Genomic DNA, 72089 nt, shown 5'->3' with positions numbered 1-72089 from the left:
AGGATTGTACCAATTAATGTTACCATTAGTGAGAGGCATAATCTTTTGAGACCATCGAAGACCATCAGGATTGTTCAAGAAACTCCTAGTTTGAGGTAAGTGCGAAATAAACCACTTATAGAGCAAAGGAGTGCAACAGTTGATAAGTCCACCTTTCTTATCAACCCTATGGTGAATGGAATGATAAGTATCCCCAAGCAAAGTAGGCACAGGATTTCCAATCATGAATATCCGAATAGCATTAACATCGACAAAGTTGTCAATATTAGGAAAGAGTATCAAACCATAGATAAGCAAAGCCAAGAAAATCTCAAAAGCGATCATACTTCCCTTAATAGCCAACATAGAAGCCTTCCCAATCAAAAACTTAGAAGTCAACCCCCAAATTCCTCCCTTCTTGGTTATGTTTGCTTTTACATCTGATATTTTCAAGCGAAGAAGTTCCGCTATCTCATCCACCTCAAGATCCTTCTCTAGACCACTAAATGGTATATCATTCGTAACCGGCAAACCAATCCAATACGAATACTCCTCCAAAGTGGGCATAAGCTGATAATCAGGAAATGTGAAACAATGATACATCGGGTCATAAAACTGCACAAGAGTCTCAAGAATCCCTTTCTCCACTTTGGTATTCAACATAGATATCAATTTTCCGTATCGGTTTCTGAAATTGTCAAGATTAGGAACCAAAGACACTAACTCTTTCAACTCTTTCAACTCTTTCTCACCAAGATTCCTGAAGGTGTACTTCTTAATACTCCTCTTTTGATCCATGGTACCTGTGATGTTTACAAAGAAAAAGTCTTAAGTTCCTTGAAAACCATTTGTAAAGGATGTCTTTCATGAATGCATGAATGTATGGTTTATGCATCAATCACAAACAATAGCACACAAGATCACACAGTATCACACAATTGAGGTTCAAAGGTCCGACGTCACAAGCATGGAGTCATAAGTTAAGAACCACCCACAAAGGTATGTACTAGGGAATTTTGTACCTGCCGATCGGGTTCTACAAAGGTTCCCAGAGTTTTCAATCTTCTATCGGATACTACCGGCACGCACAATTGCTCATGGGCGCCAATAATATGCCTAAAAAGACCTCGTCTGAGCGTAGCATCGCATGACAACAAGCTCAAATTGGTACTTGACCTTGTTTCTGCGCTACATCCTAAAAAGGCTTAGATGGGTTAAAAAGGTTCTAGGCCATTCAGCTTCTACGGACACTCACTACTGAAAGTAATAGCGTTCCTACGATAGCTCGTAACAACATCTACTACCTTCCATGAGGCCTCCACTGATTGGGGTTCCACCATATGATGCTCATGTTAAGGATCGCTCCTGACATGCAACTATTGGTCATACCACCTCCTATCTCAAGTTACTCACCAAAGTCCGGGTTAGGACTTTGTCTCATCACAGAGGAACCACCGAGCACCAAAAAAAAAAAAAAAAAAAAAAAACAAACAAAGCACACATCAATAATATATACAGACAAAAACACACAGATAAACAAAAATAGGCTTAACACACTTAAAAATTGGTTCCCCAGTGAAGTCGCCATTTTTCTGTAGCGGGGAAAATCTGAGATCAGAGCCATTATATTGACTCGACTCAATATTTCAGTGAAAGTCGCCACCCGCGCTTTATTGTTTCCAAAGGAAATGGGAAAAGAACAAATAAAACCCAAAAGTTTGTTTTTAAAACAGAAAGAGATCTTAGGTACGGGTGTTGATTATACAAGGGGAAGGTTTTAAGCACCCCTCATATCTGTGGTACTCCACAGGAACCTTTTTGAAAATCTGTGTATATAAAAGATATCGTGTGCGAAAAAAAGGGTTTGTTTTATTTTTAAAATAAGCTCGGCAAAGCGTTAAGCTTTGTGCCTACATACCTCCTCGGTGCAATGGAGAAGTCAGAGCTAATGTAGTTCCGCTTTAAAGGGGAAAAACGTTTTAAAAACGAATAAACACTTATCGTCGTCGGAGAGAAATACTCAGCCATTGATCTTGAGCATGAGAACAAACGAGTTCTTTGCATCGCAAATGAAAGAAGGGCTCCAACTCGGATAGAAATCAACGAGTATGCCACTAGCTCTCTCACGCGGAAAAGATCTCATTATATCAATCAATTTCAAAATCGTGGGGTATTGCCACTCGTTTCAACAATTAGTCGTGTCTAAACTTTTGAAGAAAAGGCCACTAAGGGCAAAAGATATTTTTAAAGAAAGGTTTTAAAAGAGGTTTTACAAACATAAGAAGGTTTTTGAAAAAGGGAGAAGATTTTGAAAATTAAAGAAGGGGCAAGAGACGAAGAGGCTATCCTAGTGCATAAAATAAAAGCTAAAGAAAAGAACGGTCTAACCGAAGAAGAAGCCAAAACTTGACATTATGAGTCAAGGTAGATTTCCCATCCTTTGGAATATCGACACTAAACCAACACATTACCACTTGGGGATCCAGATGAACTTATTATCTTTAGCACCACTTCACGTTAAGCACATTAAAATTCTGACGAAAAATCGGGCAGAGTAACGGCTGTTTTCGAGTAAAATCCTTATCTCAATGCCTTGGAATTAACCATCAAGGACTTTCAAGGAAATACCTGCATACACACACAACAATCCAATGCCAGACAGACAGAATAACAATAGAGTAATAACGGAATAAGAGTCCAGAGGTACTAAGTCCAAAAGTTCGAATCTCCAAAATGCTCGGGATAGTAACTAATAGTCCGAAAAAGAGCCTTAAACGTTTTTTAGATTTTTTTTTTGTTTATTAGTGTTTTAGCATAAAAGTAAAGTATGGTCCAAGTGGACAAAAAGAAAATAGCGGAAACATAAACATGGTGTCCAAATGGACAAAGAGAAAATAGCGGAATGTAAATGTCCAAATGGACAAAGAGAAAATGGCGGAAACATAAACATACGTCCAAATGGACAAAGAGAAAATAGCGGAAACATAAGCATACGAATAATAAAATAAAGCATAAAGCGAGAAATAATAAAGAACAATATAATAAAGTGCGGAAATTAAAGTCAATTATTAGATGTTAAAGATAACCATCTTGAAACTTGTCAAGTATGTTATCAAAGTTAGTAATAAAGATCGATGGTGAGTGAAGGATGTTCTCGGATTTAAATTCAATGGAACTTTATCAGAAGCTTGATAAAATCATAGCGACTACACGATAAAATTCCATAAGTCTTAAATCAACCGCATACAATTCTCTTCCATGTTTGATCTTTTTTTAATTCGGGACACGAAATATTGCGCTATGTTAAGCAGATCGCCAAGTGATTTATGTAGAAATCACCCTACAACGAGGCCGGTCAAAACTTTATGTGCTAATGCATGCGAGAGAAGCGATATGTAGATCACTCTCCGAAAGCAATACCGCACGAAAAGAAAATAGGTAACGATCTAGTCTTCACCAAGAATCCATAAGAATTCTCAAGATATCAAAGACTTTCATCGATCAAAATAAAAAGAAATAAAAGATGGGACCACATTCAAAAGCTCCTTCCATCTCTAAGTTCAATCACTTAATATTGCGGATTCGGATTTTCATCCTATCGACGCCCTAAGTCCATTGACATTAGAGAGGAATTAGGCCTCTAATTTGTGATTCCAGGAAAAATAGAATGGAGTAGGAGAAGAGAGATATATTGAAAAATCATCACCAAAAACTCTCACCAAATGGATCATAGAGTACTAAATCAAAAAGAAAATTAAAACAATTTTAGTATTTTTATGAAAATATTCTAAGGAAAAGAATCCAAATTGTAAACAAAATATTTTGAGTTTTTTATATATTTAATAAAGGAAAAAGTATTTATATATAACAATCAAACGAAAACTAGTAAAAATAAATGGAAAGGGAGGTGTAACCAAAGATATCCGCTGGGCTCTTGATAGTTTGTAAGGCCCAAAACCATTTGAAGTCAGCCATAGAAGTGTGCAAACGCAGGGAAATGGTGGTGATAGCAAACCGAGTTGGGTTTAATCACAACAAAAGCCCAATCAACAATTGAAACACAAATCCATTTACAAAAACCCTACCAAAATTGAATCAGCAGCCTCCTCTTCAATTTTCTTTTCCACGCTTATCTCGTTTCCCTCTGTTTCGACAAACACCAACTCCATTTTCTCTCTGTTCTCACCTCTCATGGCTAAGCAAAACGAATATTCACAGTGAAGGCTCAGGTTCAGCGTTCGAGATGCTCTCCCCCTCCAACGCTCTATTGATACTCGCGATTTGTTGCGTTGATTACCGCTGCGATACCTTGCTGAGTTTGTTTTGCTATTGATGTGCAATGTTGTGGTGATGACTTGTTGAGTGAAGGTTTGAAATCGATCGGTTCTTTGAAGGTGACATGAGTGTGTTGCGATGCGGTTTTGCGGAATGGTTTTGTTGATGGATGATGATGAAAGCGATGCTAAATCAGAGATATCTGCGGTAATGGAGTTTGCGTGTGATTTGGATTACGCGAAGGTGATGTAGTTGAAGTGTGTTGTTCGGTGCAAGCTGATGAAGCTTTGGATTGAAGGTTTTATGAATTTTGTTTTTGCAGGTGATTGGAGATGATGATGGTTATGGTTTATTGATGGATATGAGGGTGAAATTTGAAGATTGTGGAAGGTTTTGTGTATGTATGGAGGTGGAGAAGCTGGGATTTGAAGGCAAGAAGGTTGTAGATGGAAATTAGCTTTGGAGGAGAGTTTGGAATTTCAATTTGGCAGAGTAACTCTGCATTTTTCTCCTCCCCTTTTCTTGATCTGAGTTTGGAATTTGAAGGCAAGAAGGTTGTAGATGGAAATTAGCTTTGGAGGAGAGTTTGGAATTTCAATTTGGCAGAGTAACTCTGCATTTTTCTCCTCCCCTTTTCTTGATCTGAGTTTGGAATTTGAAGGCAAGAAGGTTGTAGATGGAAATTAGCTTTGGAGGAGAGTTTGGAATTTCAATTTGGCAGAGTAACTCTGCATTTTTCTCCTCCCCTTTTCTTGATCTGAGCTGTTGTATTTATAGGTGAAATTTGAAGATGAAATACGTGTGAATGGAGCTTATACGTGCGAAGGAAAAATGCATGAAGGTGGTGAGCTGCGCTCAGGAGAAAAAACGTGACTGATGCTGAGGTGGATTGCAGGGAGAAATTGATTTCAAGGAAAAGTTGGAAATATTTGCTTTCTGGAAATTTTCCTTCTACTGTAACCGTGTAACCGTGGGATTCATTTTGTGAGCAATTTTAGGCCTTTGATCAATTTGTATGAAAAGTGTAGATTGAATATTGGAAATAAAACGAGACTTATTTGCATGCGGGTCACATTCAATTTTTGGCTCAAAATGGCTCAAGTGTAAATGGCTTTGGCTTGTTTTGAAATGGCTCAAAAAGTTTCACTTGGCTCACTACTTGGACTCATGTGGCTTCATAGAAATGCAAACTTTGGACCAAACATGAAATTGATAATGAACCTTGAACAACTCTTGAATCTAATGGGCCTTGATTTGAATTGCACCTCCTTTTAATATTGCACCTATAAAAAATAAAAATAAAAAATACAAACAAATAACAAAAATAATATGATAAAAATTGATTTATTAATTTTAATTCAAAATTCAAATTAAATCTAAAATGAATTAAGAATTAAAATTATAAATCTAAAAGTATTAATAAAAATCAATGGAAAATGCTATTAAATCATAAACTCTAATAAAATGCGCAAAATGAACGCATATATATTTGTTTATTTTTTCATATAAAATGCGGGTCAAAAATTGGGGTATGACAGATGCCCCTATTTAAGTATCTTCTATCCGGAGATATGAAGATTGAAATCTTCGTCTCGACGCGATTGAAGAGACTTAAATACAGAATACGCAATTTTTGACCCTATGATGCCATACAATGATTATGATTATGAATGCATATGATTTCCACGAGAGGGAAACAAGACACCACTGGGAGAAAGAAAACAAACTCCGCTGGGGGACGAGACTTTGCTGGGAAAAGAAACTTCACTGGGGAAAATATTTCACACCAGAAAGGTTAAAGCATCATCTTTCACTGGAGATGAAAGAATACACCAACTTTTACTGAAGGTGAACTACCGACTTTTACTGAAGGTAGGAAAGGATCTCAACATCAACTTTTTATTGGAAGATGTGGATACAAAAGAATGCACCAACTTTTACTGAAGGTAAACTACCAGCTTTTACTGAAGGTAGGAAAGAATTTCAACATCGACTTTTACTGAAGATGTGGATACAAAAGAATGCACCAATTTTTACTAAAGGTGGACTACCAGCTTTTACTGAAGGTAGGAAAAGAAGACACCAACTTTTACTGAAGGCGGACTACCAGCTTTTACTGAAGGTAGGAAAAGAATCTCAGCATCGACTTTTACTGAAGATGTAGATACAAAAGGCTTCTCTAAACACCAGCTTTTACTGAAGGTGCAGGAATAGCATCATCTGAATACCGACTTTTACTGAAGGTACAGGAAATTTCATCTGAACATCAACTTTTTACTGGAAGATGCAGGGACAAAAGACACCAACTTTTACTGAAGGTGAGCTACCGACTTTTACTGAAGGTAGAAAAAAGGATACACCGACTTTTACTGAAGGTGAACTACCAGCTTTTAGTGAAGGTAGAAAAGAATCTCAACATCGACTTTTACTGAAGATGTGAATACAAAAGAACGCACCAACTTTTAATGAAGGTGGACTACCATCGTTTACTGAAGGTAGAAAAACAAAGGTATATCAATAAAACTTTGATTTTTTCAAAAATCAAGGGTGCAAACACAAGTGCACGATCTCAACAAAAGATATCCAGCGACCAAAATTCAATCCATGACCAAATGGAAAGAAACTGTCAAACAAGACTCGACCAAGTGAGGGTATAACCCACTGGATTTTTCTGTCCATAAGCTTGTTGAACAGAATAACAGAAACAGATATCATCCACATAGAAACAAATTCAGTGGGGAATTAAAAGGAAGTGCACACTTTTCTACCTAGAGACACTCTAAATGAAAGAGGACTCGGACAAAAGTAAACTTTTCATGATGGCAAAATGAATGTATGACTGTTTTTGATGCATGCTAATGATGTATATGCTGCCAAAACCAACACAAGAGTCGACTCAGCATTTGACAAAATTCAACAGTAGTATAGTCAAGCATGTCTCAAGCGGGACACCCGGGATATCATCCATGAATATGAACAAAGAGTAACTACAAAATCTCTTGATGGCCTGGAAAGAGTTCTACCCAACACTGGGGTCAAAGCCAGATGGTAGCTGGGTCCTATAACACATTCAAACCATGCCAGAGACACTCTAAACAGGAAGGCATTCTCTTTCACTGGGGATGAGTAAATATATCACCTTTCACTGGAGAATCAAAATACCAATCCTTCATTTTGAAGATATAAGGAGAAAACACCATCGTTCCACTGATGATATGAATTAGAAATACATCGACATACCACTGTCGATGAGAATAACAAGATACACCAACGTTCCACTGAAGGTATGACTAAAAATACATCGACGTACCACTGACGATGAAAATACAACAAAATACACCAACGTTCCACTGAAGGTGAGCTACCAACGTTCCTCTGGAGGTAGAAAAGATTGAATTACCGCCTCAATGGTTGACGATAAACTACCAACTCAATAGTTGAAGGTAGAAGAAAATCGAATCACCGCCTCAATAGTTGACAATAAGCTACAAACTCAATAGTTTAAGGTAGAAGAAAATTGAATTACCGCCTCAATAGTTGACAATAAGCTACAAACTCAATAGTTTAAGGTAGAAGAAAATTGAATTACCGCCTCAATAGTTGACGATAAGCTGCTGAGAGTAATAAGCTGCCGCTAAGAATAGGGATCAACTTCTTCAAGGACGTGGCTTGAGAAAAGGAACTGGATGCAAACTGTCACTTCTGATGAAGGGACTTACCATTTTCCAAGCTTCTTCCATTAACTGGATGCAAACTGTTACTTATAGTGAAGCGACTTACCATTTGCAGAGGCATTTGAAGGAATCAAAGTCTCGCCACAAGGCTCAGGAGAAAGCTACTGACTGAGGAGAAGATCCAAAGTCAAACTTCAAATATCCATAAATCCAATGAAGGGATAACAACATGAACTCCTTACTGAGGGAAAACTTGTTGGAGTTACACACCAAGCAAACTCTTTAAGAACTATCAACCTCTGAGAGGAATTTACAGATCATCTTCTTTAACAAAATGTTTTGGACAACATATCTTTGCAATCTCTATTATGGGGAATCAGAGAAAATTTCCTTGGAGAAAATCACCATTCTAAACTTGCAGAGGAAATAAGAAGTTATCATCATAGCAAAAAAGTTAACATGCGGGGGATTTTAATTCAAAACTCAACACAAGGTGAGAAAGAAAACCCAACATTCAACTGTTGTCTCAAAACTTCTTGGTAGAGAATGACATACTCTGGATTGATCATGGCAACAACCTTTGTACTTTAAGCTAATGAGGTGATTAAGGTAACTTCTAATTCACAACTTTCCCCAGACTACATGGTCTATGAGAGGCATCTGCCTCAAAAAGGTTCATAGAGATCCTTGGCGTCATAAAGACTTGGAATAATCTGCTCCAGATTAACAGGTTTGGAGAGATTTATCAAATCTCGACGTAACTGCCCCAGATTGACTAAACTTGACACATTCTTTTACTTGACACAGTCTTCAAGATTTGCCCCATAATGGTAATCAAACTTGCAAAAGCATTATACTGGGAAAACAACATGCCCCTGGCAATGTTTTAGTTTTCTACTGATGATCAGATGTAAACTTCCTGGATGTCAAATAAATGTTTACAAGCAGAAAAATGTTTATTCTAAGAATGATAATTAAAATGCAACAATCATGTAAGTCTTGAAGTTTTATTAAAAAGATGTCACAAGACCTTGTGAATAAATCACTTGTTAAGGAAAGACATTGATTTTTGTATGCATATGATACCAACACAAGTTTTCAGCATAACCGATAGGAGTCAGGAATGCTTTCTTGTTTTAAGTATGCTTTCAAAATAAACCCTGCTTCAATTAGGACTTTTAAGGGTTGTAACGTGGCCAGGTTCACGGTTTTTCAGAAAAAAGATTTTTAGGCTCAAAGTTTATTTAGCCCACCCCATCTTCGTGATGTTCTCCAGTCCTATGTTCAGTTAACTTAACATGAGTATTCATCTCTCAAAAGGATTTTGTGCCATTAAGGATCCAATGAAGCTTTCTTGGAATAGCAGTCACCCTTTTGTCTTCGTTTTTGTATTCACACAGATTTGTTCATTGTTGAGGACTTTTGAGGGTAGTTCTTTCTTTTCACTTTTCATTTTTCTTTTATTTTCCCTAACTTTTGCCTGGACTGATTCTTTTGAATTGGTTGTCCAGCGGGATGCTCTAACTTTTGCCTAAGTCACTTGTTTTCAAGTTTTTGACTTAGCGAGCTTTTTCTTCTTCTTTTTTTTTTATTCTTTTGATTTGAACAAATTGTGTGATATTGACTTTGTTTTGACTTGTTGAGAGGGTTGTGACTGCCTCATTCCTTGGCGGATGGAGGATAACCATTGTGGTTTCATACTTCCAGCCTTTTGATGCGCGGGGAATAACCATTGTGGTTTCCCATGATCCAAACTTTGATGTGGATATGCCGTGATTGACACTTGGATGCATAATCCTTTTTGAAACATGAACACTCGGCCAAATCAACTGAACACTACCCTGCCCCAGGTTAAAAATTAGGGTTTTTCGTTTAGAAAAAAAAACTCCTACTTCAAGGCTCAAAGGGGTTAACAAGGGATTATCTTCCTTATATCTCCGGTGTTTGGGAATTTGAAACAATGCCTGTACATCATCAACAGGGTCTTATTCAAAAGCATACAACCAAAAATTTTGCGTTTTCAGATCATCATCCTCCCTCCAATCTTTGCATAAGCAAGAGTTTGACAAAAGCAATAGGTATCATAATGCATAAAAACAAATAAACATGGGTGAAACGAATGGATTACTTCAAGACAAACATTATCATTGTATTATCATTAACATTCAAAAATAATCAAGTTTCTACATGCAACAGTGCATTGAAAAACAAGAAATATTACAAATGAAAATCAGTAAGAATTCTAAAAACTGAGAAGGCTCTCTCCATCTGGGTTTGTGTTGAAGGAAACATCTTTCAAACTTCAGGGCTGCCACTAATAGATCTTCATTCATGCTTTGGCAAAGGATTGTTTTGAACATTAGGGCCAATGTCTCGGAATGACAGCATACCAGAACGAACCAAACTTTGAACTTCAGCTTTTAGAGGCCAGCAATCCTCTAAACCATCCCAGGGGCATTCTGATGAAAAGCACAAGTAGCATCGGCTTTGTACCACCAAGGGAGCTTCTCTGGAATAGGAGGCGGTGACCTTGTCTGAACCAAATTTTTCCGAATCAGCGCAGGGTACAATTCAGTGTAGGTCATAGGGATAGGATCATAATTAACTCGAGGATACGAATTTCGTCTTGCTGGCTGTTGATTAACAGGAGCCACATGAATTGAATTCACGAAGGGGGTTACTGACGCCACTTGTTGAGGTTGATAACGAGCTCCCCTTCCAGATCGAATATTCCTTCCATGAGAAACAACATTAGCATCTGATTCCTTCTTCTTCTGAAAAGATGAACCATACCTTCTTGTATTGCCAGATGAACTTTCACCCTGAACCAAACGCCCTTCTCTCACAGCTTCTTCAAGTCTGACACCCATACCCACCATTTCAGTGAAATCTACAGGAGCACTCGCAATCATCCTTTCATAGTAAAACGGGCCAAGAGTCTTCAAGAAAATCTTAGTCATCTCCTTCTCTTCCATTGGAGGAATTACTTGGGCGGCTACCTCACGCCATCTCTGAGCATATTCCTTAAACGATTCTTTTTCTTTCTGCATCATAGCTCTCAGTTGATCTCGATCAGGAGCCATGTCCACATTATACTTGTATTGCTTAACAAACGCTTCAGCTAGGTCATTGAAAGTGCGGATATGGGTGCTATCAAGGCCCATATACCACTTGGAAGCAGCTCCAGTCAAACTATCTTGGAAATAATGGATCAACAGACGTTGATCATCAGTGTGAGTGGACATCTTTCTTACATACATCACCAGATGTGCCTGAGGACAGGAGTTTCCCTTATACTTCTCAAATTCAGGTAATTTGAACTTAGCAGGTACTTTCACATTGGGGACAAGACAAAGATCATGCACATTCTTCCCAAACAATTCCTTCCCACGAAGGGCTTTCATCTCTTTTTGCAATTCCTCAAACTGATCTTGGAATCCATCCATTCTATCGTAGATGCCAACACTCTCACTCGGGGCATCATTATGATAAATGGGCTCAGGAACAAAAGGATTAGTATGAACAAAAGGAGGTGTAGTGACCATGACAGGAGTCAGAGGACGAGTCATTTCAGGAGCAGACAAATAGCCTTCAGGCATGCCCCAAGGATACCCATTGGGCATACGTTGTTGAGTAGCACCAACAGTCGGGATTGCAGGAATTGTCGTAGAAACAATCTCAGAAATCATCGTAGCCTGACCTTGCGGTTGACCTTGAGCTTGAGCATTGAAAGGAGGAGGAACCTGATTCTGATTCTGAGCAGCCATTAGTGTCTCGACTAGAGCGGTGAGACGCTCCACTCCAGACCTCAAAGTAACAACCTCTTCACGTAGCTCTCGGTTCTCTTGCTCGAGTCCTTCCATCTTCTTTTTATAACTAGCTCGGGTGTTATACCGGTGAGACAGCTTGATTCTGTATGAAGAACACTGAATAAGGCTTCTGGAATATTCTTGAGAGCAAGAGCAAAAATGCATCATGATGCATGAAATGCAATTCAAATGGTTTATATTTTTATTAATTTCCAAGGAACTTTAAGATATTAATTATAAACATCACAAAGATACAATATTCAAAATATAACTGAAAATACTCTCTTTTTATTAATCACGAAAAGGATTACAAAAGTTCGAAGTACAAAGCTTCAAAGAATCCTAAACACTAAAAGAGAGATAACAGAGAAAGCTAAAAACTATGGGTCCAAAGGCGCCACTCCTGATGAAGAACCAACTCCCCTCTGCAACTTCCTACGGAGCTTTTCTAACTCATCTTCATAAAAAGCCTTCATGTGAGTCTTCTCGACCATTATCTTGTCAACAACTGCCTTCCATGAAACCGAATCTTCTTGACCAACAGGAACTATCGGAACACTAGTGGCAAGTAAATCCCTTTGTTGTCTCTTTCTCTTCTCACCATGTTGTTGAAGTAGCACTTTCTGACGACGAATCTGATCATCCTTTTCCATCAACCAACCATCTTGAAGATAAAGCATATCATCCTTCTCTTTCAACTGTTTCTTCAACTCTTCCTTCTCAATCTCTGAAGCATGAAACTTTTTCTCCCAAGTATCCCTTTCCAACTTCATCCTAGCCATGAGCTCTCGGTACTCCTCCCTATTCTCGATGGGAATAGTGGAAGAAGATGGTGGAGCAACAGGTAAAGAGGGCTCCTCGAGTAAATAAGGCATCTGAAGAGCATGAGCTCTAGCTTGAACCCAATCAGTGTATTCCTTGAGAGTAATGCTTTGTTTCTTTCCCAAATCTCTCTTCCTATCAATATGGTGCCAAGCACGCACAAACCGATTCCTCATATCCGTATCTCCATTATGATAAAAAATTCCTGACACACGAATACCAGCAGGTCGCTCCTTCATGGGGTAGCCAAATTGACGCCTTGCAAGAATAGGGTTGTAGGTGATTCCTCCTTGTATGCCAAGAAGAGGTACATTGGAGAACTCCCCACAACTATCAATAATCTCACCAGTGTCATAAGCAGGATTGTACCAATTAATGTTACCATTAGTGAGAGGCATAATCTTTTGAGACCATCGAAGACCATCAGGATTGTTCAAGAAACTCCTAGTTTGAGGTAAGTGCGAAATAAACCACTTATAGAGCAAAGGAGTGCAACAGTTGATAAGTCCACCTTTCTTATCAACCCTATGGTGAATGGAATGATAAGTATCCCCAAGCAAAGTAGGCACAGGATTTCCAATCATGAATATCCGAATAGCATTAACATCGACAAAGTTGTCAATATTAGGAAAGAGTATCAAACCATAGATAAGCAAAGCCAAGAAAATCTCAAAAGCGATCATACTTCCCTTAATAGCCAACATAGAAGCCTTCCCAATCAAAAACTTAGAAGTCAACCCCCAAATTCCTCCCTTCTTGGTTATGTTTGCTTTTACATCTGATATTTTCAAGCGAAGAAGTTCCGCTATCTCATCCACCTCAAGATCCTTCTCTAGACCACTAAATGGTATATCATTCGTAACCGGCAAACCAATCCAATACGAATACTCCTCCAAAGTGGGCATAAGCTGATAATCAGGAAATGTGAAACAATGATACATCGGGTCATAAAACTGCACAAGAGTCTCAAGAATCCCTTTCTCCACTTTGGTATTCAACATAGATATCAATTTTCCGTATCGGTTTCTGAAATTGTCAAGATTAGGAACCAAAGACACTAACTCTTTCAACTCTTTCAACTCTTTCTCACCAAGATTCCTGAAGGTGTACTTCTTAATACTCCTCTTTTGATCCATGGTACCTGTGATGTTTACAAAGAAAAAGTCTTAAGTTCCTTGAAAACCATTTGTAAAGGATGTCTTTCATGAATGCATGAATGTATGGTTTATGCATCAATCACAAACAATAGCACACAAGATCACACAGTATCACACAATTGAGGTTCAAAGGTCCGACGTCACAAGCATGGAGTCATAAGTTAAGAACCACCCACAAAGGTATGTACTAGGGAATTTTGTACCTGCCGATCGGGTTCTACAAAGGTTCCCAGAGTTTTCAATCTTCTATCGGATACTACCGGCACGCACAATTGCTCATGGGCGCCAATAATATGCCTAAAAAGACCTCGTCTGAGCGTAGCATCGCATGACAACAAGCTCAAATTGGTACTTGACCTTGTTTCTGCGCTACATCCTAAAAAGGCTTAGATGGGTTAAAAAGGTTCTAGGCCATTCAGCTTCTACGGACACTCACTACTGAAAGTAATAGCGTTCCTACGATAGCTCGTAACAACATCTACTACCTTCCATGAGGCCTCCACTGATTGGGGTTCCACCATATGATGCTCATGTTAAGGATCGCTCCTGACATGCAACTATTGGTCATACCACCTCCTATCTCAAGTTACTCACCAAAGTCCGGGTTAGGACTTTGTCTCATCACAGAGGAACCACCGAGCACCAAAAAAAAAAAAAAAAAAAAAAACAAAACAAAGCACACATCAATAATATATACAGACAAAAACACACAGATAAACAAAAATAGGCTTAACACACTTAAAAATTGGTTCCCCAGTGAAGTCGCCATTTTTCTGTAGCGGGGAAAATCTGAGATCAGAGCCATTATATTGACTCGACTCAATATTTCAGTGAAAGTCGCCACCGCGCTTTATTGTTTCCAAAGGAAATGGGAAAAGAACAAATAAAACCCAAAAGTTTGTTTTTAAAACAGAAAGAGATCTTAGGTACGGGTGTTGATTATACAAGGGGAAGGTTTTAAGCACCCCTCATATCTGTGGTACTCCACAGGAACCTTTTTGAAAATCTGTGTATATAAAAGATATCGTGTGCGAAAAAAAGGGTTTGTTTTATTTTTAAAATAAGCTCGGCAAAGCGTTAAGCTTTGTGCCTACATACCTCCTCGGTGCAATGGAGAAGTCAGAGCTAATGTAGTTCCGCTTTAAAGGGGAAAAACGTTTTAAAAACGAATAAACACTTATCGTCGTCGGAGAGAAATACTCAGCCATTGATCTTGAGCATGAGAACAAACGAGTTCTTTGCATCGCAAATGAAAGAAGGGCTCCAACTCGGATAGAAATCAACGAGTATGCCACTAGCTCTCTCACGCGGAAAAGATCTCATTATATCAATCAATTTCAAAATCGTGGGGTATTGCCACTCGTTTCAACAATTAGTCGTGTCTAAACTTTTGAAGAAAAGGCCACTAAGGGCAAAAGATATTTTTAAAGAAAGGTTTTAAAAGAGGTTTTACAAACATAAGAAGGTTTTTGAAAAAGGGAGAAGATTTTGAAAATTAAAGAAGGGGCAAGAGACGAAGAGGCTATCCTAGTGCATAAAATAAAAGCTAAAGAAAAGAACGGTCTAACCGAAGAAGAAGCCAAAACTTGACATTATGAGTCAAGGTAGATTTCCCATCCTTTGGAATATCGACACTAAACCAACACATTACCACTTGGGGATCCAGATGAACTTATTATCTTTAGCACCACTTCACGTTAAGCACATTAAAATTCTGACGAAAAATCGGGCAGAGTAACGGCTGTTTTCGAGTAAAATCCTTATCTCAATGCCTTGGAATTAACCATCAAGGACTTTCAAGGAAATACCTGCATACACACACAACAATCCAATGCCAGACAGACAGAATAACAATAGAGTAATAACGGAATAAGAGTCCAGAGGTACTAAGTCCAAAAGTTCGAATCTCCAAAATGCTCGGGATAGTAACTAATAGTCCGAAAAAGAGCCTTAAACGTTTTTTAGATTTTTTTTTTGTTTATTAGTGTTTTAGCATAAAAGTAAAGTATGGTCCAAGTGGACAAAAAGAAAATAGCGGAAACATAAACATGGTGTCCAAATGGACAAAGAGAAAATAGCGGAATGTAAATGTCCAAATGGACAAAGAGAAAATGGCGGAAACATAAACATACGTCCAAATGGACAAAGAGAAAATAGCGGAAACATAAGCATACGAATAATAAAATAAAGCATAAAGCGAGAAATAATAAAGAACAATATAATAAAGTGCGGAAATTAAAGTCAATTATTAGATGTTAAAGATAACCATCTTGAAACTTGTCAAGTATGTTATCAAAGTTAGTAATAAAGATCGATGGTGAGTGAAGGATGTTCTCGGATTTAAATTCAATGGAACTTTATCAGAAGCTTGATAAAATCATAGCGACTACACGATAAAATTCCATAAGTCTTAAATCAACCGCATACAATTCTCTTCCATGTTTGATCTTTTTTTAATTCGGGACACGAAATATTGCGCTATGTTAAGCAGATCGCCAAGTGATTTATGTAGAAATCACCCTACAACGAGGCCGGTCAAAACTTTATGTGCTAATGCATGCGAGAGAAGCGATATGTAGATCACTCTCCGAAAGCAATACCGCACGAAAAGAAAATAGGTAACGATCTAGTCTTCACCAAGAATCCATAAGAATTCTCAAGATATCAAAGACTTTCATCGATCAAAATAAAAAGAAATAAAAGATGGGACCACATTCAAAAGCTCCTTCCATCTCTAAGTTCAATCACTTAATATTGCGGATTCGGATTTTCATCCTATCGACGCCCTAAGTCCATTGACATTAGAGAGGAATTAGGCCTCTAATTTGTGATTCCAGGAAAAATAGAATGGAGTAGGAGAAGAGAGATATATTGAAAAATCATCACCAAAAACTCTCACCAAATGGATCATAGAGTACTAAATCAAAAAGAAAATTAAAACAATTTTAGTATTTTTATGAAAATATTCTAAGGAAAAGAATCCAAATTGTAAACAAAATATTTTGAGTTTTTTATATATTTAATAAAGGAAAAAGTATTTATATATAACAATCAAACGAAAACTAGTAAAAATAAATGGAAAGGGAGGTGTAACCAAAGATATCCGCTGGGCTCTTGATAGTTTGTAAGGCCCAAAACCATTTGAAGTCAGCCATAGAAGTGTGCAAACGCAGGGAAATGGTGGTGATAGCAAACCGAGTTGGGTTTAATCACAACAAAAGCCCAATCAACAATTGAAACACAAATCCATTTACAAAAACCCTACCAAAATTGAATCAGCAGCCTCCTCTTCAATTTTCTTTTCCACGCTTATCTCGTTTCCCTCTGTTTCGACAAACACCAACTCCATTTTCTCTCTGTTCTCACCTCTCATGGCTAAGCAAAACGAATATTCACAGTGAAGGCTCAGGTTCAGCGTTCGAGATGCTCTCCCCCTCCAACGCTCTATTGATACTCGCGATTTGTTGCGTTGATTACCGCTGCGATACCTTGCTGAGTTTGTTTTGCTATTGATGTGCAATGTTGTGGTGATGACTTGTTGAGTGAAGGTTTGAAATCGATCGGTTCTTTGAAGGTGACATGAGTGTGTTGCGATGCGGTTTTGCGGAATGGTTTTGTTGATGGATGATGATGAAAGCGATGCTAAATCAGAGATATCTGCGGTAATGGAGTTTGCGTGTGATTTGGATTACGCGAAGGTGATGTAGTTGAAGTGTGTTGTTCGGTGCAAGCTGATGAAGCTTTGGATTGAAGGTTTTATGAATTTTGTTTTTGCAGGTGATTGGAGATGATGATGGTTATGGTTTATTGATGGATATGAGGGTGAAATTTGAAGATTGTGGAAGGTTTTGTGTATGTATGGAGGTGGAGAAGCTGGGATTTGAAGGCAAGAAGGTTGTAGATGGAAATTAGCTTTGGAGGAGAGTTTGGAATTTCAATTTGGCAGAGTAACTCTGCATTTTTCTCCTCCCCTTTTCTTGATCTGAGTTTGGAATTTGAAGGCAAGAAGGTTGTAGATGGAAATTAGCTTTGGAGGAGAGTTTGGAATTTCAATTTGGCAGAGTAACTCTGCATTTTTCTCCTCCCCTTTTCTTGATCTGAGTTTGGAATTTGAAGGCAAGAAGGTTGTAGATGGAAATTAGCTTTGGAGGAGAGTTTGGAATTTCAATTTGGCAGAGTAACTCTGCATTTTTCTCCTCCCCTTTTCTTGATCTGAGCTGTTGTATTTATAGGTGAAATTTGAAGATGAAATACGTGTGAATGGAGCTTATACGTGCGAAGGAAAAATGCATGAAGGTGGTGAGCTGCGCTCAGGAGAAAAAACGTGACTGATGCTGAGGTGGATTGCAGGGAGAAATTGATTTCAAGGAAAAGTTGGAAATATTTGCTTTCTGGAAATTTTCCTTCTACTGTAACCGTGTAACCGTGGGATTCATTTTGTGAGCAATTTTAGGCCTTTGATCAATTTGTATGAAAAGTGTAGATTGAATATTGGAAATAAAACGAGACTTATTTGCATGCGGGTCACATTCAATTTTTGGCTCAAAATGGCTCAAGTGTAAATGGCTTTGGCTTGTTTTGAAATGGCTCAAAAAGTTTCACTTGGCTCACTACTTGGACTCATGTGGCTTCATAGAAATGCAAACTTTGGACCAAACATGAAATTGATAATGAACCTTGAACAACTCTTGAATCTAATGGGCCTTGATTTGAATTGCACCTCCTTTTAATATTGCACCTATAAAAAATAAAAATAAAAAATACAAACAAATAACAAAAATAATATGATAAAAATTGATTTATTAATTTTAATTCAAAATTCAAATTAAATCTAAAATGAATTAAGAATTAAAATTATAAATCTAAAAGTATTAATAAAAATCAATGGAAAATGCTATTAAATCATAAACTCTAATAAAATGCGCAAAATGAACGCATATATATTTGTTTATTTTTTCATATAAAATGCGGGTCAAAAATTGGGGTATGACACTAACTTTTAAATTTATTAAAATATATTTAGAAATTATAAATTAGTTTATAATTAAAATGATATGACATGTTCTGTGTTGGCCAAAGGCCCAATAAAAATAAGATTCAAATATCAAGCCCAATAATGTAAAGCTCAAATAAAATTATTCATCATATATAATGGGCACTCGTAAGACTTAAAGTACATTTTTCTGATCTTATACTTTCACTTCACTCATTTTAGACTCGGTAACTGATTTGGGCGTCAGAGTACTAACCTTTTAGATCCACCCTCGCATCGTTGTATCAAATATTTGTACTACTACACCAAGAGTCCATCATCACCAATCAATCACAATTCTAGTTCCAATACACAACAGTGGCAACGTTTGTGGGAACTAGGGGTGGGAATAGGCATGGCCGACTAACCGGGGCCTACGGCATAGCCTACACAGGCTGAGGTCAGGCCAAGCTTTTTTCTAAGTAGAAAAGGCCTAGGCTTTTTTATAAGCCTATTTAGTTAAAAAGGCTAGGCCACATGCCATAAAAAAGCCTTTTAAGCCTATCAGGCCGGCCTATTTAAATAAATAATGTAAATTTATAATTATTATTATATTTTATTTGTACTTTGAAATAAAATACAAAAATAAATTTTAGTTATCTTGAAGAACTTATGAAGATAAGGTGGAAAAAACTTATGAGCAATGTCATTAATTGTTTTCATAAGTTCTCTTAAACAAATAGTATCACAAAACTTATGTTAATAGGTAAACTTGAATAAGAAAATGCAAATAAGCATTTAGTCTCATTGATATTTTAATTTATTAGTCGATTTAAACATTAGTTGAATTGCTTATTTATAAATGTCCAAATAAAATAGGCTTTTGTGTAGGCTAATAGGCCAAACAGGTTTTCGAAAAGGTCAGGCTCAGGCCTAAAAATAAGCTTATGATAGACCACAGGTCAGGCTCAGGCTTTGTAATTTTAAACAGGCCAGACTGAGACTTGGTAAAGCCTAGCTCGACCCAGCCTATTCCCACCCCTAGTGGGAACCTAACATTCCCTTGAAATTCCACAATTAAATCTTGTTTGATCAAAAGCCAGACTGCGATGGAGTAGTAAGAGGAGTTCATCCCTAACCTTGCGTTAGGGAACTTATGTGAACCTCCCGATCCAACAAATCGATTTCAATTGCTATAATTGAGGGAATCGTGAGGAAAATGTTGCAAAAATAACAATCTCTTAATGCCAGATCTTACGCTATCAGAAAGATAAATTGAAATCCAAGAGTCGGCGCTATCGCGATAGAGTAAACGAACCTCCGATGTAGATTCGATATTCGTACCTATCATCATGATAGGTCATACCACTCTAGAATGCTTAAGTTGCAATACAAGCTTAATCAATCCAAATGTAACTTGAGATGAACATGAAAGTAGATTTCTAGTGTGTAAGCCAAGGTGGGATGAGAAGAGAAAAACTCCACGCATCCAGCAAGTTGGTCAACCTTCTATGAAATAGGGCATACCTAACAAATTCGTTTCCACTATATATGGGAAGGAAATCGTCCATAGATCTCCCGAGGGAAGAACACCCGAAAGGGAATAATAAGGTAGATATCGATAGCTACCAGTCAAGATGAACTATCAAAATATACATCGACTCGATAATCAGAACGAGATATGTAAGTCTCCAAATCAGGAAAAAAACTACTGGATCCACCTTAATATCTTAAATAAGCAAAATTTGGAAGAAATTTTGGATCATGGTTTTAGGCAAATACCAGATACGAAAACATATAGGAACAGAACCCACAACTCAGCGTAAAAGGAAGAGACATATCAGGAAATAGAGTCTGCTGACATGAGCCCTATCAAACGTAAAACTAACATCTAAGCTGACTACCAAATGGTTACATGCAGACCCCCTCGTCCCCCCTATCAAGGAATGCCCATAGAGCTTCACAAGGTTCGAGATAAGTATTTCATAAGGCTTTTCAAAAAATTAAATAAATGAATCTTTTACCTAACTTGATACTTTTCGCACAAATAACATTATAATCCTCGTCGACGGGGCATATGTTCTCTTTGTAAAACAGGATCCTACTAGATAAAACGCACTAAGGCGCAACTAGTGCATCCCCGTATTAAGAACTAGCCACTCTGAGAGTGTATGCGGTGGAACCTGTCATACCCCAAATTTGTCCTACCCCTAACTTATTTTAACTGGCTTATACTTCCCATTTCATTTGTATACCTCCATTAGGGCATTAACATAACTCATGCATCATTAACATCTAAAAGCATGTGATCAAAGGTTATAAAGCAAGCTGAGTTTCATTTGAGTCTCGGTACAAGGCATTTGGTCATCATGAACTTCATTAAACTCAGGGCTTCTCAAGAGATCAAATATTTAGGTGGTTCATCAAGGATTCAAATAAATTTGCTTGGAATTAATACTTTGATTCTTTCTCAAACAAATAAAGTCATGAAGCCGCCTCCCAAATAAAGGAATTAGAAGTTTCGGGTTCATGCGCTCATTTAGATCCATTAATTGAATATGGAATTCAAGGTTCCGTGATCATCACTTCTTCTGTGCATCAAATTATATTTTCTCTTCAAGGGTCCCTCGTGGCGTTGCTCTCCTGTTAGTTCTATTCTTTCAGTTACTGGCGCGTGTCATACAAGTTGATATGGATTAGGATATTGAATTGAAGTAAAGGTTTCTTTGAGAAGTGAAGTCGAATTTGGATCCATCAACACTTTGAATTCGAATTTGTGTTTACATTTGTCAAATGAATCAAAGTTCTCAAGCATATAAGACTAGAAGATAAAGTGGAAGGAATTTGGAATATTTGCAAAAGCTTTATTATTTGAAGAAAAGTTCAACATTCGATTCATGCTCATTCAAGTATTATCCAAGTTTCATTCATTCTTCATGTCATTGAGATCTAGAGGTAAAAATGAAGGAAACATCGTTGAGATGCCCACAAAGTCAAGAGATAAATTCAAGGACTCATTGGATTCAAAGCTATTCATAAAGGGAAATTTACAAGACTACAAAAATTGTCCAAAGGTTCTCATTCATTACTAAAAGCCCACTCAAATCTCATTACAAAAATCATACAATACAAATATCCATTACAAAAATTCAAAAGTCCAATTCCCATTACAAATCCATATATTGCAACTACGTAGAAAATTTCAGCGACAAAAAAATACAGTTGACTCATGTTTTGCTAAAACCCTTCACTTGCACTTTCTTATTCTGTTAGCCATCTCCATTCATCTTCCAACCTTTGACCTCATGTCGCTTCGACTATATCAAGATCCATGTACCCTGCCAAAGAAAAGTTCATAAACAAGCTTAGATATAACATTCTCAGAATAGACCTGTTAGCATTCAGTTGCCGACATCTATCCAATCCTAATTGTCATGACAAAGAACCAATTTTGCTAACACACCAATTAGTCCCCTAAACTAACAGCCACAAACATCACACATTTACACATCACTAACATACCTGCCATATTCAATACAGCCACATACATTCATTCAGCATATTCAAAGCTGTGACCTGCACAAAACAGAACCACCCAGTTCAGCCAAACCATAACCACATAAAAAAACCCATCACAGAAAACCAAATTCTAACTATAAGCTTTTGAGTTCATATTCCAATCACGCAAAACCAAACCAAATACATACAGCCCCGCATATATTCATTAACAGAAACTTACAGCATCCTAACTACCAGCAACTAGCCTACAACTAACTTCCAAACATATAACAGAATATAACCGACCCTCTAACCACCTAACAGATTGCTAACCAATCATAACTTCCCTAACTAACTCCTAACAGACCCTTGTAACTAACTTTCAGAGTCAGTAACTACCTAAACTAACTTCACAAAAACCTAACTGAATCCTAACCATTCTAACAGAAAATATAACAGAAAAAGATCAGAGTTTGAGAACTAACCTTCAGAAAGCTAATCCTCTTCAGCTCTATATAACAGACTCCCACTCCATCACCATGACCTTCCTCTACCATTTTTCATACCCTGCCTCAACCATCTTCAACAACCATCATCATCTTCATACTCTTCGTCTTGATCACTCATTCATCTTCTTCATCTTCTTCAATCCGCAACCTTTAATCTTCAGAATTCACACCTCAATTCTTCAATCTCAAGAACCAATCTTCAATCACCACACTCCCTCTGCAACATCTTCATCATCACCATAACTCCTTCTTCAACGTACATTCACTGCTTCGACTCAGCAACCATCAAAAACCTCGTTCATCATCTTCACTCCATCTCATCATCATCAATTCAACCAACCTGCAACAACGCCGCCACATCACAAGCATCTGAGAATAAACAAAACGCAAACGTCACAAGTGAGGGTGGAATCGGAGATGAATGAAATCAGACGCATACCAGAGTCTAGATTGGAGAGGCACCGTATGTTCTTCGGCTGAAACGCGACAAGGAGCACCAAGCTTTCTCCGTCGAGCATGAAGATGAGAGACGAGCGAAGCTAATCGGAGAAGGATTGAGTGTGAGACGAAGACGAAGAAAGACGTGTGAGTGGTGAGATGGGTGAGGCGGCGCGGCCAAAGTTAACCGGAGAGGAGAGCGGAGATTTGATCGGAGAAGAATCTGAGTAGACAAACTGTGAGAGCGAATCGGAAGCAGAGGAGTATGAGAACCGAGATTAGAGATGGAGACGGGAGGACCAAAACGGAGAGGATAAGTCCTCCGCCATTGCACCATCGTCGTTGATCCGTGAATTTCTCCGGCGCCGCGCGTTCATGAAAGAAGAAGAAGTCCAATAGTCTCAACAAGTAACCCTAAATTCCTCTTTCTATTTTCAATTATATTTGTTAATACTTGTTAGTTTAATTTGAGTCTTAGTTAGCCTAAAGTCTGAATTAATGTGGGTTTAATGTGGTTAATGGATAGTAATTAGGATTGACTTTGAATCCATGGATAAAAATCTGAATAAAATTGAACAACAAAAAATAAGTTGTTTGGGCCTGTAACGAAACTGCTAGTTACACCCTACCATGGTCCATGACACGCCGTTTTTGGCCAAAAAAAAAACTGATGCAAAACTCTGTTTGGGCTTCAATCTCCTGGGCCCTGCGCCCTTTGCTTTGACATACACCACTGGATTTCACATCTCACCCCCTGTAGTGTAGCTTAGATTTTCACTTAAATTTTGTTTTGTTCTTATTGCTTATTCATGATTCCAATTTTAAATCAAATAAAAAACACATAAAATCAATGTTAGATCTTAGTTCACTTCACAATAGTTTTTTTACTTTTAGATGATAAAAAACATGATAAAACCTTTAATATTTTGTTAGATTTTTAGATGATCATTGACATTAAAAAAGCTCATAAAAATAGTAGTTTTTTTAGTTTCATTTTTGTACTAATGCTTGAATCGTTTTGTACTATTTCCATGTTCATTTTTGTATGATGCTTGCGTGATTTTATTGCTCGTATTTTTGGCCTTATTTTAGGCCTATTGTTAGTACCTTTTATTGCTCCTTTTAATCACCATGTTAACATTAGGATTTAGACTTGTATAGACAACTTAGACTAGAATTTAGGAATAGTTCCCTTCTCATTCTCTTTTTCTTTTCAACTTTTAAAATACTTAATAAAAACCTGACAAAGATCATACTGTCACACTTCTGATATATGGTGGGAAAGAAATGATTGGGGCGTAGGCCCCGATGTACGTTCTTCCCCACGTAGTAGAAAAGAAATGATTGGGGCGTAGGCCCCGATTTACGTTCTTTTCTATTAAACGGAAAAGAAATGATCGGAATGTAGATTTCGATGTATTTCTTATCCGTCATTTAGAGAATCGATTGTGGTGTAGACCTCGATGTGCATTCTCTAAATATTCAAAGAACAAACAAAATCCTTTTGGTATGATCTAAGTCACAAAATTAAATCCCCTTAAAAAACACCTAACCAAAAACACTTCAAAACACTAATAAATGGTCAGATTTAAAACAAAGTAAGGAAGTGATGCGAGACCTTGTAGTGGGTTCTCGTCATCATGGAATTACCCTAAAAGACACAAACCAATCATTTCTTTTTCTTTTGCCTCGTTGGCACCTAAGGGCAATGTTATTTCCGCTCGTACGCATCGTAGGCGATCCCTTATGCAAGAGCGCGAACGTTAACTCCGCCCAACTAAAAAACACAAAAACAAACAGAAAATCGTGAGCCGAGCTACGGTAACTCTGATTCCTGAAAAGGATACGTAGGCAGCGGGGTAGGGCCCGTGCGAGTACAATTCTTTATTTTCCCTACATTCTGCATTCATTCGCATTTAGATGTAGACATAGACATAATATACACCCTTTAGATAGAAACAAACATAGGTGGATACCATCGAGTACGATGGGCGTGAGGGGTGCTAGTACCTTCCCCTCGCGTAACCGACTCCCGTACCTAGATTCTCTGGTCGCAAGACCCCGTTCCTTCCTTTGTTAGGTTTTCTGATATTCCTTTCCCTTATGGGATAAATATATTGGTGGCGACTCTGTTCTTTTTTCGCGAGCGTGCGACAGAACCCAAGAGACTTCCACCTCGAACCGAGATAAAAACCTATAGGCATGGATGTGAACCCCTCCTTTGGCCGGAGACAGTTCCTAATGACGGTGAAGACTTACCCCGACTCCCCTCAACGGGGACAGGTAGAGAGAAGCTTAGTGGTTTCACAAACTCCATTTAACATGGATAGTTAACTACAAAGCTTAGTGGTTACACCAACTCTTATCGATGGGGACAGGTAGAGATAAAGCTTTATGGTTACCCCAATTCCCTCCAAAAGGGACGGGTAACAACAACTTCCAAAGCTCATGTTGGTTCATTTACAAGGAAAAGACCCAAGAAAGACAATACAAATGTCACAATTCCATATTAAAGGGAGCTAATAAATGAAAGCATAATGAGGCACCTTTTCTAAAGGATAAATTCATGAGAGTTCTCACACCCAAAGCATACAATACCTCATAGCTGCAAGCTTACTCGAAGATAAAAGGCAGAGCCGGGAATAATCTCGCTATAATAACAGGATGTCTACAAAGAATGGTGAATAAAATACAGTAAAAAAACTATCAGACAAGTAAATGTACATTAAATAATGTTTGTACATATTACAGGGAAACATTAGGGCATAATGCCCAATTCAAGTTATATAAAAACATAAAAGCGTGCATCACCACCTTGGGACTAAGCATCTTCATCATCCACCATCCCCCATCCTGGACCATATTTTGTGGGTAAAGTTGCGAGCGAATAACCTAAACACTCTCTAGTTGATCAACTGCTAGGTTAAAGGCCTTGTACACCTCTTTTAGGATTTTGTCAAGTGTATCATCGACCTTCTTCTTCAAGTAGGCCAATTATCCCTCGTAGACCTCATGCTTTTAGTCCTAGGACTCTTTCTCCTTTTAAAGAGCCTGCACAACCTGTTAATGTGGGATTTCAACACGCATGAGCAGTGGAAGCTTATTCGCGAGAATTTTTCTCTTCCTTCGAGGAATATTAAAGCTTCACATTCCTGGCAGCAAGGGAAGAAAGAGTCTCGTAAACTTTTGCTTCCTCTTGAAGAGACTTCATCTTGTCCACTTCTTTCTAAAGAGCCAACACTTTCTTTTGAAGTTGGGATCTCTCGTGCTCAGCAGCCTCACATTTACCCTTCCAAGCATACCTCTCCTTGGAAAGATTTCCCATAACTAGAACATCACCCTGGCCAGCAATAGCCATGGAAAATAGAGAAGTCACCTGTTAGGCATAAAAAGTCGCAAAAAATAAGCCATGTAAAAAAGTCGTCAAAAACATCTCCAAGATTTTCTTCATGGAAACCATCTTATCTGTAAGAACAAAAACAAGATATGTAAAAAGAAAGAAATGAGGGGATGACTTTTCATCCTCGCCAAAAATCTCTTTTCTTTCCAAACTACTAGTGGCTCCCACAATAGCACGGGTACCGAGTAAACGCTTCCTCTGCATGGAGGGATTTACCTCAAAAGGGCCAAACCTCTTTTCATGATTGATACCCTCGAAGGAGGCATCAAGATCTTCAATCATCTTAATTTGTTTAGGGGTAAGAGAATCCTAAAAGGAAACATACTTATGAGGCTCATGTTTAAAATAAACTCAAGCCCAATTCAAAACCTATATGTACATGTGAACAGAGGCAAGTCTTAGAAACCAGCAGGAAGAGGTAACTCAATGGGAACCTGACAGAAGGCAAAATGAGCTTCTAAAGTATGGGGGTTTACCAACACAAAACGATCCCAGAAATCATCGTAACACGAGATGAATCCCTGATCCTAGATATTACTTAGTTAAGCATGCATCACAACAAAAAGGTGAAAATAGTTGATATGAAGGCTTTCAAAGCCGGTAATTAGTCCAAATTTAAAACACCTATATCAAACCCCAAGTGTTGGAATGAAGCTGCAATGGAGCAATTTGTAAGAACCTTTAGACCTCCTCTTCAAATCTGGGCAAGGGCAGCCACAAATTTATCTAAGTAAATATGCACTCATAGAAAAGGATAGAGCTTTCCGTGAAGTTGCTACAAATCCTTTCGCTTGAATCTACGGGAAGAACCAACCAATCTGAAGAACGACTCACTTCTATGTTAGCCTCCCTCACGATCACATGATTATCTAAAGAGAAGAAGGTTCCAATATTTCATAATCCACCCAGTTATATATGCTCGCATCAGCCGTCTCCACAAGAGCGGTACTTCTTTAGGGTATCTCATCAGCCTGAAATATATTTGATGGCTTGAGTTAATTAACACTAGCAAACTGAGTCCCAGGCTTGAGATAATCCCTAATCTCAATATCACTTGAATCCCGACCAAAGGCGAACCGTTAAGTTCTAACGAATGTGACGAGCCTCTTTCATATTCAAGGCAATAACTTTCATATTCAGTGAAGCCAAAGTAGGAAAAATTAAACTTCTGACGGCTATAAAATGAGCAAATGCATAATTGACTGCACGATCTCTTTTAGCACCATCACCAAAAATAAGAGTGTCAAAGGAAGATCCATCAAGAGAAGTTTCCTATTAAGAAAATCGTTAGATGACCCCTCTAACTCATAACTATAAAAGACACTTATAATAACTGGAGCAGAATGACTAATAATTGAAAAGTTGAAATCTAAACTAGCAGAAGTTTCTATTCTAACAAAGGGAAAGGAACTGCTATTTTCATAATGACTAGACACGTTTATAGGGTGATCATTTATATGAGTCATAGCAAAAATAAAAACTAGAAATGAGAAAATGAGCTTAAGACAAGGATGGCAATGTAGAAACCAGGAGAAGGCGAAGATAGTGAAGATTGAATTCAAAGTGGAAAAGCTTTGTTCCAAAAAAAGGCAAGCGCTCAGACAAAGACTTTTGAAAAAGAAATGAAAATTATTCTCACAAAAGGGGAAACTGGTTCTCAAGAGTGGCCAGAAATTCACCCAAAGAACCATGAAACCCTTATATAGAAAAAGTAAGTGGCGGGTTAGGTAAAAAGGAGAAGTAAAGTTAAAAATCAACGACAAAATTTCACCTTGGGAGAACAAGAGAACTCAAGTGCACTCGAATGCCCTAGAGAAGAGTGACACACCCTAACCAACGAGCCTAAGATCACACGCCTGAAAACCGGCAAAACATCTCTATAATAGGAAATGCATTTACCGTGTTAGTTGCCCACTACTTTTGCAACTGCCTTATGGTTTTCACCCAGCAGACCTTGGGGACAACTCTTTTTGACCGGTCAAAGACCCAATATGGATAAGATCCAAATATCAATCACAATAATGCAAAACCTAAATAAAACTATTCATCATATATGATTCACACACATGAGACTTAAAGTATACTTTTCTAATCTCATACTTTCACTACTCATTTTGGATTCTAACTTACTTGACGTCAAAATTCTAACTTTGCAAGTTCACTCTCGCACTATTATATCGAAGATCCGTGACACCGCATTAGGAGTCAATCGAAGCTCCGTGACACCGCATTAGGAGTCAATTACCACCAATCAATCACAATTCTGATTTTAATACGGAACATGATATGACAAATTAACATTAATTTTATTATTGACTCTTATTTAATAGAATGAAGTTATTGAAATAATGAGTACAATTATCTAATTTCAGTCGTTTTACTTAAACAATCTATTTAAAGTAGTATTAGTTTAAAAATTCTTGAATAGTTTAAAATCTACCGATAAATTAAAACTTTTAATTATTGATGGGCCAACCTGATGGCTGGATGATCCGTTTTGGCACCACTACTTTACAAGTCGGGCAACACTCAATCACTATTCAATTTCTAGTAAGGTATTTATGAAGGAAAATTCAAAAATACCCCTGCTTCGAAGATGCATCTCCGAAAGCACTGCAAATTCAAAATAAACGTTGAATTTAAATTGTCAGGTATTTTTTCGGAGATGCATCTTCGAAAAAAACTGTTCGTATACAATTTCCCCTCCTTCACTATTTCATCATTTTCATCACAATACCCGGAAAATCGAAAGGTTGTCAAACTTGAGTACCGCTCGCCTTCGCTTAACAACGAGGGAGACGTTCAATTCACCCCATTTGAAGTCAAGAACGACGAAGATTTAGCGGTTTTGTGGACAACTTTCGATCGATTTTCTTCGAAGGGTCCAATCGAGTTGGATGCGAAACTTCAAAGATCGGGAGCAAACGTTATTAAAATATTGACTCATCTTCACCTACTTGTGTTTAACAATATGTAACTTTATAATAAGTTAAAGCGTTGTTGTTTGTTTCATGATTTCTGTATCAAACAAGATTTCGGAAGTACATATCCGAATTCTTCCAGGGGGGTGAATTCGAAGATGCATCTTCGAATTCACATTTTTTCTAGAAATTAACTTTATTTCGGATGTACATCTCTGAAATCACATTTTTTTCAAAAAAAAAAAGTGTTTTCGGAAGTGCATATCAAAAACCACCTTTTTTTTTTTTCTTAAAAAAGTGACTTCGGAGATATATTTCCAAAATATATTTCCAAAAAAGTGACAAATAACAATAGAAGGTCTATAAAAAAATTCTCTTTATGAATTAGGTTCCTTCATATTACACTACACTATCTCTAGAAACGTGAAAGGAGACAAAGATGAGAAATCTTGATAACTAAATATTCCAAATACTTTTTTAATGAGAAATGTGCAACATAACTTCTATAAAGCTTTAGTCCATATGTGATCCTAAACAAGGAGACAAAGATGAGAAATCTTGATAACTAAATATTCCAAATACTTTTTTAATGAGAAATGTGCAACATAACTTCTATAAAGCTTCAGTCCATATGTGATCCTAAACAATTTTCCCGTGGTTCAAACATAGCATCCAATTCCATTCTGCTTACTCAAGACAGCAACAGTACACGAAGAGTAGTTTACTTTAGGGTTAAATAAGTTTTTAGTCCCTATAAATATTGCAGTTTTATTTTTAGTCCCTTCTGGGTTTCGGCAACGGTTTTAGCTGGTTTTGGCAACGGTTTTTTTTAAAAACCATTGCCTAAAAGCAAGGAGGGACTAAAAATGAAAATTGCAATATTTATATGGACCAAAAACTTATTTAACCCTTTACTTTATTGAAAAAAAATACTATAGTACATATCAAAGCACATCCATAAGAACTCACTTCTCATGCATTGAAATAAAATAACTGACAAAGATTTTGTCCTCAAATGAACAAATTTCTCTTCATGTAAACAAAGCTAAGACCAACAAGAAACAAAGCAATTACAAAGTTTATCTTTGAGTGTTAGTTAGCTATGTAAAGTCTATTTCTTTTGCCAAGGATTGTCTCCATAGTAATAGGCAGTGCCAACCATGAGTGCCACAGTAGCACCTTGAACAACCACACGAGCCCTCATTAGTTTCTGGCCTAACTGAGAATTACCTTGTCTAAAGCTGATTAAGCCAGCCGTTAGTACACCGGCAGTAATAAACGCGCCTGAAATTAAAACAGCATGTTAATCAAAGAACAATACTAGGAAACAAAGTTAAAAAAAAAGACGAGACAAACATGCGATTGAATCACCACAAGTAAAGAAAAATGTTATGTTCAACAATCTCCAACCATTGAGCAATGTAAAATTTTGATGTCTACCACTGAAAGGTAGCATTCTTAAGAGAGACAAACCCATACAAGTATTTTATCACTGCATCTTATGTCCTTCACATTATTTTCAGTCATGACAAACTGAACAAACTCCTTGTCCCCCAATCATAGAAAAAGGAGTGAAATTTTCAATATCTAAGTTATGAAACTCATTTCCTAAATCCATCAGCATTCAATGGTAAGCAACTTATGAAGCTCTGACACAAACACGATATGAACACCGATAATAATTTGATAAAATAAAAGTGATTAATCATAAGTGTCAACAGGTCGTCTTAAGTTTTCAAAGGCCATGTAGGTAGATCACGGTTTAAATGTTACAAAACAAATAGGGGCTCTATTTTGCCAAAGTTTATCTGTGATAAATATTGTATGAGACGCTATTTAGTTGCAGATTAACTGTATCAAATTTTGGGCTGTATGTGGTAACTCGCATGCCCTTACAGACGGCCCATATGGTCAGACACTCCGAAAAAGCCTTCAGTGTGGGTCTACATAGTAGGCAACAACAGCTGCAATCTTGCAAACTGAAGGACCACATCCAAAGTAGGAATCAAACAACCACAAAAAAACTTCTAGGAATAATATCTCATTGTTCACAAAATAATTATCTGGCAAATAATCCTATTGGCATAACAAGCAGATTCAGTACCAAACAAACAATGAAAATCATTCACATCAAGATACCAACTTAAACAAGTAAACCCAAACTTCTCAATTTAGGGCTTACATGCATCAATAATGGTATGGCAGCATCATAAATCTACAAGTTTTCAACTCAACTAGAATTTCCAAATCACAACTTTTTCCCAATTTCTCTATCATTGCACAATTTCAAAATAGCATACCATAATTATCTTTCTCATAGCATTTCCCTAACTAAAAACCTTCTAAACTCTTTTATACCCATATCCTCGTCCCTTAATTTCACAGTAAGAGAATTTAGGGGGAAACGATTATAACCCTAATTCCAAAATCTAAATCAATAGAACTAATCAGATATGTAATGAATTGAAGTTGAAAGCGTGAAATTACAGGATGAAAATGAAGAGATGGTTGACTTACCGACGGGGACAAATGGGTTCCTGCGCTTCTTGTCTTGAAGAAAATCTTCGAAACCGGGTTCAGAACTACCCATGTTGATGATGATGAATCAAGGTTCAGTCCGAATTGGACCAAACGACAGAGTATTCGCCGAATCGATCAATATATTTCAAGTCGGTCTCGCGCTATTCAAAATGAACATTTGATTTTAGGAAATGTCATTTTTCTTTCCAGATTCTATTAAATACCGTGAAATAATTGTTTTTGTCTCTACGTGGTTGTTTCGCATCCATTAACTTACAAAGTTTTATAATGTGGGTAACAATAAAGGGTGTTTCCGGATTGATTTGGATCGATTTTGAGTTAAAAATTCATTTAATTTAAAGATAAAATTATTTGCGATTTGATTTGATTTTGAAGGAGTAATTAAAACAATTCGATAAGATCCGATATAATTTTATGTGATTTAATTAGAATAAATTTTTAAATATTTAAATTACCGATTATATTTTTTATTAAAGTTATAAAAATATTAATATATAATAGATTTGATATAATATATAATATATAGTATATAAAAAATTTAATATTACATAATAAAAATGATTGATTATAGTTGAAACAAATAAAATAATAAAAAAATAGATTAAATTAAATTATTAAGTAGTTTTAAAAAAATAAGTATTATTGAATAATAAATTAATATTATATTAAATTAATAAAAAAATTAAATATGTACTAAAATATATACACACACTTCGATTCGATTTAGATCAGTTTTGAAAAATCAATAATATCCGAACCAAGAAATTTTTATAAAATGACATCCAAATACATTTAATAATATTCAGTTTTTTGCAGTTTTTGATTTTTTTTTTTCAGTTTGCGACTTTTATTTGGATCAATTTAGGTTTGAACATCCCTAATGATAATAAGACGTGCTCTTAGGATATAAATTTAGAAAATTTATCTTAAAAAAATTAATTTATATTTATATTTGTAATAAGTTTTATACACAATTTACAAGATTATTATTATTTTTTTTAGAATGGGAGGGCCGAAATCCAAACTTAAAAAACAACTATTTAATGTGTCTTACAAAAGAAATACTGAGATCTTCTAATAGCAATTGATTCAACCAATTAAGACTTTCTTCAATATGCTCATTTATCCCAAAGCTTTCTCGCTTAGCCAACATATCCGTGCACCGATTAACTTTTCTAAAGATATGCTCGATTCTTATCTCTTCAAAACTGTTGCCAACTTCGCAATTTTTCCTTAATAATTTTGTACCTTGGCCATGTTCCTTGTGATGCTCTTGAAGCTCAATAACAACCCTCTTGCTATCCACTTGCACCATAATCTGCATGTACCCTCTCTAATGTGCCATAGAGAGACTAGTTCAAACACCCCAAAGCACCGTTATGTGGTTGTTACTCTTACCTAGATGTTTGATGAAACCACACAACCATTATCCTTGATTATCCCGCAAAACTCCCCTGCACTTGCCTCATTCTCCTTTCCCACAACCCCATCAGAATTAAGGCATGTCCACTTCCTTTTATGAGGTCTCCAATTAACTTGAATCTTATCATATTGACGCATGCTCATTTTATGAAGTAAGATCCTGCTTCTTCTATGCAGCTGCATTTTCCTGAATGTCTTGCGCTAAGTTGAGAGGCATGATAAAATGGGGATCATGATGCTGCTTTTTTGTCCAATACCATATGTTGTGACACATTTGCCCATATGGCTTCCCAATTATTGAAATAGTAATTATGGGTTTTCTACATATTAAGTTTTAACCAATCCTCCAAGTCAACTGGAACGAAATTCAGTTTATTTGGGTTAATAAAAAGTTGGACCCAAACTTATTTAGCAATTTTACAGTCCCTACGCACATGAAGAATAGACTCCTCTTAGTTCATGCACTCGTCACAGAACTTGCTACACAGATTAGGCTACCAAAGATAAGCATTCGAAATAAGACCATAATGAAAAACTTTCGAGATGAAACAACGAATTCTCTCGAGAACCTGAATTTTCCAAATGCCTGTCTAATTGCGATCATCGTCCCTTTTAACAACGGCTTCCATATTTACTCAATTGGTCAAACATAAAAGATATGTATAATATTTCAGAATCATTGCAACCCCATATGCACTTATCTTCAGCATCTCTGACCCGTTAGGAGGAGGGATATATTAAATTTTTGCCAAGGTGTCATGACCCAAACTTGTGTTTAACAAAACCCAATTCCATTTGCCATGCCCATCCACCAGTTCTGCAACTGTCTTGGTGTTATCCATTGTGGAGTGTTGCAACAACAACTTATCTTTAAGCTTTAATCCTGGCGCCACCCACGCATCCTCCTAGACCCTAATGGTTATCCACAGATTAACCAGATGTTTCCACATACTAGAACAAGTAGGATAAGCCTTAATGTTACCATTTCTTTGCTTCGTAGTAATATATTTACTTCTCATCACTTTACACCAAAGAGTTTAATTTCCATACTTGATTTGCTAACCTAATTTGGCGAGGCATGCTTGATTCATGATGTCAAGATTCCTTAACCCTAATTCACCTTGAGTTTTGGATTTTGAAATGTCGCTCTACATGACAGAATGAAGGTTCCTCTTGTTATCATTGTCGCCCTAGATGAAAGCCTGCAAGCCTTTGTGAATATCCTTGATGCAAGGTTTAGGAACAATCGTAGACTTCATTGTATAAGTATGGAGGCTTCGATAACACTTTTTGCAACCGTGACTTTACATGTGAAGGACAACTGATTTCTTTTCCAAGTTGTGGGCTTATTTTGAACCTTTTCAATCAAGTAACCATACCCCTTTATGTTGGGATTTTAAAAGGAGTTTTTCAAAAAATTATACTCTTAGCAAAATAATCCCTATGAACGGATGTTGATTAAATCATTAATCACAAACCAAACACGAATGAAGATTCAAGAATTACCTCTTGAAGCGTGATTTATCTTTTGATCACGAACGACGGAAGATACTGGCGTCTCACGTTGTCCACGCGAGTGTAAAGTGGAAGACGGTGCTAGCCATTCTTGCTTTGAGAAAATTGAAAATTAGCATTTGTTAGGGGAAAGAGCTCCTCTATTTATAGAGAGCTTCTAAAACCCTAGAGCTCTTATTTTAGGCTTTCTCAAAATAAGCTCAATCTTATTTAATTAAACTATTTTAATTAAATAAATATTATTCATATTTAATCAAACTCTTTTAATTAAATAAAATAAATTTTTATTTAAATTAAATCATATTTAATTTAATTAACTGTCATTTATTTAACTAAACCATATTTAATAAAATAAATTATATATGTGATAATGTATCAAACAATTTAAATACTATTAACGCATAATTAAATTAAATCATATTTAATTTAAGGGTTATGCTAACATGTGCCCTTAGGGCACATGTTAAGGATACTATAATTAGAAAAAGTTAGATATAATTAAATGCAATAAAGTCATATTTAAAGTTTCGATACATTGAATGCACGCGTTCCAAATTTTTTTATTATAAATATCTCATTAACTTGTGCCCTTGGGGCACATGTTAGCTTTTCCCTTAATTTAATCATCAAATCCACTATAAGTACTTTATGCGTGTGACCATGTAGGTTCTCGTAACGTTGACAATAATATTAAATAATCTATTTAATATTATGAACAGTGAGCGGTATCTAGCAACACATCACGGCTACCCCAGTGACGAGAATGTCGTGTGATCTGACATAACCTTTCTGTGATAATGATCATGTATACAATTACCTTTTTGCCCTTATATCTATATTGGACACAAGGTTATGATACAAAAGCATATTAAACAAATATTAAGTGGCTATTACGGCTAACTCCAACAATCTCCCACTAGCACTAAAGCCAATCAGATATTAATTTAACATATATATGCCTATTGTGTGCGTCAAGCATCATCTAAGCATAATACTTTAATAGGGTATGAGGAACTCTTTCTCATGTTGGTAATATACATCTCTTCCAATTTTAACTTTTGATCTTCTTTAGTTTGACTGAGCATTCAACCTTTAGATATTCCATCAGAGGATCAACCATATCCAATCTCTCACAATAAGACGTAGAAGAGCACAATCCACAATGGATGATTCTCACTTACTAAGAATAAGGCAATCGCAACATTTTTCAACAATTCAATCACAAATGTCACACAACTTGTTCCTAAACTAGAGAAAAAACAGAGAAAAATAAGCAAAAGAAAATCATGAATCAGAAAACAAGAAACAGTAGCCCGCTAAGTCAGAAAAGGAAAAACTTGAAAGCAAATGACTTAGGAAAAAATTAATGCAAATCCCGCTGGACAACGTAAACCAAAATCAAAAGGAACTTTTGTCCAGACAAAAATTAGGGAAAGCAAAAGACAAGAACAAAAGAATAAAATCCTCCAAAGGACAAGTTGTTGTAAGCATCAATTGAAGCACCAAAGGGCGGCTTCCACCTCCACCAAAACCATAGGGGTCCTCATCCATCACAATTTTTCCTGAAAGGTAAGTACTCGTGTGAAACTAGTTGAACGTAGGACTGAAGAACATCAAGAAGAAAGTGTGAGTTAAGTAGAACTCGAGCCTTTATCCTTTGTTTCTCAAACCGTGAACCAGACCACATTAGAACCCTCAAAAGTCCTAACTGAAGTAGGGTTCGTTATGAAAGCATACAAACAGTAAAATCATGTCAAAACTGACTCCAAATATATTACTTGTCATTTGTGTTAGTATCAGTACAACATTCTAATTAGTAGTCACAAGAAAAAAATCAATCAATGTCATTCTTGACAAATAAAAACTTTGACTTTGAGATTAACATGTGCAATGCATCCTTGTTATCTTTTTCAAAACATAATTGTCTCTAATTTGAAAGTAAGTACTTGATAACAAGGGAAAATCATACAATGAAATTTCATTGAGTAGTCGTACAGGGGTAAAGGTTGGTCATCCATGGAATAGATACCTGAAGAATCCATTAGGTTGATTAGTTCTTCTCAATCTGGGGGTATTCATGACGATCCCATGATCAACATTGGGGCATACCATTGCAAATCTCTGTGATTCAGGCGCATAAGAGTTCTTTCTCAAGAGACCTTGCAGGATGGGGAAGGCTAGTAACAGTTCCTTTCTTCATATTCAATCAAGTATCGGATATCAAGATAGGTGTTGAGGAGTCAGGCCAAACACCTTCACAAATACTTTCCACAAGTAATAACCTTTCCGCAAGGGAACCCTTCATCCATTCCCCGTATCTTAGAAATAAGCATTTCATCTATCATGATCATACATATATCATGCATATAAGCGCATTCTCATAAAGCCAAAATCAAATCCATCATTGGTAATTCCTAGCGCACCAGAGCCTAATTCATTGGCATGTCCCCCACAGTAATCCAATCATCAATTATGTAGGGGCATCCACCTTACTTTGATCCCCAAACAGAGTACCAGAACTCTATCCAACATATTCCCCATAAAAACATAAACCCTGACCAATCAATCAATGCACTGCATATAATCACTGTATTGCATAAAATAAATCAAAACATGCATGTGAAGCATAAGCCATAAGTCCCCTACAAATAGGGGTGGGAATAGGCCAGGCCGGCCTATAGGGGCCTCTAGCCTAGCCTACTTAAGGCCAGGCCAGGCCAGACCTATTTGATAAAAAGGCCAGGCTTGGGCTTTTTTAAAAGCCTATTTAATAAAATAGGCCAGACCTAGGCTATTAAAAAAGCCTATAAAGCCTTGTAGGCTGGCCTATATTTTCATATATATTAAAATTAGTCTAAATAGGCTGGCCTATATATGCATATTTATTAGAAAATGTGTAAATAGATTGGTCTATATATGCATATATATTAGAAAAAAAAAGTTAAATAGACTAGTCTAAATGATCATATATATGCGACCTATAAGGCTTTTTAAGTAATATGAATTAATTGAAAACATTAATAAGAAAGAGGCTTTTAAATAGGCTTTCAGACCATGTCAGGCTTTTAAAAAGGCCAGGCCAGGCTGAAAAAACGAGCCTATAGTAGGCCATAGGCCGGGCTCAGGCCTTGTAAGTTTATCGTAGGCCAGGCCCAGGCCTTATGAAGCCTAGCCTAGCCTAGCCTATTCCCACCCCTACCTACAAAGCATTTGGTTGATATTCCACCAGGTTTACTCAGAGTTACCATTGTGGTGTCATTTTCCAAAATAAACTATGTTTATCTGTCTCCAAGTCTAGGCCAGACTGACATTCTCCTCTCAATTTTTTCCAAATCTAGGTCAGACTGGTGTCTTTTTCTCAGTTCAGGTCATACTGATATCTCCCTCTTGGTCCAGGTCAGACTGGTATCTTTCTCCAACCCAGAGTTGTTATCTCGTTTCTTTCCAACCCAGAATTGGTACTTATTTTCTCTAAACCCAAAGTTGATAATTAGTTCTTTTCCAACCCAGAGTTGATGTTTATTTCTTGCTCAACCTAGAGTTGATTTTTCTTTTCTCTTTCAACCCAGAGTGGTTATCCAATTTCTTTCCAACCAAGAGTTTATTTTCCTTTTCTCTCACAACCCAGAGTTGATTTTGCTTTTCTTTCTTAACCCAAAGTTGATGGTCAATTTCTTTTCAACCCAGAGTTGATTTTTTCCTAGTTCAACCCATAGTTGATTTTTTCCTAGTTCAACCCAGAGTTGATGTTTAAGTTCTTTTTAACCCATAGTTGATATATACGTCAATCCAGAGTTGGTATTTTCTTTTGACAATCTAGAGTTGTGGATTTCTCTTTGTTACCCCAGAGTTTAAATTTGTTGACATTCAATCCAAAGTTGATGTCCTTCTACCATATCTCATCCCTCCAACCCAGAGTTGATATTTTTTCCTTGACTTCCAACCCAGAGTTGTTAGTTGTTTCTCTTTTCTAGCGCAACTTTTGTTCCTATATCCAACCCAGAGTTGGTGTTTATTTCATCTTTAAGCCAAAGTTAATTTACTCTCCCTAGAGGATCCCATCTTTCTTTAGGAAAATTTTTCCGAGCGGATCCCATATTTCTTTAGGCAAATAACTAAACTTTATCTTCTTTTTCTTTTTCAACCTTCAAGACACTTAACAATTAATGATGCGAATCACACGTCCAGGAGCCTTAAGTAATGGAAAAGAGTGAGTCGGTGCATTCCCTAACTTATTCCTCTTTCATTCATAGTCTTTTGTGTGGTTCAAATCACAAACTTTTCCCATAAAAAAACACACAACAAAATTCTCCATAAGTCACTTAATAAATATTGATGAGAATAACACTTTCACGAGCCTTAAGCAACGGAAAAGGGTGAGCAGGTGCATTCCCTAACTTATTCTTCTTATATTCATAGTGTTTTGTGTGGTTCAAGCCTCAAACTTTCAAAAAGTAGAGAAGGGTGAGTGTCTTTACATTGGGATTAATTCACCATTATCTACACCAAAAACAATCAACAAATAATTCTCTCATCTCTTGCCTTCAGGGCTTTCTTTCCATTAACCGGGCATGTTATTTCCTTTCAATCGCAGACATCTAACGCATAACACTCCACTCAGCAAGCAATTGTCCTAATGCAAGAATGCGAATGTGATTTTGTCCACTAAAAAACACAAACAAACATAAACTTTTGAGCCTAACTACGACGCTCTGATTTCTCAAAAGGGATACGTAGGCATTAGGTCGCGGGGCCTAAGCGAGCACAATTTTGTAAAAACTTCTTTTTGTCTTCCCCGTATTTTCTTTTCTTTATTTTGCATGCATCCCCTTTTAGCATTATGATTTAGACTCATAGATTACACCTAAGATTAGAACAAACTTGAGTGGTTCTTGTGGAGTACCACAGACGTGAGTGGTGATGATACCTTCCTCTTGCGTAACTGATTTCCTTACCGGATCTTTGGTCGTAAGATCTTTTCTTTCTTCCAGGTTTTCTAGATATTTTCCATTCCTTAATGAGATAAATAAATTTTGGTGACGACTCTATTATTCTGTTATTTTTCGCGAGCGTGCGACACCAGCGAATCTAAATACACCTTATTGGTGGGTTTCTTGACGCCATGTTAGATGGGACAACTCCACCAACATGGTCAAGCTCTTTATAGAAAGCCACCAACTAATTCTTCAAGTATAACTCCTCTAAGATAGGATTATGTCCTTGTAAGAATATGATCATGCCCTCTTCAATTTTTGGCTTTGGGACCAATACTTACGGAATACATATGGAATATGTATGTGCACATCAGAGATGACTTAGTTCTAAGTTGCAGATCTACACATGCGCTTTTTGTTAAGAAGAATAACCAAGTAAAAGTGATCCTTGAAATCCTTCACGCTATCAAAGTCTCGAAGTACATGGTGTGTTGCGTCAAGGAGAGTAAACTTGAAAAGTTCATGTAGTAGATATTATTTTGAGTTTAAAAATGATCAAAGAAAAATGTCATGGTCACTTGATGTAACTGTGTAGGGGCAATAAGCAAATGGGTTAATATGTTTACTTCGAATTCATTAAAAGGAAGATGATGGCCTATGAGGGAGAATTCATGAAAAGGGATAGCACACCAATCATATTGGCTTCATATCCTCTTATCTTCATTTGGACAAAATACTCCCCAGATACTTACAGGTCCGACGTCAGTCAAAGCTTTCTCAAAAACATCTGCATGACAAAAGCAGAAACATTTTTCAATATGTCTGAATCGACCCAGTCACATGAAATATCATTATTAGCCTTATTAGTTGATCACAGTGATTAAAACATGTTGTGAAAGAAAACTAATGCAGGTACAATATATCAAGGAAGCAGGCTAGAACACTCACTATCTTAGAAATTCTAGAAAAGGAGAAAATGGCTAGAGGAAAATGTTGAACTTTGGGACTCAAGGGAACAATTAAACATGTCAGACCAATGCCAACGAACAAAGTTGTTTGAACTTGATCCAACGTTGAAACAAAAACGCTCTTAACGAATAACAATAAAGGAAACATTGATACTCTTTTTGCAGGTCATTAACAACAGAAAAGATAAAATGATGCTTCAAAAACCCTTTACATCCCACTCGAGCATTACGGATCGTACAATCATAGTGTCACCAACGTTTGAGGTCTCCTAAAAAACGGTTCAAAAAACATATGAGTATTCTAAACAAGAGGAAACACTTAATGCGCTTATTCCCAAGAATTGCACGGTCTCGTTGAAAGCCTATGCGTCTACATGTTTCGTTGTCGGGTAAGAATATGTGTCATAAACCCTCGCTGCAGAGCATAAATAAGGTCTTAGGGGGCATTTTTTCTAAGTTGTTCGCAAGGCCCATAAAACAAAGGCCAAATAGTGAAACAACAAAGTACTGAACAAGTAGATCCTCTCCATTTATTTTATTAGGATATTTCTGTATAAGAGACATATTCACCTGAAATTTTAAGATAAATATGTGTGTGGGTTCTCTCACTTATAAATGCGCAAACCTCCATTTTTCTAATTAGTGTAGGGTTTTCCCACACTTATTTATCAACACTTTCAACTCACATTTATTTTTCTCAACAATAAAAATAAACAAATAAAATGTCATATCATCAAATACGAATAATCACATAAATGTGTGGCATAATAATCTCGAACATTATTAACTATTCTAAATCTTAAGGACAATTATTCTGATGTTTGAAACAATAGTACAATTTAGACACTTCGACACTTCAAACTTAATTACAAGTACATACTGATTTGACGCTTCAAAATTTCAAAATAATCTTCAGAATTGAACACGTGAGAATTTCCTAGCCTTTTTTTAATTGGTTGAATTTTTACGCAATAATGCAACGAGCCTTACACACTTTAAATAATTTCATACCTATAAAGTTAGGTGGCAATGAACTTCCGTCCGAGAACAATAGTGAAGACAAGACAGAAACTCATTCGGAAATGGAACTGAAACGCTATTTGTTGGAATGTATTCCATATGCAGCAATGGTGATCGTAGAGATTCTTGATGTTGGGTTGACCACATTGAGTAAAGTAGCTATGTCCACTAGAGGAATGAATCACTTTGTCTTTGTTCTTTACTCCAATGCTCTTGCCACTTCCATTCTCCTCCCTTCTTCTTTCCTCATCAACAGGACAACAAGACCACCATTGTCTTTCTCACTTCTTGTCAAATTCTTCCTCCTCGGCCTCGTCGGGTATGTCCGTTTGTTGTACTCCATTAGTTGTATTGTTTAAGGTTTTACATCGCGATCAAAGTGAGATTCGTCGTAGTTATTGAAATTGCGATCAGATATGACTGATGATACTAGAACATTTTTGTTATAGCGGCCGGCCGCAATTGCGGTGGTCGATTGTTTTATAAATTAAATTCCTTTATGAGATTAAAAAAAATATTGAATATAAATGAAGAATGTTGATGATTGGAGTTTTTTGCAGCATAACTATAATGCAGAACTGTGTATTCACTGGCATAAGCTATAGCTCTCCCACCCTTGGATCTGCTATGAGCAACTTGACACCAGCAATCACTTTTGTCCTAGCAGTCATCTTCAGGTAATGTGCTTCTTGTTTAGAGCTTCTTATGCAAAATAATTGGATTATTTTGCTATTTTCAAAACCATTGTAGGATGGAGAAGTTGAATGTTGGAAGCTCAATAAGCCAGATCAAAATGGTGGGGACAGTACTGTCTATCTCAGGAGCATTGCTAGTGACCCTTTACAAAGGTGCTCCCATTCGCAGCTTTCGAACTCAACCCTCGACACCGCAACAGTTCCCGACTCTTTTTGAAGAAACCAGTAACTGGGTCATTGGAGGTCTCTTTCTATTCACTGCCTCTTTATCTCTTTCCATATGGAATATTGCTCAGGTGAGATATTTAGACAAATCAATAGGTGCAAAGGTCTTAGATTCTAGTGATGATGTATGAGAATATGAATCTGATTTAGTCGAGTATATTTGCAGGCAGCAATTCTTAGAGGATATCCATCTCAATTGACCATAGTAGCATTCTATTGCCTGTTTGGAACAATCCAATGTGCAGTACTTTCTCTAATTGCAGTCAAAGATCGAAATGCTTGGAATCTCAATGCTGGCATTGAGCTTATCTCTATAATATATTCAGTAAGCAAGTAGTAGCAACCAATACAAAAATTGTAAACCATACATGGCTTTATAGCAATGCTCATTCCTCTATGTGAAAACAATATTACAGGCTGTTTTTGGAAGTGTGGTGACATTTTCTGTGATGACTTGGTGCATAGAGAGGAAAGGACCTGTATTTGTTTCCATGTTTAAACCTGTTGGAATTGCCATTGCTGCCTTTATGAGTGCTGCCTTCCTTGGTGAAACACTTCACGTTGGCAGGTAACTCTCATTTGAAAAATATCCTTTGTTGTGGTAGTGTTTGAAATTTCAACATAATCACCATTTCAAACAAACATCTGTAAATTTTACTAAAATCTGTTTTCAATGGTTTTGTTGTTGTAGTGTCATTGGAGCAGTGGTAATCGCCATTGGATTTTACACAGTTATGTGGGCACAATCAAAAGAGGGAAATGTGAATGGCCCAGAAGTTAATGGATCATTATCATCCTCATCTGCCGAAGAAAGTCCTCTACTAGAGTCTCGGTGAAAGCAAGCACACAACCAATGACTACACAGTCTATTAAGTGTGTTTGGTAAAATATAAAATCAGTTAGGAAACCAGTGGGACAAAAGTTATAACTTGTAGAATTCAATAACAGTGCATTCACCTCCACACCTTGGAAACAAACATGCTACTATTCATTTTTGTCAATGTGTGGAAACAGACATGCTGTAGTTCATTTTTGTCAATTTGTATGGAAACATGCATGCTAAAATTCATTTTTGTCAATTTATTTGAAACAACATGCATTGGCAATGAAAGCATTTCAATTTTCAAGAGTATAGCTTGTTTTTGCAACTCATATGTGAGTAATGAAAGCATTTCAATTTTCAAGAGTATAGCTTGTTTTTGCAACTCATATGTGAGTAATGAAAGCTCTTCACATTGCTCGGTGCCCTCCAAATTATAAAAGTAAAAACCACCAATTTCAACGAAAAACAATCATAGATCCGGCTTTGCTATCTACCATCCCTTTCAAAAAGTGGACTCATCATTTCCAAGAGGACATTAGTACATAAAAAAATAAAATTCTGCAGCTCCCAATAACATGGAGAGAATTAATCTAACAAAATTAAGTCAAGCCTACACGTCTGCATCTTTTAACCAGTATCATGCATGAAACATCAACCTAGATGCATAATGTACAAGACTATGACTTGAGATCATCAGACATTGCTGATGGAATGCAATGTGTTGCAAGAATATCCAGCGTAGCAGCTTTTGCAGTTTCCGTGCGAAGGACTACTATCTGCATAGAAGATGAAGATGGTTAGTTAGTAAGAGTTACTTAAAGCCATTTTCCATAAGCACCACAAGAAAGATTAAAAAATAAAGACGAACCTGTTCATAATCTAAATCAAATTTTAGATACTCGTCATCACAGCTCTCAACCATAGCAGCCAAGCTCTTAAGATTTTTCACAGGTTTACCATTAAAAGCAACGACCTTCAGAAAATACAGAGTAAAAAGCAGTGAATAATAAAGTGGTTAAGCGAATAGAGTTATCAGGTTCAACAAGGAAAGCAGAAACACGAAATAATATCATTATCAACCTGGGTATTAACTATTTCTTCGTATCCAATGTTGATATCAGCCACCAGCACCTAAATGTGTCAAAGAGATGATCAGACTTGAGAAGGTACTCAATATAATTAGACTTGATAGGGTCAAAGAGACTAACAGAAGAAGTGTACCTGAGAAATCACAACAAGTTGTTCATCTGGTGATTGTGGCATTGCATACAGCAGTTTATCCAAAATCTTGACTGGAGCTTCATACTCATAATCTTTTCCGTACTGATCATAATGAAAATTTGAGTTGGAAAAGAATGGATCCACAAGAAAGCTTAGCAAATTTGTTTTAATGAATTTACAAATTAACGCTAAAAGTATAGTAAAATCAAAGTAGGGGTAATTTGGTTTTAAATTTTGCTAAAAGTATAGTAAATTCATTAGTTAACCCAAAACTATCCTTAAATCGTTTTCAATTTAAGAGGTAATTTTGTTTTTTCAGAGGGGAAAGGAGCTATAGTATTCTGCACCGCTAAGGCTCTTCCCATTGCAGCTGGCCTACGTCCGCTATTGGCCACTATTGACTTCTGAGTTAAATATAAAGCTACAAATTACAAGGACTATATTCTATATACTGCTATTATCCCAACACCTTAGAACGACCCCAACTTCTAACAAGCATATTGAGTGGGGTGGAGTAAGACATAACCCAAGTTCTAAGAAAAACAAATAGTACCACAAACCTCAGAACGAAGATAAGGAACCGAAACCGTTGAAAAAACAAATCCTGCAATGATATAATATGAGGGAGGCTTGCCCTTGCTGTGTGCTGGAATAAGCCTTCTGTGACCATCAAGTTTTATATTGAATTTGAGAACATTTGAATTTCGCAATACTTTGATTGCTGCATCATCACCGGTATATTTTTGTGATATGAGATAACTGAAACCAATGCGCTCTCCATGGCGAAATGGAACTGAAAAATAACACCAGGAGCACAAAGCATTATTAAACACTACTAAACTCAAACCATGTATATATTCCATGTTGGCCACAGCAAAGCTGGTTAATTCACCAAGCCTAAGAAAAAACAGAGAACAATATAGGCAAGACTTCATAGTTAAGCTGGCATAATGAGATCTAGGAGTGGTTGAGTAATGTATTTGGACTGATGAGCAATGTCAGAGTTGCGTCTCCTCTTGTTCATATCTAAACTGAAATAGTAAAACAAACCTAAACAGCAACTGCTAAATATAGATAGATATGGAGTGTTGGTTTCTAGGTATTAAAGATCTTTTAAAATGCACTTATTCACAACTTGTCGATGGCGGATGGCGGTCCATGGCGGATAGCCAAAATCCCGCCATAGCTATCTGCCATAGAGGCCATGGCGCCGCTATTTGATAACACTACTGATTCACAAATTTTATAGCTTATGCAAAAGATCCAAATTCATACAACCTATTGATGAGCTCTGGCATGGCATGCTGAATGAATTTAATCATTGTGTATAGAAGAGGTATATATAAGTTTAACATTGTTTTCTCCTACTATAGTTGATGTCATATATAAGCCGGTAAGTCCTCCCAGAAGGCTTTTAGTAGCCAGCTAAACAAAAATAAACTGCACAGAGTGCATAAATTTATAACGAAACTGAAGAATAAACATCACCTGTTCCATCATTGGCAATATCAACCCCGTCAAAGCTAAGGATAACATCTGATGGTTTCAAAACCTTGGATTCAGGGGAAGTAGGATCGATTCTTCTAATACGCACACCTTTCTGGTTAGATTTCATGCCCATTGACATTCGTAGATCGGGATTTTCCATTTTCTGCCACTCAACCCCAAGAATAGGGAACCCTATAAAAGAAGATTGAGAAATTTTGGTCTAAGCAAATAAAACTTCAATATTTAGATTTTACGATGCTCAGCTAAAGATTTAATAGTAAAATCTTCATCTTAGTTCACGGCAACCACATTACCAGTATATCCTTTATTCTTCTCGTAATCCTGGATGAAATGCGTGATAACTGGCGTAGGAATAACATAACCTATATTCTCCACATCTTCATGTTTGAGAGATTGAAATGCTATCCCCACACAGTTTCCTTTACCATTAAATGCAGGTCCACCAGAATTTCCAGAATTTATAGCAGCGTCTATCTGCAAAAAATAACAAAATTGATGAAGGAAAACCAGGCTACAATAAACCACCACTAAATGATGAAAGTGGACGATCAATTATTCCAACCTGTAAACCTAGAAGTTCTGTGGAACCATGGACGTAAGATAAAATCTCAATACGTGATACAACACCACTGGTCACAGAGATAGTGTCTCCTCCAATTGGGTAGCCCACAACAGTTACTGCATCTTGAAGGGTGGGCAAATCCCCAAACTCCACAGGTGACATACCTTGCCAGAACTCATCATCATCAACGGTAAGCATGGCTGCAAATGTAAAGAAACGCATGCATTAATAAGAATTCATATTAAAGTTCAACAAAATTCCCTCAAACTCCCCACGTAAATCTATTAAAAATATCAGTCACCAATTTGGGATAGCATCATGGGTCCATTGGGTGGTAGACCACAAAACGCTATCGTAATAGTTGCTAACAAGATGGCTGCTATAACAAAGATGATAGATCCAACATATGAACATAATATGTTGCATATGAGTGCTCAAAATTAAAGTAATGAACACCAACAAGTGGGGGACCAAAATCTTCCAAAAAAGGCCAGCAATCGACAGAGGCACGAGCCTCTAAGGATGACCAAAATGAACAAAGGCTTGTTTCATACATGAATGATGATCAGAAATGACAGAGGAGAGTTCCCTAAAATTTTATGCCAAATGTCCAGGGATTGACAAAGCTAAGAAAAATTTAAAAGAGGCAAAGTAATCTTATCAACAGTAGTTTGAATAAGACTTATAGCCTTTAAAAAGGAATACTGGCATTAGAATAAACAAGAAATCAATTTTTAGTAAAATATGTGTTAGTCTAGGATAGAATCTTGGGATGTAAATAACCAAGCTATGTTGATGATCCAGAATGTTGGTATTTATACCCTTAAAAAGAAATGGGTTAGAAAAAAGGCTTTGAGAGATTTTTCCCTGAAACCCTAATAGTGGCTGAGATGGCAGATTGGGGTCGCAATAATGGCGGCTACACAATCAAAACATTGTGCCGAACCCTACCACCGCTATAGCGCGCTATCGACAACATAAGAACCAACATGAAAATAATTAAGTGTAGCAGAGATGAGGATGTTGTGTTGGATGTGAGGTAAGACAAGACAAGATAAGGCTAGAAATGACAACATTAGAAAGAGAGTTGGGATAACACCTATAGTAGAAAGATACCTTTAGTATAAAAGATGGTGGCAATAGGCTAAGGTGGTATGGGCATGTAGATGTAGAGAGAAGACATGTGGATTTGTAGTAAGGAAAGTAGATTGGTAGAGGGCACAAGCCAGTGAGGATGACCAAAAAGATCAAAGACGTGCTTCATACATGAATGGTTTCCATAACACTTATGCCAAATGTCCCGGGATTGAAAAAAAATTAAAAAATTAAGGTAAAAAATAAGGAGAAAATAGGGCTTTGACCTCCCCAAGATGCAATAGTGATTTGAAAATTTGTGATTATAATTTTAGTCTCAAACCACAAAACAACATGAGAGACATAAAAACACAACGTAATCTGTCACCAGTCAGAGTGTACTGCAACACCAGTATATCACAAAATTAACAAGATATGATACATGACATATCACCATGAAAGAATGCAGTATCTTATATCTTGAACTGCTGATTTAGAATATTCCAGCTTTAAAACTCTTGTTAATTAGGTTGCTGAGTGGGAATACTTTATTTCTTTTAAATTTTGAAATTAAAGTTTCTATATCTTGGTAAGATTGTATATAACAGGATTCTTATCAGTTATAGTTTTGGTTTTTATTACTTTAACCTGATAAGATTCTACATAAGAGAAACCTTATCAACAGTAGTTTGAATAGGATTTCTTCATAACTTATAGTCTTTAAAAAGGAAGACTGGTATTAGAATAAACAAGATATCAATTTTTAATAAAATATGTGTTAGTCTAGGAGGGGCTATGTCAAGGAAAAGTTTACTTGCTGTGACCTCAGGTTTAAAAAAATATTCTACAGCATCTAGACCTATGACTCATCCCTTGCAAAGATTTATAACATAATAGTAACTTATAGAGCTAAAAGCCATAGCATATAGTGAGAAGGATCCACACAAATTATTCATATCACCGTTATTGTTTTATGATTAATGATTTTATAACTGTTTACTAGTTTCATGCAATATATCTTCCAATATCAATAAGCCACTTTTTAACTATATTCCATCCATTTGGCAAATATAAGTTATTAGTCTGTAATGAATAGAAATGTGGATAAAATATATATACAGATATTCTAATCCCAATTATACAAGAAACAGTATATGCAGGTACCCTTCACTTATTATTGTCTTACAAAGTTTCTCATATTCTTCATTTCTACAACCTTCAATTCAAGTTAGTAAATTATGTTTGACTTCTGCTAATCTTGTACAAATCGTAAACAGAATGATTTGGTCTTTACAAACAAAACAAGGCGGATAAAATTAAAAATGTTTGCGAGTAATAATCATGCAATGATTAATACAAAAGGTACTCAATTCAGTGTTGCCTTCCCAAAAACCTACCATGCACTATTCTCAGAAGATAGGGTGTCCAAATTCCGTGAATCACAAAGACAGAACTAAGTTTGTCTACCAAACTTAATACACTTTCCAATTCGATACACATATAAAGGAGGAAAAAACATGCAAAATTGTAAAAAATAGATTGATAAAAGTTAGTTACCAATATCACACTCAGTTCCAATGGCGAGAACAGTAGCCAGGTACTTAGTATCAGAGCCACGCTTCTTGAGCTTAACCTGAGTGTAATGCTCAACAGAATGCGCATTGGTGAGAACCCTCTTCCCACTAATCACAAACCCACTGCTACTGGAGCTATACTGTCTCTTCCTCTGCCACGGTAACGAAAAGTTCGGTTCCGTGTGCACACAGAACACTTTCACCACCGAATCCATAGACGGCAACACCCTAGCCGAGATACTCTCCCATATAGGGTCCGCATCCATGGCAGTAGCGCCAACTTCAACAGGAACCGTCGGGACAGCGCCGTTGCTGTCTACAGTGCGAGCAGGGCGGCGACCAGCGGGTGGCTTGTCGGGATTTGTGGGGAGTTTCTTGGGGCGGCCGCGGCGGCGACCGAGATGGGAAGAGGCGCTGTTGTCGATGAGTTCGACGTTTCCGGCGGAGAAGTCGTCGTCTATGAGGGACGGGGATGGGTTGGTGGCGACGGTGGTGGTAGGGGCGGTGGCGGGGGTGTCTAGGGTTTCGGAGGAAGGGGTTTTAGGTTTGCGGCCTCTCTTGCGTTTGTTGTCGCCCATTTTTGTTCGAGTGTGTTGGTATTTTTTTTTTTTGGTGAAATGAAAAGAATAACACGGATTGTGAGTGTGTGTGTGTGTGTGATGTTACGGTTATGTCTGAATGCGTGAATTAGAAGAGAATGTGTATGAAAGATTGTTTCGCAGATAAAGAAACGACCAAGGTTAAGAAGAGTCGCGAAGGGAGAAAATGGGAAACCAGGAGGGAACTGCAAACCCAAATCAAACTTTTGTCTTTTTATTTTTATGTAATGGGTAATGTTAATAATTTAATAATAGTAATAATAAATTATAAATTTTGTTTTTTCAAAAAAATAATAAATTTTGGGTTGAAGAGTTGGTAGCCCAACCATGGGCTTTCTATAGGCTTATTAGTCACTCTTATGAAATCTAATCCAAAGGGAATTTCTTAACACACTCTTATTTCTTTTTTTTTAGAGATTTTTGACGAAAATTCTAAAATACGTCAAACATTTAAATATGCATATTCGAACTCACTACATCACATATACTTGGAGGGGTTTTTGGATATGGATCTCTGAAACAATCTTTTTGTCGATATAAGGGGAGTTTCGCATGTGCATCTCCAAATCAACCCTTTTTTGTTTACATTGTATGTATGTAATAGGTAGTTTATTATCATTTAAAACCATTAGATAGAAGTTTATTTTGGAAAATATGGTCGTTTGGGTCATGATTATAAGTTTATTGGGGCATTTAGGGCAAGAACACGCACATGTTCATCCATCGATGTTCCCAGGGGTGTTTATATGTGCATATTTGAAATCCCCTCTGAGTAATTTTTGGATCTGCCAATCTGAAATGTTGCCTGAGTTTTTTTTTTATATTTGCTTCCCTTTAATTAATGTTTTTTTTAAGAAAATGATTGAGAACACTAGATTGAGACTTGGCAGGCCAAGCCGGACATCATCTGCTCGGCGTGAGAGAGCAAAGCATTATAGAAGGGTACAATGAGCATTCATTCCTGCTCCGAGGAGTCGCCTGGCTTATGCGTTCTCGTCTCAGGATCACGGGGATAATGACCAGGAACCTGAGGAGGAACATGTTCAAGCATAGGCTGCTCCTAATACACAGGTTGCTCCTGATATGCAGGTTGCACAGCAACGTGCAGCAATGAGCCAGGCTGCCCAGAAGTCTGCCTGGGAGTATCCAGGAGGGCCCTTTAACCCCTAATTTTTAATATATTACGACACTCATGTCGATCCGCGTGTTTGGGCAGGAGAGATATTTTTATTACAATTTTCATCCAAATGTTTCATAGATAAATTTGTTAACGACTAACATTGATATTAATTTTTATTTTTACAGGAACGACTAGACCTAAAGTCCGTGAACCAAATGGCGGAAAATATTTGATCTTGTTCAGCCCTAGGAGGATTGGTTCAGGAAGGTCATCCTCGGGCACAGACTTGTCGGGTTTTGTTGTTCCGGCTATGGGACTATCAACCACGACATGCAGGGATATTTTCTGAGAGATGGCACAAGGAAACATCAGCTTTCCACTTTAATGTTGGGGAGATGGCTATCACACTTGATGACGTCGCATGCATGCTACACCTTCCTATTTGAGAGAGGTTACTTAACCACTCCTGGATCAGTCGTGATGAAGCGATTAAATGGATGCTTGAATATCTGGGAGCTCAACCAGAACACACTTTTGACCAGTGTTCCTCAACTAATGAAGCTCATGTCAGGTTCTAGTTCCTAGCGGCACTATGTGTAGAGCACATGAATGTGGCAGAAGCATCTGCGAGCGAGGGCAATGATTTTTTTGTTTAGTACCACCGTCCTTGTGCTTTGCGGTGTTACTTAATGTTCTTGGTTGGCACGTCCATTTTTGTGACAAAAGTGCAACCTGCATGGATGTTGCATACCTCCAATACTTCTTTGATTTTGATACTGTTAGCGAGTGGAACTAGGGGGTCGGTTGCCTGGTATACCTATACCAAAAGCTTAATGAAGCTTCTAATTAGAGGACAAGGCAATTGACAGGCTATTGCACACTGCTGACGATACTTTTCATTCCAATTATTAATTTTAATTAGGTATTAATATTTTATTCTTACATAGCTCTTATTCGATTTTCAGGGATGAATCATTTTCCAATTCCATCGCATTCATGGTTTTTACATTGACGAGGAGTATCGTGAAGAGTTACCACGTGTTGTCATGTATATCTTGCAAAGAGGGGATAATGATATGTCGTTGTTCCAGGTGTATCTTGACTTGACTGTTCATGATAACATCAAATGGATGCCTTATGAGGATCACATAGAGATGGTCCACTGCGACCCCATCTCATTATACTCAGGATGGTTGGCATGTGGAATTAACATTATGGTCAGGTATCTTTCTGAGCGATGCATGCGACAGTTTGGCTATGTGCATACCATCCCCAGATCTCCCTTTCCAGTTGCTCTTAACACCATTGTCCGTCGGGATCTCGATGGCATCTTTCAGGATTAGGAGCATCATATGGTGCTAGAGGAGTATCAGATAATGCCATCATCGAGCAATTGGCCTTGTGTGGAGGGATACATGACATGGTTCTACCCAATGTCACATCCTATCATGATACTAGGCGCTCTTGGACGTCCACCGAGGCCATCTCATAAGGGGATCTTGGAGAACCAGCAAGCCCAGGATGACCATGTCAATGATGTCTTGCTAATTTGTCAGCGTACACAGTTTATTGGGTAAGACACTTTGGACTTAGGGGTGATCGAGAAAGGTGGTCCCGAAGCGGTGGCCATCATAGAAAGGATGGTTAGAGAGGCAACAAGTGTTGCGGGATACATAAGGTATATGTAGGGCCAATGGTTAAGATTAGGCATATGCAGTAGGCTATGCGCTTCTTTTTTTATTTGTCGATGTATTAATTTTACATTCTATACTTTTTGAACAACATTTGTGTTATTTTTTGCTATATGATCAGAACAATATTACATATCTTCATTGTGATTTTTTTTTATTTGTCTCGTTTGTGTGTTTATTAACGATTTAACCAAATTACAGATCAAACCGACATTGATTCTTTTAAAAAAAAGTCAAAAATAATTTTGTTTCTACCAACCATTTTGTCCAACCATGTTTTCGGAGATGCATATTCGAAACGTCTTTGGGTGTTTTTGAAGATGCATATTCGAAACGTCTTTGGGTATTTTTGGAGATGCATATTCGAAACGTCTTTGGGTGTTTTTGGAGATGCATATCCGAACCATTTTTTTAAAATTTATTATGGTGCATTCAGAGATGCATCTCCGAAGGGAAATATGGGGTTTTCAGATGTGTGGTTCAGCCCATAAGGGTGTATTAAGAAATTCCCAATCTAAAAATACTCTTCAATGTTTGGAGATTGGAATCCGAATGCACCTATTTAACAATAAAATTATTTCATCGGAGAGATTCATTCACTCTCCCTAAAATTAATCTGGATATTAATCTTTAGATAAACTAAGAAGTGAGTCTGGATAATAATCTTTAGAATTAGTCTGAAGGCACGAAATTATTTGGTAAGTATCTTACAAATTTAATATTTTTTAATAAATAAAATATACAAAGTTTACATAAATGTTATTTAAATTAAATTATAGATATTTGTCATACAGTTAAAATATCATTTATTTAGTCAAAATAGTGATAAGGATGTTACCACCATACATCATATGTTATCAAAAGACCAAACATCTTTGTTCACAAATTACATACCATAATAGAAATTATCAAAATGATATGATCAAAATACAAAGAAAAAGGTCAACTATTGAGTAATATTGACCCCCTTCCCTTCGTTCCTCTTTTATCTCTTGTATTGTAAGGCATGGCGTGTCTCGCCTATCATGGCTTGTACAAGGGCCATTTCATCAGTACCTTCCTGAAACTTTCTTCTTTCTATAACCATTATCCCAATGGCCAGAATACTTTGACAGATCGGTAACACATTAACGACATGATCTTCCCTAGCATGTTTATCTTCTAAGATATCTTGATGAGTTGGCCCATCTGGCTCTCCCACTACATCAAGTGTCAACTGTCATGTGAGCATGTAGCACTTTATAAAACCATTAAATATAACTATATGCAATACTCCATGTTTGAGGATCTCCCACAAGATATACATCGGTTGGGACTAGATGATTATATAATGCCTTAAATATAACATCAATATCTATGCGAGTGACAGTGGAAGGAGAAAACATGGTATATGCTATAGGAATATCTTACATATACTCGAACTAAGACATGTCTCTCTAATGTAAATGTGGATACATTAGTCATGACCCACAAGGCAGCCAACTAGAGTAAAAGGATATCACATCTAAGGGGTGTGTATGACGATAATCAGCATATGGCATGAAGCATATATCATATGCCGCGATGCAGTCAAGATAAACTCAAAACGACAAAATCACTTGATTTCTTATGAGTGGGAGATGGAGCAAGCACGTGGAAAATCCTCATAATAGTCTTTCACACATGCCCACGTAGAGATACATGGAAAGTGTTGGTGGATTCATGCCTGAAAATGGTTGGGATGAAATATTAGTAACGAAGTAGCATAAGTATCATGAAATATTAGTAACAGTCAAAGAAGAAGTTGGTGGGATCAAGGTGGATTACCACATACTAAGATTTGAAGTAGATTATTATGGATAACAATGTTATTGGATCAAGATCATTAATGATATTGTGTTTGTTAGTAGTTTGAGTATCTACATCAACAAAGGAAATTATCGTGTGATATTTCGTTGTAATCAAAATGCTTATATCAAACTTGTGAAATAGTGGAAGATCATGATTATTTATCGATGGTTTTAACACCATTGAGGAGTGGAGTAGGAAAAGCGATGACGAACGTCAAACCACTATAACTATTGCATTATTTGTATGTCATTTAGGTTAGATCTTTCTTATATCGACTTATCATGTAAGATTAGGTATGTGATGCATCAAACCTACTGGGTCATCATAAATCCAATATTGTCTTGAATGAATTTCTATGTAAAAATTGTAAATCGCTTTGTTTAAAACGACTTTGGTTATCTTGTAATTGATTTGCATTAGAAAGAAGCATGCCTTTAGTGATATCTTGTAATACTCTTATTGGATTAATTTATTGCGATGCTTTCAAGCTCTCTTTGTGTTGTGTTTTGCTTCTGCGTATTTTAAAACATCTAATTTCATTTTATGGGACTAAAACATTTTTGAAATTGTCTTTTTGGGGATATGTATATTCAACCCCCATTCTAAACCTTTTTATGTCCATATTCTCACCCAGAAATTGGTATTATAATAAGGCTTTTGATCAAAGCCTTGCGACTCCAAAAGTTGAGGATATGGTTCCTTTTTCGATCTTAGATTAGTTTTTATATTCTTTTGGAAGCTTATGCAATTTAATGAATTCCAATAATATTACATTGATTTCCTAATGTCTGATCATTCATAGCATGCATTGCATGTATTAATTTAAAGTAAAACCTTACTATTATACTCTTTAATCATTAGTTGTATTTAAGATATTCTCTAGGTTTTGATTCGTCCAGAATTGAACTAACAAAATTTTGAGGTATGTGGAATGTAACTGAAAACCCGACACTGTGTCTTAAAGTTTGTTCTTGATTAAACCTACTTAAAGGTGGACATGCATTCATATGTCAACATGCTTAAAGTTTTTAAGAGATTAAAGAAATAAGCAAAAAGCATACTCTAGTGACCTACTCTTCCAAGGTTATCATAAAAAGATGATGAAGACAGTTTGTGATATTTGGCATTATTCTCCGAGTTCTCAACAATTACAAAAGACTCAAGGGTTACAAGGTGTCCCCTAAAGTTCTAATAATCTTCAAAGAGTTGAATCACATATGACTAGAACATTTGTCGTACAAGTTCAAATGAAGTCATACTGAGTATTTTTCAGACGTGCAAGAGGAGTTATATCCAATTCGTTTATGATTTATCGTATTTTAGCTCATATTATTCTTGTTGTTGATTACTAATCGTTTTCATGTGCAACACGTTAAGCCTGGATCGTCTAAATTGGAATGATTGTTTCAACCCTCCTCTATACATTTTTTTATACATGTTTGTAATTATTTCTTTGCCTAAATGTATCATCTGTTTGAAATATGTATATGTGATATGTGGGGTCGAAAAGCATTGGTTTAAAAAGATCACAGCTGGGGTAGTCAAAATCTGCAGGAAAATTATGTGGGGACTTAACCAGAATTTACTTCAGATTGTGTAAGCTAGAGTTTGAGGTGTAGGCAGTTGAAAAGAGCAGCTTTTTGCAAGTTGTTGTCAAAAGCAGTTTTGCATGGAATGGATGTGTGGCAAGTTGTGATAAGTCGAACATTTAGTAGCAGTTATTTTTTACTTCTATATAAGTAGAATTTGCATTTAGTGTTAGGGGTCATCTTTTGTAACATTGTAAGAAAAACTCAAAGTATTCACGTCAAAGAGAAAAAAGTGAATGCGTTCCAGTTTAAATTTCAAAGCAATTTACCTTTCCATTTTCAATCTTGTATTTCTACTTTTCAAATTGTTTGTACTTTCGTCTACTTTATTTTCATTTCTCAAGTTTTACTCAGTTCAATATCCAATTCAAACACTAAAACCATTTGAAAAGTTAGCACTTTATTCTAGGATTTTGTAGCCGGTCCTACAAGTCAACTTTAACACAAAAAAAGGCTAGATATTGTTTGCCATAAATCTTTGCAAACAGGTACCTAAAAAGAATCAAGAAAATGCCTAATTTTCTAATTAGATCTAATTAAAATGAATTAATCTCATTCTAATATTTTTAAATATTAATAATTTTTTGTGAAAAAAAGAATTTCAAAAAGAAATTTAATCAGAAAATATTCTAAAAAATCTAACAATTTTTCTAAAATTTTTATAGTGAACTAGAAATTAAAGAAGAGAAGTGCAAAAATTATGGAATGGAAAATAGGTGCCGAAAACAGTGTTGTATGGCCTATTTAACTAAGCACAAGGTGATTTTTGTAGTGTCTAGTAAACCAAAAAGAAAAAAAGAAGACATATGGGGTTGTGCTGAAAAATGCAATTGGGTTAGAGAAAAACACAAAAGAAAGCATACTAGAAAAAAAACCTGAAAATTTAATTAATTAAAAAAAGGAATATAATAAAATAAAATAAAACCGAACTGGACCGGCCGGTTGAATCGGACTGGACTGGTCCGGTCATCACCCCTTTCCTCACGCTTCTTTGATGTAGAAGCATGGAAAGTTGTAAAAAATGGTGCAGCCCCTTTGTGGGGGCGGACAAGGTGGCCGGTCGACGGCCTGCCGGCCCCCTTCAAGGGTGGTGGCGATGCTTTGATTCAAGTTCCTCTTCTTCTTCCTCACCAACTCTCCTCCTCCATTGACATACTTTGAGGTAACTTGAAAAACCTCAAATCTAGCTTCAAATGGTTTGTGGGGAATAAGGTAGTTAGACATAGGAGTGTATGAATTTAGCAAAAGTACCAAGTTAGAGGTTAAGATGAATGGTCACTAGCTTGAAACTTGGATTTTGTTGATTTTTGTATTGATTTTACTTTGATTTTGGTAGTTTTTGGCTTGACTTTTTGTGAAATGCTTTTATGTTGAAAATAAGCACTTTTGGATGGTGTAAACCTATGGATTCAATTCTGATTTTTTTATGCATGGAATATCTTAAATTGCATGTTTGCAAACATTATTGTGGAATCGGAACATAGTGCAGAATTTTTTCCAAGTATTATGCAAAAAAAAAAATTCTTGATTTTCGAGCAACTTTTGAATGACTTTGATTTATGATATTTGCCGATTATTTGATGTGTTTTTTTCCTTGTAGCAAGGTAAACAGTATGGTGGAATAATGAGCTCGAACCGATATCGGAAATTGAAGATAGAGGCATGAAAAAGAGGCTTAATGGAAGAGAGTTTTGTTGGAATTTCTTCATGTATGTAGCATAAACATGTAATTTCTTGGTTTTTGATGATGAATGATAGGTCTCTTGATCTGAAAATTGTAGAATAAGTCTAGAAAAAATTTAGGAGAAAAAATTGAGTTGACAGTCAAAAGTTGAACAAAAGTCACTGAAAAGTCAACAATTTGACCAAAAAGTTGTGATTTTTTATCTTCTTTCCTTGTAATCCATTCTTTTAACTTGTATCTCAAGAAATAAATGTTGTATCATGAATATGAATGAATGAAGTATTTCTTAGAATTTCCATCTTTATCTTTTTGTTTAAATTCAAATAATCGTCTGAATCCAGCAACAATCATTCCAAACCTTTTGATAACATGGAAAATAAAGAGATGATCCGCACCACAAGTAAATATGGAAAAAAAATAAACCCGAATAATCACTAAGTAGTATTCCGCCTCGAAAATTCACCTAAACCAATTAAATCCACTGATACCTCCTCCCTCCAATCTTCCCTTTTTCTTTTCACCTCTTCTTTTATATCAATATTTCATGTCTCACTCTATCTTTAAGGGTGTGTTTGGTTGGAAAAAAAAATTGAAAAGAGAGAAATGTATGAGAAAAAAATGTGAAAAGAGAGAAAATAATAAAAATAGAGAGATTTGATATAGTTTGATATAATAGAAAAAGAAGAAAAAAAAGGACACATATGTCCTTGGTTAATTAAGTTGATTTATTAATTTTATTGCTCTAATTTTATCATTGAATCTCTAAATGATAAATTTGTATTCAATAAACTAGTTGATTTGATTTATAATATTTTTATTTCATTAAATACTTTTAAATTAAAAAAATTTGTTAATTTTTATTAAGAAATATTTATTAGTGAATAGAATAAATTTTGCACATAACCTTAAAACAATTTTGCAAATGTTTAATAGTTGTTGAGAAATGAATAATCTCATCTCAATTTTATAAACTTTTCAAAAGGAGCCACGTATAATGATGCTTTATTAAAATAACTATTACTAGTGTGTATACCCGTGCCTCGCACGGGACAAAAGGGGAAAGGGGCTTTCATCATTCTAAAAAGTTTAATTATCATTTTTAAAAATAAAAAATAAAAGACCAAATCCAAAGCTATTATGATTTATTTATTAATCAATAATTAAAATTCATTAACAAAATTAAATTAAATTAAATGAATAACAAAAAATAAAATAAAATAAAAACTATCCTACAAAAGGGGAAGAAGCGCCATATTCTTTCAAATCTTTTTTAAAATTTTTTTAACTACATTTTTTTAAATTTTATTTAATAAAAACAATGAATAATCTAAAAAAGATTTAATTTTTATTTTATTTCAAAATAATGAAAAAAAACTTAACAAAAAAAAACAAAGAATCGTCCATGGTAAAAAAGAATTATTTTAACTGATTATTATTTAATCAATGAATATCCATGACTAAATAAAAATAAAATCAAAAAACAAAAAAGAGCGCGCTCCATGACTTCAATTAAGATCTTAAAGACCAAATCAAAAGCCACGTTTGTTATTTTATTAAATTCTAACCATTTCCTAGTTTATTATAGTTTTTTTTTGTCTATAAGTATTATATTATCAAGAAATGGGATTATTAGTATTATTGTTTTTTATTATTTACTACTGTCTCTACAAAAAATACATTAATCAATAGTTGCTTAATTATCCTAGTTAATCGGTGTATGCGGTAAGCCGGTAATCATATTAATCTGCCTAGATTATTGGTGTATGCAATAATGATATTACTTGTGTGTTTCTATAAATCTATTTATTTATTTTTAAATGAAGAAAGATTGTGTGAGTTACATTTTGAAAAAAATAAAATATAAAAAGCAAATAAAATACGGGTAGACATGGAAAATATGTCTATTTAGCGATCATAAATGTCTCTTGTTTTTTTCATAACACATTTATAATTTAGAAAATTCGATGTAACTAATTCAAAAGTAAAATTAAAAAATTACAAAACAATGCATCATTGATCAAAGTCAATAATCATTTTTGTCTATCACAATAATATTTTTCCTTTTATAAAAATAAACATACATGTAATAGGATAAATCGATAAAAAATTTAATAATAATGATCTCTAGGAATACTTTTTAAAAAAATATTTAAGACTTTATATTAGAAATTTAAACAATTATTCTCTCATAACTGGATAAAATTCTAAGAATCACTTATTATTAATGTAAAGAAAAGAAAAATTGAAATAATTATTAAAAAATTGAAAATCATAATAATTTTTACAGAAATTGTTAATCAATTTTAATAAACACAATTGAAAATAAATATAAATGTTTAATCCTTTCTATTATTTGATGAAACCAAATTAATTTTCACGTTTTAAGAATCACAGATAAAAATCCAACAACCCTTATCCCAATTCATTCACATTATTTTTTGAGCATTATAGATTTCATCAACCATGATTGTAAAAGGTAAAACATGAAATCAAATAATAAAACAAAATTCTTCTTCTGCATCCTCTTTGCTTCTGAATCCTCTTCTAGATCTGAAATTGTTTCCCTATTCTTTTTCAGAGTTTGTGGTTTTCTAGATTTGCTGTGTTATTCGATTTGGCTCGGAATCAGGTTTGAAGGGTTGAATGCAGTGAAGACCAACTCATCATAATAAACATTATAAAGATCAAGAAGCTTCAAAGTTTTCCTCTTCTATTCATTGCTTTGAAATGACACAAAATTGCTATGCATCTCTAGTAAAATCATACTTTCAAGTAATCAAGAACTAAATTTACAGTGGTAGTTAAGAGAATCGATGAGAAAAAGAAAAATTTGGGCTGCAAAATGCTTCTAACAAAAAATAATGAAGGCGGCCATATAGCAAGAATGGTTGAAAAAACAAAACTGTAAAAAAAACAAAACTGCAAAATGTGGAATAAGAGTTGTTCCAATTTGCAGATCTTTATAGGATGAAACATCTGATGAAAGAGAAGCATGACTAATGACATAAAAAATAAATTATCAATTGAATTTGGCCAAATCTGAAGGGTTGGAATTGGGAAGGTAACGTAAAAATTAGATTAGAGTGGAATTAATTGAATTTGGCCAGAATCTAAAAAGTTGAAATTGGGAAGGTAGAAAGCATTAATTAGGACGCGAGACTCAAATGAGAAGAATTAATGAGAGAGCATTTGAAGAATTAATAAAATAGTAGTAATAGATTAAATAATAATAAAATTATTAAAGTTAAATATAATAATAATATCTATCATATAAGAAAAGTCTACCATTTGGGACTTTCTTAGACTATCCACATCAGCAACTCTTCTATGGTTAATCCACATCAGCACTGTCAATTTTCTATTCTCTCAATCTTTGATTCACGTATCTATTGTTATTCCAATTCCAAAAACGGTTTCATTCACGTATCTATCGCTATTCCAATTCCACAAACGGTTTCCCACGTTCTCTTTTTTCTACCGAACTGTTTCTATTCCAATTCCAAAACGCGGTCTCTATTTATATCGATTTGTGTCTTCTTCCTCTCAATCTTCATACAAAACTCTCATCCACTCTCGATCGTGAACGGTGGTGCAACCTCTTTCTCAGATGAAACGGCGCCGGTTTTTGGTTGAAGGGTTTTTCACGAGACAGAAGAATCATGACCCGAACTGCAACAACAATGACTCTGTTTCCTTACTCAGCCTGTCAATTGTGGCTTCATCCTTGCTTTCATCATCTCTTCGCCGTCAATTGCTCGATATGATCTTATGTTTGTTTCTGGTACCGAAAAGTGTTTTAATTAGTTTATGTAATTGATGATTTTGTGTGTTCTGTGTAGGTAATTGTCGTAGTAAAGCCGCTGCAATGTTTGATAGCGGCGATGGAAGGGACCTTCAGAAACCGTTCCTTCATACGGGAAGTTGGTATAAAATGGGTTCCAGACAATCCAGCGCTGCGGGGTCCTCCACTACCCAGGTTTTGCGCGATGGCTCCGTTTCTGTTCTCTTCTGTGTCCTCATCGCTGCTTTGGGTCCCATTCAATTCGGTTTCACGGTTTGCTCCCATTCAATTCATTCCCAATTCTGTTTTAATTGCGGTAAAAAAACAAATCATTATTGATTTTGAAAGTCATTTTTTGTGTGTGTTTGTCCTCAGTGTGGATATTCTTCTCCAACGCAACAAGCTATGATCAAAGATCTAAAACTCTCGGTTTCAGAGGTTTTTTTTTATGTTTGTTTATATGATTTAGGATTATGCTTTATAGTTTTTATTCTTAGTGTTTACTGGCTTATGTTGTTGATGATTTTGGATAGTTTTCTCTGTTTGGATCTTTATCCAATGTGGGTGCGATGGTGGGAGCTATAGCCAGTGGTCAGATAGCAGAATACGTGGGACGCAAAGGGGTATTTCTTAATTTTCTTGGGCGGTGTTTATTTGATTTGAATTTATTCTGATAAAGGAATATTTGTGATGTGTTTTTTTTTTGGCTTATGGGGTGTTGTTTGAATGTTGCAGTCATTGATGATTGCTTCAATTCCCAATATAATAGGGTGGCTCGCCATTTCTTTTGCCAAAGTAAGTATTGATGTTTGCAAGTGGCATGGTTGGTTTGGTTTTTTGATAAGTTATTGTTGTTACTTTCGTTTGTGTGATCAGGGATTTAACCTGGCATGATGTTTTGTTGGTTTTATAGGACTCTTCCTTTTTGTTTATGGGGAGGTTATTGGAAGGTTTTGGTGTTGGTATTATTTCTTATGTGGTAAGTTTGTTCGATCATTTTATTTGTTGAGCCTATTTGGAAGGTTTCTGATCGCTGATTTAATGTTGTCTGTGTACTGATTTATTTTCCCCCTTTTTTAGGTGCCTGTTTATATAACTGAGATAGCACCTGAGAACATGTGAGGTAGCCTTGGATCAGTGAATCAGGTTGAAAAGTTATTTCTTTCTGTATCCCAAGTTTTTTCTTTTGGTTTTTTATATTAAAGGGACTGGAGGCATTGAATTTGGTATTTAATATTTATGTAACATTTCTTGCTCAGCTCTCTGTTACTATTGGAATAATGCTGGCTTATCTGTTAGGCCTTTTTGTCAACTGGAGAGTGCTTGCAATCCTAGGTAAATTCCTAATGACCAGGTTTATAAAGTTAAACAGTGTCAGTTATGACGGGAAAGTAAATTTGCTTGGGGATAGTTTTTGTGTACTTCGTCGCCGACTGCTCGATCTTATGTCTATTTCTGGTACCAAAGATGTTCAATTTGATCAAGAGTCTGTGCTATGCGAGATTTTTGAAGAATTTGTTACTGCTTTGGATGAATCAGTTGCTAGAAGTACCTCTATATGTGTAATGGGTTTTCCTGAATGCAAAAACAATTGGGATTTCTACTCATGGTGAGGAGTTTACATATATTCTATTCTTTTGAATTTCATTTTGGACTTTGACACACCTTTCACTCTTCAAAATTAGGATTTCTACTCATGGGGGAACAACCTCTCCCGTTCGAGGATCATGCAATTCCGGCTGCTGACGACGATGAGGACTACACTGGCGGCAATGACGCCATGAATGAATTGGAGTGGTCGGATTCCAAATTGTTGATATTTTTTATCGACTCAAATGACAATGGGGTAAGTTATCTTTTGAAGAAATTTTGTTTTTTTATGCTTTGGTGGCGACAAAGAAATTGCACAATTGATTATTAATAACAAAACTGCTTTGACTTTTGCTGTTATTTTGTTATTTTGTTTCTTTCACGGTTACGAAATTTCAATCTCCCCATTCCAATCTTCTTCTACAGCGCGGTTACGAAAAATGCTGCATCATTCACAACCATAACTTTCAATCTTCCCCTTCAATCTTCTTTTACAACAGTTTTACAAAACTGTTTCTTATTGGGCAAAGGTGTGATAAATTTATATGTTTTCCATTCAATTGATGTTGGGGTTTTTGTCCCAGTTGCATTATCTAAGAAATGTGTATGTGTCTATCTGTCTGCAGGGTGGTGCTGAGAGTGGATATGGTGCCAAAGCAGAAGAAATTCTTGGCCAAGTTTGTGGAAGGTCAGTTATTGAGTAATTTGTACCTGTATTTCATGCGTAAAAAATGTCAATATTTGTTTAGTGTATTTATTAATGTAAAATTAATAATGTTCTCACTCATTTTTTTCAAACCCTTTTCACGACTTATTCGGTTAATCGATATAATAGTTCTATAATTTGTGCAATTTCTTCAATGTACACCTTCATCACTGTCTTATTTAACTTTTTTAATGACATCAAATATCTCTAAACAATGATTTTCGTCATGAGAAGACCAAGAAGAAACGTGGGACCTATAGAGGAGGAGTTATTGATTTGCACTCTCACTCAGTTAAGTTTAATTATTCAGATGAGGAGTGACTGGAAAGCATATTGGTTTAATTTCATTTTTGTTGTCAAGAAATAGTTTTCAAGTTTGCTACTGGAGCACCATGCTAAAGCCGGTGTTGTCACCAAGTAAATTTAAGTAAATTTTTCTCCTATTCACTCATTTATTTTTTCTTAATATTATCTATCAAAACATCTTTTATCTCTCCCTTACTGATATATGTTTTGTACTTTCCCTTAAAGGTTGTATCAAAGCTGTTCGGAAACTGTCTGGATAATTCTGAAGAAGTTACAACATTATGGGCCACTTATCGTTTGGAAGAACTAAAGTATGCAGATGGTGCAATATACATGGAAGGTGGAAAGGTAGTCATGTACTGAGATGCGATAATAAATTGGTTCATCGAAGCCTTTCATCCAACAATAAGATAGGTGCGTTTTTTAATACTACTCTTGCAATTGAATTCTCCGTTTCTGTTATGGTGTTAAGTCAAAACCTCTCATACCAACATGAGTGTCGTAACCGTGAGGCAAACTACTAATAAAATGATGAGCATTTTCTATTCTTGCTGCTTCTTTCATCTCAGCTTCACTGGCACTGTGTCTTGCATATATAATGTTTTCCCTTATGGTTGTTGAGAAGATAATAGGTTCCTGTTGTATCAAGGAAACTTTTCTATTGATTTATGGAAAAGATCTTTCAAGGATGCATGTGAAAGGCTTTGTCCTCTTCGAGCTGGAGGGCTTGAGTGTGTCTGCTTGTATGTGATATCTAGAATGGTATAATTTAACAGTCGGTATTCATTATTCAATGTGTTGCAATGATGGATTCATTCTTATTATATTCTTCTCTTTTACATGTATATGGATGTAGATGCATAATATGACAAGTTGTTGGAATGTTCCAAGTTTGACATGTAGTGTAGATTTTCATGTTTGCTCTTAATTATGATATGCATTATTTGTTCCTATCTTTATAAAATATAATCAAAATGCAGCGTGATTGAAATACCGCAAAAGCTCAATTCTGCAACATGCTAACTTTGATTACTTAAAGGGATACATAAACTACTTGGTCTTTAGGATGCTTTAGCTTATTTTACTTTGTAAAATGAACATGTTACGTTACAAGTTTCGATACAACATCGGTCCCTTATCTTTTCCAGTTATTTGATTTGTTTTTTTACTATGGTCCCTATATTTTTCTACTACTGGATACCAGTACATTAATTTATGAGTGGTATCTGCTGGAACCTTTATAGACAATAGGGACTAAGACCTTAATTATTAGCAACCAAAATCCAAATGCCCATAAATACAGGGACCGGTCACTCTCTTCCACTTCAACCCAAAAAGATGAAAAATAGTCAGCCAAACTTGAATGTGTAAAAACTATAGGGACTAATTTTGTATTGAAACCGCAGTTTTACTTTACCATGAATGTTATTCTACAGTAGTTAACTTATATGACAATATTCTCATTTATTTTCTATTAGGATTTGATTCTCTGAGGCTTGGATGACTGGCTTCTAGCTTATAGGGGTTTCGTAACCGAGATAAGTATTTCACTAGAAAACCAGATCTTATAAATTTGTTATTGGAGAACATAGGTGTTGAATGGTTACATTTTTAACGAAAGCACCTACCTATAGATATTATATTGCTTTGATCTGGTGATGTGCTCACCGGATAATGCATTATTGGAGCTGCCAACATGATTGTATGGGATATTTGTGTGTATGGTGTAGTTTCTCTGAATTTTATAGACTATCTTACATCATCCAATACAGTAATCTAACTTCCCTTTATCGAAGTTGGATTGAAGAAACATATTTGGAATTAAGATAATGGGTTTGAAGATACTAGAATCTTGGTGTTAATGAAGGCATTAAAGGCACATGGCATTCATATCAGTTGCAATTCAGGAGTTGTTAGCAAAGTGGGAGGAGTACGATGTATGATAAAAAAAAGTGGGACTCTTGATCAAATTGAGGGAAATAAAAGAACAGGTATCCGCATCTTCGTACAAAATTGTTTCTTCTTCTTCTTCTATCGATTTTTTTCAATTCTTTTGGATTACTTACATAATTGTTATCCTTTTCATGGTTGTGTTGCTTTAGGTTCATCGACGATGGATGACTTCACGTTATGGTGTATGCGGCTGTGTCCATATTCGCCGGAAGGGTGATACTCGCGGTGATTGGTTTTGCTTTCTCATGACCCTTCACAGTGGTCGGGTTTGATTAAACGGTGAGTGGTTTACGGTGGTTTTGACTCCAATCTCGATTTTGAGTTTCTCCTCTTCTTTACTTCTATTCTGTTTTCATTTATAATAGTGCTACAGCTACATAACTACATGAGTTTGCTTTCTACAATTTATTTTTGAATTAATTTCATAATTTTTATAGTACATTATGTCAGACATGTTTTGTCATATTAAAGCGAGAAATGGTTTTGATGTGCTTCATATTGCCGCTGAACAAGGGGAGTTAGTTATGTCTTTTATGTAGTTTTTTTTTTCAATTGATTGTTCTGTTGTGTTGTGAGGAAAATGAGTCATGACTGAATTTGATATTTTAAATTACGGCTGCTGTGACTGTCACTTGAAATGGCGGCGATATATTGCTTTTATTCTTTGCCGGATCTTTTGACGGATACGTTGTTACAGGGTATTTTTCAGGTCGCAGAATATTGCCGGATCTTTCCCATGATTTATTTTTATTCTGCTCAAAATGAATGGCTATCACAAGTGACAATGACAATGCTTTTGTACAAGTGCAATCACATGACCTCAACATATCAAACAGTGTTCCTCTTAATTTTCTACTCATTCTTTATCTTTTCATTAATGTACTCTCCCTTTCTCTTCCTTTAGGTTGTCCAACTGCATCTGCCGCTGCTCCATCATAGGGGTATTACTAACTGGCTCTGGAAATCAGCGGAGGAAAAAAGACAGAAGCTTGCCGGTATCACTAACAAGAAGCAATTGATATGTATCTCCTATTCGTTTTAAAAATTATACTAAGCTTGACATTGTTGCTTCTGAATATTATTATTGTAGATTTGGGAGTGCCATGAGTTTTTCTCTATTGGTTGATAACTATTTCCTTTTCATGCAGAAACAATATGACAGCAAGATGAATTTTCTAGAGTGACAGCAAGATTTTTACTTTCCAGCAAGAGTTGTTTTATTCTTCAAAATCTGTGAAAACATATTGTTGTTCACCTGCTTATTAGCACTTTTTGGAGTTGATACATTTTTCTTATTTTGTGCAGACATGTTTTTTTGTTGTGTTTTCTTGCTACAAATGACAATAAATATTGGCCTATGAACATCATTTCTTTATTGTTTTGTTTTAGCTTGTGGTCCTTCAAATGATTCAAGGCACATGGTTTGCATGTTCCAATTATTCTATTGATATCACAAATAAAGCAAGAACATAAGCATAAGTGATCATTCTCCTTTATTATAGTAAGGAGTTTGAGAATGACTTATTAACCTCATTTAATTAGTAAAAGGTTAAAGGTAAAATAAACCAAGAAAAACTACAAGTAACTTATAAAAAAAAATAGAAACGATTATTTTGAATAAATATATAATAACTATATTAAAATATTAAATTGTGATTTAATATATTTAGCCGATCCCATAAAACAAGATAAAATTTAATTGTTAACATTATGGATTCTTTATATAAAATTATATTTTTACTTGAGATAATTAGAACTGGACAAAATATAGAGACATAATATTTTACTAACACTCACTTTTAATTTTTAGATAAGATCAAAATATTAAATATTAACAGAAATGAAATCACTGATCAAAATATTGAAATATTAACGGGAACATGGAGTAATTGACAAAATATTTAAATATTAACGAGAACATGAATTTACCGATCAAAATATTGAAATATTGAAATATTAACGGAAACATAGAGTAATTGACAAAATATTAAAATATTAACGAAAACACAAAGTTACTAATACTTTTTTTGAATATTAACAAAAACATTAACTTACTGATAAATTTTTTGAATATTAACGGGAACAAATTTGAAATATTAACGGAAACACAAAGTTATTTATCAAAATAATGAATATTAATGGGAACAAGGACTTACTGATTAAAATAATAAATATTAACGGGAACGTGAAGTTACTGATCAAAATATTAAATATTAACGGGAACATGAAGTTACTGATAGAAATATTGAATATTAAGGGGGAAATAATGTTTATTAATCAATATATTCCAAAATTTGGTCCAACCTATAGAAATTTTTTTTCTATATTTTACACATATGTTTTTAGGACAAATCAAAATATTGAATATTAACGAAAACACGAAGTTACTGATCAAAATACTAACGAAAACACGAAGTTACTGATCAAAATATTCAATATTAACGGGAACAACCTCAAACGTTGGTGGCTACGTGAATATGGGCTTGAGTACATGGATTTTTTAAACTGCGGATATGGAAACGGGTCCCTACTAACATCTATCATTTGTTATGCCATTATCTTTCTTTTGTTAAAAAAATTATCTTTATTTTCTTAATGACTTTATTTTTCAATATTCAATTTGTTTAATAATAATAATTTTATAACTTTATCCATTTTAATTAAAATTTAGTCTTTTACTAATACATTTTATTATCTTCAATCCAATGGAGCTTACCATCCAATGCCCAAACTATTATATCATATTATTAACTTATTTATTTTAACCAGACTGTTAAAACTTCTTTTTATCTTTTACAAACATATTATATTATTATATTAATCTATTCCATCAAAATTTAATTTTCCCTATCATCTTTAATTATCCTCAACCACAATGCACGGACACGACGGGTACCCGTGCGAACGCACGGGTAAGACACTAGTTACTATTAATAGCATGTTTTAAAATACTAAGACTTTTAAAAAGATGACACTTGGCAAACTTGCCAAAAAACTCATCTTGTTTTATTTTATTGTATAATTGTATGATTATTTAAAGAAAAAAAAAGATTTTGATAACCAGTGTTCTCAGGGCATTCTTTAAACATACTAAATAAAGAAAATATTTTTTATAAAAGACATTTCAATTTTCAATACCATTTTTAATGTATTCAATACACGCATTTTAATAAAAATTTACCATTTTAATCACTTAAAGAGTACCCCAAGAACACTAGTTACCCTTTCCAAAAAAAAAGCATAGCAAAAACAAAGTCAAGAAATAAATAGATAAAGGGACAAATGTCATTTTTTTTTTTGCGTTATAGCACCGGTTTAGTCCGATTCGGGGGCAAGTTCTGACATCAAGTGGTTCCATCCCCCTCCCGATCGAGGTTGCGGGGATCGAACCGTGGTTCTCCCTACCAAGTCCAGCGCCAATCACCACTGAACCAACTAACGATTGGTACAAATGTCATTTTAGACTTTAGAGAAGAGGTTCTCCTCCTCTTCCAGCTACATTGAGAAAATTAACAGTGTGTTTGGTTTGAGAGAGATATAAGCGAGAGAGACAGCGACGAAAGAGACACGCGAGAAATGGAAACTTTTTCTGTTTGGAGCACCAATGAAATCCAGAAGAGAGACAAAATTACGGTGGGTCCCACCACCTTTTTGTTTCTTCACAAACTAGCGAAGAAAGTAGCATCATCTCAATTTTTTTAAACCTTTCCATTTATACCCTTTATTTTTGTAACAAAATTCATTGTCATAGTTTCAAAACTATAGCACAACGTTACTTTACTATTGTATTACTAGATTTTTTCAATCTTATAATAATAATAATAATAACTATTATTTAAATAAATGGCTAAACAATAGGTAATTAGAAAATTTATAAAATGAATAAACAAATAGTTGGTTTAATTAAATTATTTATTAATTTACATTAAAATATACGAATACATTAAATATTTAAATAAGGTGTAAATATTTAAATAAAGTGTGCAGTAAATTAGTTAGAGTTTAATTAATTCAAATAAAAAATTTAATTAATTGATATTTTATTTGTTAATTTTCGTAAGGTCATTTTTGTCATTTACATATTTATGCTACTTCTCTCTTCTCTATTTCTCTTTTCTTTCTACTATACCAAACAATAACACAAATCTTTCTTATTTCTTATCTATTTCTCTCTTCTCTTACTCTCTCTTATCTATTTCTCTCTTCACAACTTCATCTCATTGCCAAACAAAGCATAAATGTAGCTATGGGTCCTACACATTTTTTCCTATATTGAATTTCTCTCTCAAACTAAACAAACAACTTTATGTAGTTCTTCTCATGTTCTCTCCTCTCAACTTCCTTTTTCTTTATTTCACTTCTTTATTTCTCCCATGACAAACATATAAGGTTTTATTTAGAAGTTTGGTAAACTTCAAAAAAATACTTTTTTTTAAATAATTTTTTTTTAATATTTTAAAAAATAAATAATATTTATCATTAATATATTTTTAATTTTTGAAATACTATAACAACAAAAATTATATTTGAACCATTGGTTTAAGCTCTCCAAAATCCTTTTATAATATAAATTTTGAATTTTTGAAATTAAATTTTTTTATATTACGAAAAAAATAATTTTCTTATAATCAAAATCTTTATATTCTTTTCACCAATTATGTTTTTCACTTTTTTCCTGTCATATTTCCTCTAAACTCTCAAATAAAACTTAAAATGTTACATTGCAGACCAGAAACTCCTTTATTAATCAAGATTATGACTTTATAATTTCATTTATTAAAAAATATTTATTTATAAATTATGACTATTCTTATTTTTTCTTATAATTTTAACTTTAAATTTTGTTTTTTTGACTGCATATATGTCACATACTTAGCATTAATTTCAATTATTATTCTTATTATTATTATGAAAAGTACATGTTTAGTTTTTAAAAAAATTATTATTAATTAACTAAAAGTACTTAAATTAGTATATTAATAATATGTGATATAAAATTATGAGAGCTAATATGAAATTTAAAAGATGACATGGTTCAAATGGGTCCCATAAAATAAGTTGTAGTGGAGTTCACCATGATTGAAGTTGCTCTAACAAATTTAAAAGTTGAATTTAAAAATGGGAAAGTCACTTCATTTCCAAGAAAAACACATGCATGTGATAAAGCTGTCCCTAATGAGTCCATGGAGATTCGAGAGTGTGAGAACTCGAAGTGTGTATTATTGACCAATACAGGCAAGGCAATGCATGGATCATGAAATGAGTGAGAGAGACTTTGAGCAAAGTGTGTATCATTCGAAAGCAACCTTCATCTTGTGAGTGTTACAACTAGGGCTGGAAATGAGTCGAGTCGAGTCGAACTCGCTTCAGCTCAGTTTGACTCGTTAACAATTGACCGAGTTCGAGTTCGAGTTCGAGTTCATGACGAACTATTTTTTCAGCTCAAACTCGACTCGTTAAGAATTGGCCGAGTTTGAGTTCGAGTTCGAGTTTATCTCGAATTTTTTTTCAGTTCAAACTCGACTTGTTAGAAGTTCACGAACATCTCAATTCAACTCGTTAGGTTTATCTTGTTAGGTTCAACTCGCTTATTTTACGGACTTAAAAATAATCTTTTAAAGTCTATTTTATTATATATATATATATATATATATATATATATATATATATATATATATATATATATATTTGACATTTTAAATT

At 35.4% G+C, this 72089-nt stretch overlaps 4 protein-coding genes across 4 annotated transcripts; 2 read left to right on the top strand and 2 right to left on the bottom strand.

The window, feature by feature from the left end:
* Positions 1-30109: 30109 nt before the first annotated feature.
* LOC131605158 (RING-H2 finger protein ATL48-like) lies at positions 30110-32176 on the bottom strand. Its single transcript, XM_058877550.1, has 2 exons — positions 31972-32176; positions 30110-30738 (listed from the first exon to the last, which is right to left on the bottom strand). The coding sequence occupies exons 1-2, from the start codon at positions 32042-32044 to the stop codon at positions 30566-30568; spliced, it is 246 nt and encodes an 81-aa protein (XP_058733533.1). The 5' UTR covers positions 32045-32176; the 3' UTR covers positions 30110-30565.
* Positions 32177-41885: 9709 nt separating this feature from the next.
* Positions 41886-43938, top strand: LOC131635965 (WAT1-related protein At5g40240-like). The gene is made up of 6 exons (XM_058906605.1): positions 41886-42173; positions 42415-42531; positions 42605-42845; positions 42941-43099; positions 43191-43342; positions 43466-43938. The coding sequence occupies exons 1-6, from the start codon at positions 41917-41919 to the stop codon at positions 43608-43610; spliced, it is 1071 nt and encodes a 356-aa protein (XP_058762588.1). The 5' UTR covers positions 41886-41916; the 3' UTR covers positions 43611-43938.
* Positions 43939-43987: 49 nt separating this feature from the next.
* Positions 43988-50348, bottom strand: LOC131635955 (protease Do-like 9). Its single transcript, XM_058906593.1, has 9 exons — positions 49521-50348; positions 46890-47089; positions 46621-46801; positions 46307-46498; positions 45379-45611; positions 44819-44920; positions 44678-44728; positions 44466-44570; positions 43988-44373 (listed from the first exon to the last, which is right to left on the bottom strand). Exons 1-9 carry the CDS (start codon positions 50113-50115, stop codon positions 44275-44277), a joined length of 1758 nt encoding a protein of 585 aa, XP_058762576.1. The 5' UTR covers positions 50116-50348; the 3' UTR covers positions 43988-44274.
* An 11095-nt stretch (positions 50349-61443) lies between these two features.
* On the top strand, positions 61444-64018 carry LOC131635946 (sugar transporter ERD6-like 6). Its single transcript, XM_058906584.1, has 9 exons — positions 61444-62104; positions 62207-62269; positions 62365-62454; positions 62567-62626; positions 62745-62810; positions 62912-62977; positions 63091-63440; positions 63517-63677; positions 63848-64018. Exons 1-6 carry the CDS (start codon positions 61916-61918, stop codon positions 62951-62953), a joined length of 510 nt encoding a protein of 169 aa, XP_058762567.1. The 5' UTR covers positions 61444-61915; the 3' UTR covers positions 62954-62977; positions 63091-63440; positions 63517-63677; positions 63848-64018.
* Positions 64019-72089: the final 8071 nt, after the last annotated feature.

Source organism: Vicia villosa, linkage group LG1 (assembly GCF_029867415.1).
Source record: "Vicia villosa cultivar HV-30 ecotype Madison, WI linkage group LG1, Vvil1.0, whole genome shotgun sequence".
In the NCBI taxonomy this organism is placed as follows: domain Eukaryota; kingdom Viridiplantae; phylum Streptophyta; class Magnoliopsida; order Fabales; family Fabaceae; genus Vicia; species Vicia villosa.
The sequence above is the reverse complement of the archived record's forward strand: the minus strand, read 5'-3'. Positions and strand labels throughout refer to the sequence as shown.

What these genes read in the sequence shown, in the direction of transcription:
- LOC131605158 (XM_058877550.1), bottom strand. Translation starts at nt 32,044, where the DNA reads ATGGGTAGTTCTGAACCCGGTTTCGAAGATTTTCTTCAAGACAAGAAG. An exon ending in GAACCCATTTGTCCCCGTCG is followed by an intron (nt 30,739 to 31,971) that starts GTAAGTCAACCA and finishes TTTTAATTTCAG; the next exon opens with GCGCGTTTATTACTGCCGGT.
- LOC131635965 (XM_058906605.1), top strand. Translation starts at nt 41,917, where the DNA reads ATGGAACTGAAACGCTATTTGTTGGAATGTATTCCATATGCAGCAATG. An exon ending in CCATATGGAATATTGCTCAG is followed by an intron (nt 42,846 to 42,940) that starts GTGAGATATTTA and finishes GTATATTTGCAG; the next exon opens with GCAGCAATTCTTAGAGGATA. An exon ending in GAAACACTTCACGTTGGCAG is followed by an intron (nt 43,343 to 43,465) that starts GTAACTCTCATT and finishes TTGTTGTTGTAG; the next exon opens with TGTCATTGGAGCAGTGGTAA.
- LOC131635955 (XM_058906593.1), bottom strand. Translation starts at nt 50,115, where the DNA reads ATGGGCGACAACAAACGCAAGAGAGGCCGCAAACCTAAAACCCCTTCC. An exon ending in TGGAACTGAGTGTGATATTG is followed by an intron (nt 47,090 to 49,520) that starts GTAACTAACTTT and finishes TTACATTTGCAG; the next exon opens with CCATGCTTACCGTTGATGAT. An exon ending in GAAGAATAAAGGATATACTG is followed by an intron (nt 46,499 to 46,620) that starts GTAATGTGGTTG and finishes CTTCTTTTATAG; the next exon opens with GGTTCCCTATTCTTGGGGTT.
- LOC131635946 (XM_058906584.1), top strand. Translation starts at nt 61,916, where the DNA reads ATGTTTGATAGCGGCGATGGAAGGGACCTTCAGAAACCGTTCCTTCAT. An exon ending in CCATTCAATTCGGTTTCACG is followed by an intron (nt 62,105 to 62,206) that starts GTTTGCTCCCAT and finishes GTTTGTCCTCAG; the next exon opens with TGTGGATATTCTTCTCCAAC. An exon ending in TCGCCATTTCTTTTGCCAAA is followed by an intron (nt 62,627 to 62,744) that starts GTAAGTATTGAT and finishes TTGGTTTTATAG; the next exon opens with GACTCTTCCTTTTTGTTTAT.